The sequence below is a fragment of the Desmodus rotundus genome, chromosome 12, assembly GCF_022682495.2.
Source record: "Desmodus rotundus isolate HL8 chromosome 12, HLdesRot8A.1, whole genome shotgun sequence".
Lineage (NCBI taxonomy): Eukaryota > Metazoa > Chordata > Mammalia > Chiroptera > Phyllostomidae > Desmodus > Desmodus rotundus.
Window position 1 is genome coordinate 44,051,142 of NC_071398.1, and position 50,807 is coordinate 44,101,948.

General features: G+C 54.0%; 1 protein-coding gene across 5 annotated transcripts; it reads right to left on the reverse strand.

Moving 5' to 3' along the window:
- Positions 1-3,489: 3,489 nt before the first annotated feature.
- Positions 3,490-41,441, reverse strand: ZC3H4 (zinc finger CCCH-type containing 4). 5 transcript variants are annotated; one of them, XM_053914872.2, is made up of 15 exons: positions 41,323-41,441; positions 40,062-40,218; positions 24,294-24,513; positions 23,869-23,979; positions 21,649-21,871; positions 20,075-20,226; positions 19,319-19,415; positions 19,074-19,210; positions 18,414-18,521; positions 16,857-16,968; positions 16,227-16,336; positions 11,731-12,095; positions 11,205-11,548; positions 8,119-8,370; positions 3,490-7,022 (listed from the first exon to the last, which is right to left on the reverse strand). In XM_053914872.2, the coding sequence occupies exons 2-15, from the start codon at positions 40,211-40,213 to the stop codon at positions 5,506-5,508; spliced, it is 3,900 nt and encodes a 1,299-aa protein (XP_053770847.1). In that variant the 5' UTR covers positions 40,214-40,218; positions 41,323-41,441; the 3' UTR covers positions 3,490-5,505. The 5 variants fall into 5 exon arrangements, with proteins under 5 accessions (XP_053770847.1, XP_053770846.1, XP_053770848.1 ...); XM_053914871.2 differs by lacking the exon at positions 41,323-41,441 and adding an exon at positions 40,342-40,877; XM_053914873.1 differs by lacking the exons at positions 40,062-40,218; positions 41,323-41,441 and adding exons at positions 38,581-38,642; positions 39,800-40,023.
- Between the last annotated feature and the right edge of the window lie 9,366 nt (positions 41,442-50,807).

Consider the following 50,807-nt stretch of genomic DNA (forward strand, 5'->3'; position numbering starts at 1 on the left):
GAAGTCCCAGAGGAGATGCGGGCAGGTAGTTCTTGAGGTCATGTGGGTCCCGGTGAAGGCTTTGTATTTTTTAATTTATTTTAAAAGATTTTATTTATTTATTTTTAGAGAGAGAGGGGAAGGGAGGGAGAAAGAGAGGGAGAGAAACATCGATTGGTTGCCTCTTGCACGCCCCCAACCGGGAAGCAGGCCCACAACCCAGCCGCCGGCCCTGACTGGGAATCAAACCAGGACAATGCTCAACCCACTGATCCACAGCAGCCAGGGCGACAGGGGTTTAAATGAGTCTGTAGTCATGTCTCTCTCTAAACCCTTTCATAGCTCTCCATCCTATTGGCCCAGGCCCCTTGACCTCTGCCCTTTCACCTCCTGCAGAAAAGAGCTTGCTTTTTATGAAGAGGGCAACAGGTTCGAGAGCTAAGGCAGGGGCTACATTTGGGGAGGGAGTCCAAATGGGCTGGAATAGAGAGCCTGCCTGCTGGCAATAAACGCTAAGCATTAAATGGGCTTAAGCGGGAACTGAAAATATTTGAGACACATTGTTCACACTCTTGGCTGGTGAAATGGTGAGGGGAGGCGGGGGGGGGGGGGGGCCGGGTTGCGGCAGGGAGTTGAATGCCAGGAAGGGCCAGGGCATAGAAAACAAATCCTCCTTAAAGAGACAGAGCTGAGTGCTGGCTGGATGCCCTGGCACCCATGACTGGATCAGTGGTTCTGCTACGAATTCTCGGGAGCTTTAACAAAATCCTAGCGCTCCAGCCCCACCCCGAACCAGCGCCCCATCAGTGTCTGACCGGGAGGGGTCTTCTCTTCCAATGAGTGCATTTTTACTCGCCACAAGAAATGGTAATTATGTGGCACTAAAGCCACAGTGGTAATTATGTAGCAATACATAACTGTAATTAGATACAGCAACATGGATCAAATCGTCACATTGTGCTGCTTAAACTCATCAGTGTTCCATAGTCAGCTATATCTCAATTTAATTTTTTAAGAATACATTTTTATCAAGAGCTCACCGGGCCCTGGCTGGGTAGCTCAGTTGGTTAGAGTGTTGTCCCGATACGCCAAGGATATGGGTTCGGTCTCCGGTCAGGGCACGTACAAGAATCAGCCAATGGATGCATCAGTAAATGGAACAACAAATCGATGTTTCTTTCTCTTCCAAAAATCAATAAATTGGTTTTAAAAAAAGCTCGCCAGATGTCAAGAATGGTTCCGAAAACTCTGGACACAACCGTGGACCAAAGGGACACTAGCTTTTCTGGCAGGACAATTTGGAGTGTGAAGGGAAGGACAGTGTCACATGGGGTCACCCACAGGTCAGGCGCTTATTCAGGTTGCCCTTTAATTCTTTCAGTGGAAGTCTAACATTTTCCCTGGACAGGCGTTCACAGCCGCTCCTGCCTCCCCAGGGCCTGGGCTGTGCAGCTCACCCCCACTGCCAACCAGCACTGAACTGAAACGGTCTCCTTCTCAGTTTCTCGGGAGACAGGCACTTCCCGTGACCCACGCCGGTCAGTTACTTACTTCCCCATACCTACCCAACTCGCACGGACTGCAAACCCCTCTTACCAGAGAAAAACAATACTTTTCTTTTTAATCCTCACCTGAGGATATGTTTGTATTGTGGGGAAGGGAGGGAGAAAGAAAGGGAGAGAAACATCAATGTGTGGTTGCCTCTAACGTGCAACTCAGGCCTGTGTCCTGCTGGGAATCAAACCCATGACCCTTTGGTTCACAGGCCTGAGACACACAAAGAGAGAGAAACATCGATTGGTTGCCTCCCATAAGCACTCTGAATGGGGATCCAATCTGTAGCTAAGGGTATGTGTGCCTGATCGGGAATCAAACCCACAAATTTTTGGTTTATGGGACGATGCCTCAACCAACTGAGCCACCGGCCGGCGCGAAAGCAGTGCCTTTTTCAGTTTGATTCTGAGATGCTTGCAGATCTCTGAGAAGGCGGCTTCTCCCTGCCACCATAGTCTTTTTGAGTCGAATTTTTCCTTATCTCAGTCCGAGTGCGTTATTTGACATTGCTGTAAGTTCTTGTACATTCTTCATGAGGTTAATTCTTAGATTCTTTATAACGTTTATCACTTTGCGGAAGATTCTCTGATTTCCTGTTAATTTCCCAGAAGAATGGCCACAGAAGAATGCTGTTGATTTTTAAATTTGAGTTCTAATTTCAAATCCCATGAAATCCAACCTTCTAATAATGCATGTGCAATTCAGGGGTTTTTAGTGTCTTCACAGGGCCGGGCAACCACCACCACAACTTACCTGTGGAGCCTTATTCATATTCCCGCCAGGAGAAACCCCACCCCGTTAGCAGTCACTCCCCTGCCTGCTCCCCTCCCCCGGGCCGGGCAACCGCTAATTTACTTGCTGTCTCTGGATTTGCTGATTCTGGACATTTCATAGAGAAATGGACTCATAAAGTATGGGGTCTTTGTGTGTCTTTTTCACTTGGCATAATGTTTTCAAGGGTTATCTTGTAGCATGGATCAGTATTTTTTCTTGTCTTTATCCTCACCTAAGGATATGCTTTTATTGATTTTTAGAGAGAGGAAGGGAGGGAGGGGGAGGAAGATGGACCGGTTGCCTCCCAGGGGCCCAGAAACTCGGTGCGACTTGGGTCCAGAGACGAGAGATTACCCCAGATCGCCCAATCTAATCGTGTGGGCCTTTAAGAGCAGAGACCCTTGCCCAGCTGTGGTGGGCGGGTCAGAGCCACGCGAGGCTGCTGGCTGTGATGTGGAGAGAGCCACTGGAAAAGGCAGGGAAACAATCCCTGTTCCTTCACATAGGACAGCAGCCCTGGCCAGTTGGATTTTGGTGGGGGTGGGGTGGGGGGAGGGGCCCATGTCACACTTGTGACCTCCAGAACAGCAACAAATTTGTGTTTTGAAGCCACTAAGTTTGGAAAGTGTACACAGCGGCCATGGAAAAGGAGTCCGCTGAAACATGGAGGCCAAAGTCAGTCCCCGTCACACCCTGGCGGAGCGTGGCTTCCTCAGATAGGATGCCTGGTTAACAGTGGGTGGCGTCAGCTACCGACACAGCGCCAGTTCTGGAGTCTGGGAGTCCAAGCTCAGGGTGCCAGCAGGCTCGGCCTGGTGGGCAGGCCAAGGACTGGTTGATTCTTGTGTGCGCCTTGACGGGGGACCACACCCACGACCTCGATGTATGGGGACGATGCACTGACCAGCCGAGCCATGCAGCCAGGGCCATGTGCTAACTCTGCAGGGACATGGGCATCCAGTCTACAGCAGTCAAGGCTCCAGCTCCTTCCCAGCCCCGGGGCCTTGCCGTGGGGGCCACCGCCGTCTCTGCGGGGATAGGCCGATGCCGAGCTAGGACACTATGGGGTGAAGCCACTGAGGATGGATGCTGCCTTGGGGCTGGCTGCAGGAGGCCACCTCCCACCCTTCCTGTCCCTGCCAGGGCACGGGTGACAGGAGCCAGAGAGACACCAGAACCATGGGCTCTTTAAAATAACTGCACCCTTTAATGGCAGTAATACAATTATTGGGTTAAGAGAGCACAGGAGAGAGGGCGGGCGGCGCTTCCGGAAGACAGAGACAGAGTACAAAAGGGCGGAGTGGAGGCATGCGACGTCATTGTAAAAATACAGTACGTTATATACATATTTGCACCATCAACTTTCAACTCTGAAACAGTATTTACATTTTTGTTACAATCCTGGTTAGAGCACAATTTTTCTTTAAAAGCTCGGCCTGATGGCAAATGAAGATCTGGGGTGAATTCATAGTCCCGTGAGGTTCTTAGGCTGAATATCCAAGAGGAGGCTCCAGCTTCAATTTCATTCACAAGTTTCCGTTTAAAAAAAGTATTGAATTTGCTCTTACAAAAGAAAATTCTCCGGAGAACAAAACCACCGCCCCACACTGCACGTCCTCACCTATCGTACAGACGCCGAGGGCCGCAGCCCTCCGCGCAGGGCCAACGCTGGTGGCCGAAGAAAAATCTCATGTTTAAAAAAAACAAGACAGAAAAGACAGACAAACCAAACCAACCCGGTCCTCACGCACTGACCCCATGGCCCTGCCTCTTCCACCCTCGCCTCCGGCCCCAAACTCAACCACTTGTTTCCGGGGAGAGGGGTTTGGTATAGCAGCCTCGTTCACCCCCCCACCCCACGGTGCTGAGAGATGGAACCCTTTGGCTGGGTCACCAGGCTTCCTCATTGCTGGCAAAGGAGAGACAGGGGCCTTAAGCGAGATGGTTGAGGTGGCAGGATGAGGTGACGGGCAGAAGAGGCCGGCAAGGACTGATACACAGGCGGGAGGGACCCCCAGCGACACAGGCTTCGCCCAGCACCCCCAGGCCACATCCAGAGGGCGAGCCTCCTCTGGACCTTAGCCGGGGCCCTGGGGGAAGTGGTGAAGCCCCAGCAGCCCCAACCTGCCAGGGGCACTCTCCAGCCCTTCCCTCAGCCCTTATGGAAGCGCCCACCAACCCAGCAACCTCACACGTCTCTGACCTCGTGAACCTGTCGCTTAAAAGCCAAAAGCATCGAGCCCAAGGGCCCTGAGACACGGTGCAGGGCGGGGCAGAGGCAGCAACACTTTGCTGAGAACCAGCTAGGGCTCTGTGAGGAGCCTGGGGGGCAGCCACGCCAAGGATCCTTGAGCGGTCCCCAGAGGCACCAGGGCCGGCACACCGGGCACCCCAGCTTCTGAGGACCAGGACAGCCCCCGGTCCGAGGGGAGGAGGGTGCGGCTGTGACAGGACAGGACAGGAAAGGACAGGAACGGAGCTAATACTGACGGAAAACAGGCGATCTGCGGAGACTGCCTCCGGGGTGCAGCTCAGGGGCCCGCCCCCCACCCGCCCTACCACCTCCAGGCCCACCTCTCACCCTGGAGTCTTCTGTCCAGGGCCCCGGCGCAGAATCAGGGTCAACGGTGGACACCGGACAGAGGATGGCTCAAGGAGCACGTGCGAGTCTGTGGGAGACGGTGGCAGGAAGGGCTCGTCTCTCCCAGCTCCGGCAGGACCCCGGGCTCTTTCCTTTTTCTTGGACAGTTTTCACCCCCCACCCCCATAGTGCGTCCTGTAACGCGGGCATGCAGTGCTCGGGGCCTGCTCAGCACCTGCTGTGTTCCCTTTGTTCTGGGGGGGGAGGCGTAGGTGGAGGGGCCAAGCTGTGCCCTGAAAACGCGCCAGAACCCCAGTTTTCAAGGAGTCCCTGAAAAATCAGGCCAGAGTGCCGGCTGGGGACTCACAGCTGTTCCCGCGCACAAGTAGCTGCTCCCGGCAGGAGCCCGGCAGCACTGACCAGAACTGAAGGGAGTTATATACAATTTATGTTTTAAAAAGAAAGTATTACCAGAGAGAGAAAAGAAAAAAGAAAAAGAGGAAGGAAGTAAAGAAAGAACACCCAGACCCCTCCCCCCAGGGTTCCAACTCTGGCTGCTGCACTTAAATACCGCCCTGGGAAGGGTGGGGTAGGGGGCGCTCGACCCCAGTGGAACACTACTGGCAGAAGGGGGAGGCAGTGGGGTCAAAACCTTTAAAAACATCTTTCAGGGACCCTGCGTCCTGCTCGCCCTCGCGGGCCGGGCTGTTGCCAGCAAAGGGGCTCCCGGAGCCCGCCTTAGGCGCCTGCTTCACGGTCCCGAAGAGGGTGGGCACCGGCAGGCTGTGCACTCCGGGTGGGGGTGGGGTGCCCTCCGTGGGCGGGGTGCCCGTAGTGGCAGCCGGGGCTGCAGAGGCCTTGGGACGGGGCCGGTTATAGCTGTTGTATCTGTCCGTGGCTGTGGCCGCGCCCGAGTCCGCTCCAGACTTCCCCGGCTCCGGCTGCTCCAGGGCTGATTTGCGGACAAACGGGGGCTCCTTGGCCTTGGCGGCTGAGCTCTTGCCGTTGCCCTCGGAGCCCTTAGGCTGGGCCCCGACATCGGCAGTGGGCTCTGAGGCTTTCCCACCGGCGTTGGGAGTCCTGGGGTCGTAGAGGCTGATGCCGCTCAGCACGCTGCTCTGCCCACTCCCGCTGCCCTGGCCCAGCCCGCCGGCCGCCAGCACCCGAGGGTCGTAGGGAGCAGTGGCCGGGGGAGAGGACTCCCCACTGGGGCTGGCAGCTGGAGAGGAAGCTTCGGCAGAGCCAGGCTTGGCAGCACGGGAGGAGGCAGCGGAGTCTGCCGTTTTCTGCAACCGAGGGTCGGCGGGGGCCTTCCGCACCCGGGGGTCACTGGGCTTGTCGCTAGGGCCGGGGGTGGCGGAGGGGCCTGCAGCGTTGACAGTCTTGAGGATGCGCGACAGGAGCTCGAAGTCGGGCAGGGTGGAGCCGGATGAGCCGGGGTCCGTGGAGGTGCCCGGGCGTTGACGGGCATTGGGGGGGCCTGCAGCAGCACCCCGATGCAGCCTGGGGTCCAGCGCAGGCATGGACTGCAGGGCCGCGGGGACGGGGGGCACATCCTGCTTGGGGATGGGCAGGGGAATCAGGTCCTCTGGGTTCCAGAGCACGGTGCGGGCGAAGCTCGGCTTGCTCAGGGTCACATCCTTCTTGATGTGGCTGAACTGCTGCAGCTGCGATCGCGGGTCCCGCAGTGGGTGCCCTGGGAGGGGGTCCAGGGGGATGTTCACAGCCTTCTCCCGCAGGGCCCGCTCCCCTTCCTCCTCTTCTGCAAGGGGTGGTCCGGATCCCTTGGAGCTGCTGGGGCCTGCAGGGTTGGAATGAAGGCCACCTTCGGGCTTGGGGGCAGGCAGGGAGCGAGCCAGCCGAGGGTCGGAGGGCCCTGTGTCTCCTGGGCCTGAGCTGCTGGAAGCCTCAGCATGGCGGGTGAGCCTGGGGTCCCGGCTGAGGCGGGGGTCAGCCAGCCGGCCTCCCGTGGGATGTCCCTTCTGGAGGCGAGGGTCCCCCAGCCCACTGCTGCTCAGCTCCCCGACAGAAGCCTGGGGTCGGCTGGACGTTTGCTGTCGCAGGGTCTTAAGGATTGAGGTGACGCTGCTCCCACCCTCGTCCTCATCACTTGAATACCAGTTTCCAGTGTCACCTGAGAAAGAGCAGAGAAGAAGGGAGGGGTGAGTGGCCACCACAGCCAGCACCAGCGCCCTCGGACCCCACGGCAGCCTGCCAGGGCAATGCCTCCTCTGCCCGGTACCGCGCAGAGCCTCCGTTCCCCCTCTCTGAAGCACCCTGTGCCCTCGGGCTGCCGCAGAGTGCCAGTGCGCGCAGGCCGGCAGAGCAGCAGCCCCAGCAGGTCCCTGGCTCCCAGGCTCCGTTCCCGGACCCTTCCCCGAGTGCCGGCACTGTTGTCAGTGCTGTCTCACCAACCCTCATAGCCGCCCAGAGGCAGTGCTATCGTCAGGCCCATTTGACAGAGAAGACAGAGGCTGAACGGTGCCCTGAGAAGGGGGCAGAGCAGGACTGAGGTGACTTCAGGCCTAGGGCGCCACCACTACCTCCTCCTCACCCCTGGGCAGCCTCAGGCCCCGACGTGGCGGCCAGTGAGCAGCTACCACTGACTGGGCTCTCACTGCACTGGGGGCTCACAGACACTTGGCCCCAGGCCCCCGAGATGTTACCACGTTCCAGGGAAGGGCAATCACCAGCTAAGAGACAGGGTCAGGTGGGCAGACACAGGAACTAGCCCAATCCAACCTCCTAGGCAGATAAAACCAGAGCCGCCAGGAGAGGCGGTTGTTCCCTCAGCCCACTGTCCCCATTTGCTCCCGGGATCCTGTCATGGCCACCGTGGCCTCTGGCTTCGAGGTTATAAACACAACTTGTCCGCCCCACCTCACCCTGGTGGGTGCCACCAGGCCACCACACAGCCCCATGCCACTTGGCAGCTGTGCGTGACTGGTCATTACTGGTCACGTCAATGTCTACCATCTCCTCCAGGGACCGGCCCGTCCCTCCTCGATGGGGTCAGGGTCTCTTCTGAGCCCTGAGACCCAGAAGGGCAGCCCTGACTTCCAGTTTCCTCAGGGACACGCAGCAGTGACCTCACAGCCCGAGGCAGGGTTCCTCCCTGGCCACAGCCGGTGCAGAGCCCGACCCAGCTGCTCCCCACCTCTCCCCTGCACGGTGGCCCGGGAGGGGCTGCGCCCGTCAGACAAAGCCCCGGCCCCGGGGAGGACACGTGCCTTCCTCATTCTCCCGGTCCTGCTTGCTGCTCTCAGCCAGCCTCCTCGCTCTCTCCTCCTCCTCCTGCTGCTTCTGCTGGATCCTCAGGTACAGGGCCCTCTGGGCTGAGGGCAGGAAGTCGGGGACACCGGCGCCCGGCTTCGGCCGGCCTGGGGGCCCTCCCTCAGAGAAGCTGTCGGGCTCCAGAGGGTGCTCGGGGAAGAGGTGCTCCCCAGGCTCCCCCGGCAGCTCTTCGTAGTGCCCGTAGTCCTCTGTGGCAGGGAAGAACCGAGGGTTCGGGTCGGGGAGGGCCTCGGGGCGCCAGCTCCAACCCGCCCAGGCCCTCGACTGGAGAGCCGCCCCGTGGGATGGTGATGGTGATGCGTGAGGGTGCCTGGCCCGCCCCTCCTGCCCTCCCGGGGGTCCCCAGGGAAAGCCCCACAGCGGGGGGCGGAGCCGCTAACCAGGGTGCAGCCAGGATGAGAATGGGGTGCACAGTGAAGTTTAGTGACATGGGCAAATGCCATGACGTGGAGACAGGGCGGGACATCAGACGGATGTTTGTAAAATGCAGAGGCGGCTTTGGAAAGACAGACAGAAAACAGTCCCTCTGGGAATGAGACTCGGGACAGAGGGGCAGAGAGACCTTTTCACTTTTTACTCCACACGCTGTGACCTGTTTGAACTGAGCACCAGTTTTGCGGTTTGTTTGTAATAATGAAGAAAACACTGCCTCACACGGTTTTAAGCGCTGGAGCTAACCACGGGGAATAATAAGACTAGGGCGGAAAGAAGGGAATACACGCACCACAATGTCGCTAGGGCTGCAGTCAACCAGCAGCTCACAGTGGCTCCTCCCCCTCCTTCGCCCTGGGTGCCTGAGCTGCTGTGCATGGGGAGGGGCACGGCATGGCTGGGTGGGGGCGGGGGACCTGGAGACCCTGTGTATGTGTGTGGGGGGGGGTGGGTGGGTGTGTGTCTCCCAACCCCAGAGACGGAAAGGGCCTGACAGCGCTGCCCCGCAGCACGCTCAGCAAGGATGAGACGTGCCTCACAGCCGCCACTGCCCTCGCGGGCCCAGTGGGCAGCTGCAGTGCGGCCGGCGCTGTCGAGACAGTGAGCCTGTAACATAATTTAAGCTAAACGTCTGGATTCCAATCGTTAAATGGGTAAGTATTTCGTATGCAAGGCATAAAGCTGAAAGTGAAAGGTCGCCCTCTTCTAGCCCTCGAACTGTGTAACGCATGGCCTTGACGGCCAAGCCTGGTCTAGGCCACGTCCTGGCTCGGGGCTGGGACCCTCGGGGGACAGGCCCAGGCCCCTGCCCCTGCACTCGACTTTCCCTCAAGAGTGACTCGAAGGTGGCGCACCTGTGAACACAGTCACACCTCACTTAGTGTCACGCACAGGTTCTGTGACTATAAGCGAAACGCAAGGAAACCGATTTTATCGGAGGCTAATTGATGCAGACAAGCTGAGTTCCGAGGGCACCTCCTGAACATCACCACGGAGTGAGCTGAATGGAACGCTACCCGAACACCTGCTGTTCCCTAAAGCCCACTGAACCGTGCGCTCTGAACAGCAGGTCCCCGAGGCAGGCACACGAGCGAACTACTCTAGGGCACAGACTTGCCCTCCCGCACCCAGCCCTTTGGTGGGCGCATCTCACAGACATTTCTTACAGGTGGGAGGGGCTGCAGGAGCCACACTGCCCCCAGTAGCCTGCTTTTCTCTCACTGGGGAACCTGTCACTGTCTCTAAAGCCCCTGCTGCTTGCCCCAAACACCTGCTCTCACAGCGTGGAACACCAGCCAGACGCCAGAGAAGTTCATACTGACCTCCAGCCTGCTTGGCTCCCCCCAACACGTCCGCAAGGCTGCCACAGGCCATCTCACACATCCCCCAGCCAAAGCACTAGGGCGGCCCCCACCCGCTGGGCTCCCTCCAGCAGGACTTCCCAGTCATGGACGGTGCCAGTGCCTGCGGGGTGACTGTGCCCACAGCCAGTGCCCCAGCCACGCCGGCCTGCCGTGTAACGCACACAGGGGGAGTCACGTTGGGCCCGTGGCACCATCTCCAAACCAAGAAGCCAGCCCTGCTTCTCCCTGCCCCCTGCCTCCCCTCCCCCCTCCCCCGCCCCACCGCCCAGCTGGCCTCAGCCCGGATGACCCACAGTAGCCCAGAAGCTCCCCTGGTCCCACTCCTGCCCCACCACCCCCTGCCCTCTCATTACTCTGCTGCTACCTGTCTTCCTTCCAATGGGGCCACCTTGCTGTGAGGACAGAGACCCACCACTGGGACTTCTCTCATCCTCTGGCTCCAAGGCATCTGCTGCCTTTGCTTTTCTCAAACAAGCTGACTGCCCGGGGCCTCCGCCCCGCTGTGCCCCCCTCGCCCCTCATGTCCTGCTAACCCCCAGTCACTTCTCAGAGGCCTCTGCCCGCTGGCCCAGCCAGAGTCAGGCCCTCCCACGGCTTTGGCCCCTCACTCTCCCACTACCCTCGGTCCCTCCTAGCAATGGCCAGGGCTGCCCGGCTCCCCCCACTTAGATGCCGCTGAGGCCAGGGCTGTAGCCGCTCGCTGGCTCTGGCGCCGGGTGGCCCGGGGCCCAGCCCCTCCTTCCCCGCAGGCTGCGCACTACATCCTAGGGCCGCAGCGTCATCATCGTTACCAACACCAGCTCTTATTTTAGTGAGAAAGGAGAGAGGAGGAAGGAAGATGAGCAGACGTGAGGAGAGGACAAGCAGACTCACAAGGCTGCCACCGGCAGCCCCAAGCCAGGAACTATCTGGAAGGAAGCTGCTTTGATGAGGTCATTTCAACCTCTCAGCCCAGCACCGGCCCACACCTGCCCCTCTGAGTTCCCGTGCCCCCGACGCCAGAACAACAGGCAAGACATCTGAGAAAGTAAAATCACGGTGACGATGGTCACACTAGTCCTCTTGGCCTCAACAGGGTAGCAACTCTGCCACGAACAACATTCAGCCACTCATGGGACAGAGATGGAGTGGAGCCATGCTTCCCAATGCCGGGAGAGGAGCCCTCCCACGCTCCCGAGCGCACCCAGCAGCGATCCCCAGCACCTCCCATCCTGGGGCCTGCGTACCTGCATCCCCCATGAGTCCCGGGCCCATCTCCATGCCTTCCTGCTGCTGGTAGTAGTTTTCATAGAAGTTCTGGGCTGGTGGGATAGGGGGCATCATTCCAGAATGTGGGGAGTCTCCAGGGCCATAGGGCATCATTGGGGGGCCGCCAGGTCCCATCGGCGGGCCAGGGTTCATGCCGGGGCCCATCGGCATATCGGGGTGCATGTCCGGGTGCATGTCGGGGTGCATGTCCGGGTGCATGTCAGGATGCATGTCGGGATGCATTGGACCCCCCATCGGCCCCGGGGGTCCCATATTGGGCCCAGGGCCCATTGGCCCCGGGGGTCCTCCGGGTCCAGGGAACCTAGAAGGAGGAAACGGTGCCTGTGAGAGGGGCTGTGGAGGAAGGGTGGGGGCCGCGCCCCTGAGATGTGGAGGCCTCAGCATGGTGGGCAATGGGGGGCTCTGCCCAGGAGGCCCCCAAGTGTTTTGGAGAGAGGCAGTGCGCTGCCCCGCCAGGCTCACAGCAACCGCACCGGCGCTCACCTGACACCCAGCTTCTCGGCCAGCTGCCCCGTGGGCCGCACCACGATCTCAAACAAGGAAGGGATCTTCTTGTTGTACATGTCCTGTTGCTGCTGCAGCTGCTGCGGGGACAGCGGCTCGTGCACCGGCATGGGCATCTGCGGGGGCCCGGGCGGCGGGGGTGGGGGAGGGGGTGGGGGAGGGGGACCACCCTGCATGGGCCTGCCGTTTGGCGAGGTCGGGGCCGGCGGGCCGGGGGGCCGAGGTGGGGTGGGCAGCAGGCCCACACCGGGGGGTGGTTTGGGCAGGGGGTTGATGCCCTGCTTCTTCAGTTCCTCGACTTCCTTCTCGTCCTCGGCACCAGCCTCCGCGTCATCAGCCAACATCTGCGGTGGAGGGCAGAGGGGGCGACAGTCAGAGGGCCAGGAGCCAGGCCAGGCGGGCAGCAGCCGGTGCACTGGGCCAATGACCACAAAGTCTCTTTGTCACAAAAACCATCGCCCCACCCCACCGACCTGGGGGCAGGGAGGGGCAGCCATTTGTGTCCCGCAGCAAAATACGTCACGTAAAAGGTGCAACAATCTCACCACTTTGAAGCGTACAATTCAGTGACATTAAGCATATTTATGAAGTTGTCCAACCACTACCTCTATTTAGTTCTAGAACTTTCCACCCCCCAAAAGAAACCCCCTACTCAAGCAGTCACTCCCCACTCCCCCTCCCTCTAGCCCCTAGCAACCACTAATGTGCTGTCTCTAGAAATTTCCCAATTCTGGATATTTTACAGAAAGTGAACCCTACAACACAGAGTCTTTCATGTCTGGCCTCCGTCACGCAGCATGGCATGTTAAAGTTCGTCCACGCTGTAGCGTGTGCATCGGTCACAGCTGGCCAGTATGCCACCACGCTGCTTGGATTTTAAGGGCCTCTCACCACACTTGCCATCAAAGCCCAACTCCTCACGGCGACCCACAGGGCCTGACGGGGCCGGTTTGTGGAAGCCGAGCAGCACCCAGGCGGCTTCATTTCCTCCCCGGGCGCTCCAGACTCCTGCACCCCTAGCACCCAGCCCCGCGTCAGTCTGCCCAATGCCAAGCCCTCCCCCTGCAGGGCCCGGCTAGGCAGGTATTTCTCCCTCCATTCCTAACTGTGGTCTCCGTTCCTGCATGGGCCTCCCATTTGCCATGGAGGGTCTCCTGCATTCACCACTAGAACACCGTTAGCCCCCTCACGGCGCTGCCCACGCTCTGGCAGACGGCATGCTCTGTTGCTGCACCTGCTTACTCCTGGCTCACCCAAAGGCTGTCAGCTGCAGGAGGGCAGGGCTGTTCCAGGCCCTGAGGTGCCCCAGGGCCCAGCACAGGGCCTGAGATAGGGCAGACGGACAATTCCAGAGTCTGGGTGTGAGCAGAACGTCGCACCAGTTAGGATCCTGTGGGGAAACACACGGCCGGCCTGCCCGCTCTCCTTGGAAAAGCTTGCAGCGCTGGCCTTCGGCTGGTGTCTGGGAGCCAGGATTTCCAGAGGGTTCCCAGCATTCCCCGACTGATAAGGGGCCTCCCTGTGCCTGAACCCTACAAACAGTGTGCTTTCTGCTGGGCACCCGCTTTCCTTCTGGGGGGTCAGGCATGCTGGCACATGCCCAGGAGAGGCTGCCTACTTGCCCAGTCCCCAACAGAAGCCCTGGGCCCTGAGTCTCTAGTGTGCACCCTCCAGGGACGGTGGGGATGCCGGTGGCAGAGGCAGGACCTCCTGGCGGGTGCTAGGCAGTTCTTAGCTTCTCTCCTTACGACCAGCAACGCTATCAGGACCCTGGGACAGCAGAGTACAGGAAGAATTCGGCTTCCAGGGGGATGAAAGAAACACCTGGAAAGCTGATCAAAAGACATTTATCCCTTCAAGCCCTGCCACTCAGCGTGTGGCCTCCTGCGTGGACACCCACTGAACAGGAACATTTTCACACGTGCCCGCTGCGCTGCGGGAAACACCACCCCAGACTAGCTGTGCAGGGGAGAGCCCAGGGCCATGGGGTCTTCCGTGGGGGTTGGGGAGACCTTGGCTTCACTGCCCCCAAGTTCTGCTCACATCCCTCCCTCCCAACGAATCGGCCCCTTTCAGTTCCTCTACTGCGTGTGCAGCTGTGGCTTGGCACATGCCTCCTTCACCCTTTACTTGCTACCCATTGCTGGCGCAATGCCAGCTCCTCAGTGAGCTCCCCCGAACGGACTCCGCCTGCTGGAGAGCCTCTGGGCCTCGTGCTCGTTCTGTCCCCCCAGTCCTGGGTGCCGTCAGGCCCTGACTGAGGTTTGGATCCCGTCTCCTTGTCACTGTGCCCCCAGTGCCCAGGACAGTGCCTGGCAGCGACCAGGCACCGCCACACATTTGGGGGCTAAGCGAGCGAGCAACACAAACAGGGCGGAGCAGCGGGGCAGGCGGTGAGCGCACAGGGTGTAAAGGAGCTAAGGCCGTGACTGGCTGGCTCTGCTGCTTGGCGCTCCTCTCTGGCGGGCCTCGGCTGCACACCAGCTGCGCTGCAGGTGCCCCCTCTGCCTGGTTGCACCTCGTTCACAAGCTCCACGTTTCCGCCCCAGCCAGGACCCGGGGTACAGCCGACTCCTCCCTTCTCTTACCCCCACACCCAAACACTGGCCGGGGCTGCCGTCTCATCCCCGGGCCTCACTGGCTTGGGCTGGCGACCCCATCTTTGCTCTGGGTTTTTGTTAGGACGCCTGGAGCTGTGCTGTCCCATGCAGTGGCCACCGGCCTTGTGTGACCACTGAGTGCCCTCAGTGTGGCTGTGAGCACCAGACTCTGGAGGCACAGTACCCCTCCCCCAAATCTTACTTTCTCCTGTCATTTAGTACTTGCTACAATGACATTTTGAACATAAGTACATTGAGCTAGATAAGATATGCTGTTAAAATTAAATTTGTGTGTTTCTTCTCATTGTTTTAAATGGGGCTACTGGGAAACTTTACATTAAGTGTGTGGTAGCCTGTGACTTACAAGACTGTCTACTTTATAGTCACTCTATATATTTCCCTGCCCGCATCATATAAACTGTGCAAATGATCAGTAAAACCTTTTCACTGAAATTGTGCTGCAAACCTAGTAGGTGGGGAGTAAAAGAAACCAACAATGTTGCTCCAACGCGTGTCCCGCTGGGCAGCCCTGGTCTAGAATGCAGACTCTGAACCTCCAGCAGGGGGCAGTCCTCAGTCAGCTACTGTCCAGTTCCTTAAATGAGGCTTGGAGTGTGGGGGTGGGTGAGGGGGAGACCTGGCCTTCTCCTTACCCCTGAGAAAACTCACTGACATCAGAGATCTACCAACGACAAAACCCTAGTCCTAGGGTGTTAGGCTCCACAAAGGGCCTGGCCAAGTGAGAACTTGTCCTAACATCTCCCCGCACCCCACCCCCGCGCCCGAGGGGCAGATACTCCCTTGCTTTGCCTGCGCACAGCTTCCCCCACCCCTCCGGCAGCACCAGCAGCCATTTAAACAGGGTGGTCACCCATTGGGGGTTCATCAGACTGACTGATAAACTCCATCCTTTCCATTCTTCTTTTAAAAAAATGTATTTTTATCCTCACCCGAGGACGTTTTTTCATTGCTTTCAGAGAGAGGAGAAAGAGAAACGCCAATGGGAAAGAGAAACATCTACTGGCTGCCTCCTGTACACACCCAGCCCAAGGAGCAGACACACCGGACCAGGGATCAAACCACAACCCGGGTGCGTAGGTGCCCTGACCTCGAGTCGTACCCGCCACCTTTCAGTTACGAGACAACGCTCCAACTGAGCCGCATTGGTCAGGGCTGGATCCTTCCCGTTCTTCTTAAATTATTTTTTTTCCTTCCCATTCTTAAAAAATAGCCAACGCCTCCAAGCCTTTGCAAACTAGAAGGCAGGAAAGCTTCGGTTTGAAAGGACACTTTCTCTCCGATTCCCTCCGATGTATTAGGAAACCGAGGTCAGGACCTTGGGGTTCCCAGAGTCCTAAAGACGACATGTCAGAGAGAAAACCAGGTCCTAGGGTGAGTTTCAAATGTCACCTGATGCCTCTGAAAGCCCTGACGCCTCACCTGGCGACGAAGTGTCCCACCAGCCCTGAACCTCCAGTTCCCCTGTAACATTTCTTACTGATAAACAAAATCCTTAAAACTTGGACGGAAACGTTTGACATTGCCATCAAAACACAACCCACCCCAAGCCTCCTCTCCTCTCCGTGTGCCAGCGGCTCTCTCTGAAGGACTAGGAAATCGCACCAGACGACACTCCTTTTATGCGGCCGCCCCAGTGAAAATTGCACTGGCTGGAGATCCGACGCATGCGTGACCACCTCCACTGCCCCTGTGCACAAGAACACAGTCCCCTTTTCCTCCTTAAAACGGCCCAGCTCCAGACAGACACGACTGGGAATCCTGGTCCGGCACACGGGCCAGCCAGTGGGCTGCAGATCCAAGCCGACGGAGCGCACAGCTTCCCGTTCTCGTCAACACAGACACCCCCAGACTCACCTTATCCAACAGCTCTCGGGTCTCCTCGGTCAGAGGGTCGTGGGAGAACATGCAGTCGTCCCCATTGATGCAGTTCCCGGTCGTGTGGTACAGCTTACACGGAAAGTCACGTTCACGGCAAGTTAAGGCAAATGCTTCATCTCACGGAACCCCCTGAGGGCAGAAGCCCACCCCCGCCGTGTTTGGGAGGTGAGGAAGCTGGAGCCGGGACAGGGGAAGTGACTTGCTCAGGGTTGCGTGGTGGGATGGCAGCAGACCCAAGGGGAGACCCCAGTTCTCTAATAAGACTCCCGCTGCAGAGTGCTTCCCGCGCACCACGCTGGCCCTGGGGCTGTGTCCACGAATCCTCACGCGACAGAAGTAGGGCAGTTCACCAGTGGGCCCAAGGTCACACAGCCTGCTGGAAAGGTCTCAGAAAGGTAACAGGTAATGGGGTGCGGGCCGTCTCAAGAGTATACGTTAAGACACAACTCAGCTCACTCATCTGCAGGACGGACGGCAGGCCAGTCAGCACGCAGGTGTGAGGGTGGAATGAGATGCGGATGCAGAGAGCAGTGGAGGTCAGCTGTTATTACCGACAGCGGCGGGTCCCGCCCCTCGCTCGGAGCAGGTGTGGGCACCAAAGGATATCGTGCATATAGGGGCAGTTCTCCGCTCTGGCACAGAACCCGGTGATGTAAAACTTGCACAGTTCTCGCTTCTTTGGTAGCTCGATGTCATGGCTGAAATTACAGTGGTCTCCCTGCAGGAGAAGCAGTGGGAGGATCAGGCTGCGGTGTGGGGAGCCCTTGCGCACCCCTCCTGCAAAGGGGAGCCCTACTCTGCCACCGCTGAGACACAGGGCTTTCATGACAGAACGAACCCCACCCCCCACTTCCCTCAGGAAAGGGTGGGTTTCCACCACTTTCCCCCTCTGACCATGTGCACTCCCCGTTCTCAGGCCCCTTCCCCTTCCCCACACCCCCATTCCTGTCTTCATTCCATTGCCTTTCACTGCCTCCTAGGTCTTCCCTCTCTTTCCGTCCCTTCTTTCTCTCTTATCTACTGCTTTCACTGTTTGCTGCATGGCAGCCAGTATCCAGTCCCATGCTTCTTCCCAACAGAACCCCAGTTTTGTTTGGGGAAGAATGTGCCCAACTAAAATGATTCCATTTCCCAGCTTCCCTTAAATCTCTGGTCATAAAAGTACAGGCAAAACTCCCCAGGGATAACACTGCCTCAATTTTTAAAAAAATCCCTCCACCCATTTTTCTTTCTTAGCCCTTAGATGTGATGCCCGGAGGAACAGCAGCCATCGTGCAACCATGAGGACAAAAGCCCCATGCTTAAAAGTGGCAGAAGAGAACCCAGGAAGGAGCTTGGGCCCCCCAGGGTGCCACTGACCCTGAACCGCCCACCCGCCCCACTCCGTTCTGGGGGAGAAACATCTGCGCGCTTAAGCCAGTGGAGGTGCGTTTTCATTACCTGTAGCTGGTCACAATTCAAACAACACAACACCCAGGTGAATAGCTATTCATTTCTCTTTGTTTACGTGTATTGTACACTTCTAAAAATAGTGGGAATTGTGTCATACAGGAGTATTTTATACCCACGCGCACATTTGCTGACAGTGTTTTCTAAGATGTAGACATAGGTGCACCGATCCCTGGGGGCGCGTCTCCCGGTACCTGCCCACTGCCACTAAATGAGAATGAAAAGCTACCCGACTGAACTAACACTGCATTACACTGTTTCCTACGGAATTCTGTGGTCACTGGTCCATCTTGGGGCATTAAATTATGCTGTCAAGTTCAAGGCTGGCCTGATTCCCACCCCTCCTTTTCTATAAATGTCTTAATAATTCCTTTTCCAACGTTAAAGTTCAATAGCTAACCAGAATATGTTACATTTTTGCATTAGCATCGATCCTAACATGACAAGACTCGAGGCCATAGTTGAAAACTCGGGCCATAAAGATTCCCCCCAAACCAGAAGACCCCAGATGCGTCCTGCCGCTCCAGCCCCCAGTCCCTCTGAGAAGGTGTCCGAGTCTCCCAGGCCCCACAGGTACCTGTGGCTGGCCAATCAGTCCCGCCCAACCCGAGCACGGCCCCCAGTGAGCGTGGCCTCTAGAACACTCCCAGGGGCCGGTGGAGCCTCCGACAGGTTGCCGCCCCACTGCGGGCACCAGGTCCTGTGGCTCCTTACCCAGGTGCACCGCCCCTCCACAAAGTATTTGCAGATGACTTTGCCTTTCTTGTCGGACTGCTGGTGGGGCTTGTCGTGGTCACTCCTCCGGTAGCTTCCACCGCCGTCCTGTTAGGAACACAGGGCATGACCATAACAGGAAATGATAAGGAGGGACAGCGAGGGCCCAGTGTGGGCCAGGTGGAAGCGATCTCTGAGTGAGTGGGAACAGCAGGGGTTGGCCGGTGGGGATGGCCGCGCGGGGTCTAAGCCCCAGGATGCAGAGCTCTAGTATCGGACAAGAAAAGCCCTGGCCTTTGGAGCTGCTGGCAACAATGACCCGTGTGCACACCTGTGCGGGAACGCATCCCCCTCCCAGAGGCAGAGGCGCTTCCCGTAAAACTCCAGGGCTACCTGGGTGGGTCACCTCTAACCTTCTGAATCTTAGGGACTCATTCCGAGTGACTGCAGGTGCTACACAGGGTGCTATACTTTTAAAAACAGGGTCTCCCAGCAGCACAAACCCCAGGAGAGATGATTAGTGCCTCTCAACCCTGCGGGAAAAGGCTGCTGGGAGCAGGAAGACAGGACCGGCCTCAGAGGGCAACTCATTAAAGAAAAAAATGAAATCCAAGGAGGGGCCTCAGCTAAACACATCAGATCAGAATAGAGTCAACTCACGCCCATGTCGTCATCATAGAAGTCGTCGTCATCATTCATGCCCTTGTTCATCCCTCCTCGGCTGCCACCTCGTCCTCGGCCCCGGCCCATCCCTTTGCCTCGACCTCGGGAACCCCGGCCACGGCCTCGACTTAGCCCTGCAGAGGACAGAAATGGCACCGACTGCCGCCTCTCCCCAGAAGCCAACTCCAACAGCTGCCACAGTGAGCCCCACCGACTTGCCACCTCCTGCGCCCCCTGCGCACCTCGTCCTCGGCCATCCTTGGACCGGCGGTACTGGTTCAGCTCCTTGGAATAGTCGTCATAATCTTCGTCTCCCATCGGCTCCTCACAGTCTCCATACTGGAATTTCAGAAAGGAGAAGGGAGGTGTCAGGCGGGGAACAATGAACACTGTCCCTAACTATGCACTCTGCCCCCTTTGCCTTTTTGTTTCAAGGACAACTTCAGACTCAGAACACCAGGTAAGCAGCCTGGGCCTCCGGCCTGTGCCCCCTCCTTACTCGCCCCAGCCCGAGTGGTGGGCGGTCCTAATTCTTACTACAGCCACCCCTTGGCCGATCCGTAAGTAGGGCACCTCCGTGCACGACGGGTGACGGGTGGCTATAACGAAGAAGGCCAGAAAGGTCTCGCTGGCACGGCACAGTGTGGCAGCTCTCCTCTGCGAGAGGGTGTGCAAGCGCACAGACAGGTGAATGACCAAGCCCCCCACTGCAAGGCCCACAGCAGTTCAGGGCACAGTCAGGAACCCTGTCTCCAGGGATGGGCACTGAGTCGCTGGGACAGCAGCGGGAAGATGATGTAATTTTCACAGCTCACTCTTCAGTACTTTTTCAGTTTGAACCCTATGAAGGTTGTCTCAATTCCAAAGTCATACATGAACATTTAAACATGTAAACCTGCCGTCTCACGCTTTCTTTCCCTGTAAGTCTTACAGGCCACCCCCAACAGCTCATGCAGCCCACCAGCCACTCCCCACCTCCAGAGCGGGAGAAAACTTACATCCATCTCATCCTCATAAAAGTCATCTTCATCTTCCGGGTGGTCTCCCATGGAGCCCCTGCCCCTGCCTCGGCTGCCCCGGCCCATGCCTCGGCCTCGAGACCCTCCTCGGCTTCCTCGGCCTCGGTAGCCCCTGCCGCGGCCTCGGCTGCCTGCACAGCAATTCAGAGAGTGAGCGCCTAAGTGGGAGCGGGCTCCCACCAAGGAGAGACACTAACCCACTGTCTGCCCCTGAGGTCAATCACTTCATCCTGATCTTCCTCCTCCAAGAAGCCTTCCCAGCTCCCCCAGGCAGACTAGCAGCTCCCCCCGGTCCCCTCGATGGGGATGCCTCAGTGCTGTGGCACGTGACTGCTGCACTATTCCCTTCGCACAGTCCGATACAGCAGTCGCCAGCCACCTGCGGCTACTGAGCACAGGTTGAAATGTAGCTCCCAAACCAAGAGATGCTGTAAGTATAAAGCGTATCTGGATTTCAAAGACTTAGTTTAAAAAAAAAAAAAAAAAAAGGAATGCAAAACATCACATTTACTTTGCTTACACTTGTAATGTCACCTGTTTGCTTTTATTATTTTGTAAAGATTAATTTTATTTTTATTTTTTTAAAGGAAGAAAGGTCTGTCTTCCTTTGAATTTTTTTTTAAAAAGATTTTATTTATTTATTTTTAGAGAGAGGGGACAGGAAGGAAAAAAGGAGAGAAACATTAATGTGTGGTTGCCTCTTGTGTGCCCCTAACTGGGGAGTTGGCCCGCAAGCCAGGCATGTGCCCTGACTGGGAACTGAACCGGTGACCCTTGGTTCTCAGGCTGGCGCTCCATCCACTGAGCCACACCAGCCAGGCTGTGTTTACTTTGTAATGTGACTACTAGAAAACTTCAAACTGCATGGTGGCTTACATTCTACCTCCACTGAACAGCACTAGCAAAGAATCCCCAAAGGGCAGGGCCTGTCCAGGGAGGTGTCCATGAAAGACTTCTTAAAGGAAGAAGGGTTGAATGGCCACTCAAATAACAAGCTGGGCCTTAGGTGGGGCTAAGCTGGATGGTCCTGGAAGCCCCCTTGGGGTTGGAAATCTCACTGGCAGAAGATGGTTCTAAGAGGCCAGACCATATGCCCTCCCCCACCCTCCTCTAATAGCCACAGTTCAAGGTTCAGAGGTGTGGCAGTCCCTCCGCTGCAGTCACACCTTATCAGGTGATAAGAGCTGGGAGGATGGGGGAGGAGGCCACTAGGGGTTGAGGCAGCCAGCTGTCAGTTACTGTGGCCCAGATGTGAGAAGCTGCCCCTCTTCTGTCTCCTCACAGCTGACCATGAAGTAAACTGCTCTCCCTGCCTCATCCCAGCCAGAGCCTCAGCAGCGGCCCCTCTTCTTATGTGGCTAACTCCCCCCAAACTCCCCTTCTGTACTTATCTCAGCCTAAAGAGCTGAGCATCTCTTCTGGGCTTGGGGCTCGGTGAGCACTGGGTCAGCCAGGCCTGCTTCACTCTGCACCACCCCTCCAGCCCCCCACCCCCCACCCCCCGTACCAGGTCTGCTCAGACGCCCTGGAGGAGAGGAGCCGCAGGGTCTCACCTCGGCCTCGGCTGCTGCCCTCCTTGGCGCGCCGGTACTGGTTCAGCTCTTTGGTGAAGTCGTCATAGTCCTCCTTGCCCATGTCCTCCTCCTCGTCGCCCTCATACTCCCCGTACTGCTCATTCTCGTAGTCTTCGTACATGCCATAGCCTTTGCTGTCCATCTTGGAGTACGACTTCTTGGGCATGGACGTGGTGTGCGACGGGGGGTACTGCTGGTGGGACTGTCCGGGAGAGGGTGGTGAGCAGGCCCTGGGGCTGTGGGTGCAGACCACCCAGATCCCCACTGTTCCCTGAACTGACACATCGGTCCGGGTGTCTCGGCTCTCCCTGGGGAGAGCCGCCAGCCCCCAGCCGCTCTGGGGACCGGCTCCCCCCGAGTGGGATCTGGGCAGCAGGCCCTTTTGTTTCTATTCTTCAGGGGGCCACAGCTCAAAAGAAAATTGAGAAACACAGACACCACGATCCCTGAAGAACCAGGGAGAAGAGAAATCTTTCCCAGGTCATAGAGCAATCTCGGTTGGGGAGGGGGCCTGGTAGGCAAGAAGGATGCTTCTCAATCAAAACTTTCCAGGGTCTTGGAATTCAATTAATGACTTGTTTGGCAACCCAACCAGAAAGCCATTTTATTTTATTTCTTTATTTTAGTGAGAGGGGAAGGGAGGGAGAAAGAGGAAGAGAGAAACATTATTCTGCTGCCTCTTGTAAGCACCCCAACCAGGGACCAAACCTGCAACCCAGGCATGTGCCCTGACCAGGAATCAAACTGGTGACCTTTTACTTTTTGGAAGACGCCCAACCAATGGAGCCTCACTGGTCAGGGCTAGAAAGCCATTTTAAATGATGCTTTCCAAACAAAATGTGCTACTACCAAGAGATACTGGGTGAAGTTACGTATAAATAGAAGCCACCCAAATGTGCTCAGGCAGCGAATGGATCAACAAACTGTGGCACATCCAGGCAATGGAGTACCTACTACTCAGCAATGACGAGGAACGAGCTATGGAGCTATGCAAGGGCACAGGGGAACTCTGAGCACGCACTGCTGATGGGAAGCGCCAAACTGAAAAGGCAACGACATGCCGTGTGAGCCCAACCCCGTGACATTCTGGAAAAGGCTCAACTACAGAGACGGGAAAAAGACCCGTGGTCGCTGGAAGCTCGAGGGAGGGAGGGGGTTTTTAGGGAACTGAAAGTATTTCACATGAGAGTGCATGGTGAGTACGTAACTTTGTGCAGTTGTCAAAACCCAAGGAACTGTACAACCCTAACGTAAAGCTATGGACTCGAATGATAATGTGTCAACATTGGCTCACCGACTACAACAGATGTGCCACTTTAATGCAAGATGTCCGTCACAGGAGAAAGGGGGTGGGTGGGCGAGGAACTGTACTCTCTGCTCAGTTTCCTATAAACCTAAAACTGCTCTAAAAAATAGCCTATTAATATAAAATAACCCACTCACTAGAGAGAGAGAGAGAGTACGAACACAGGAGACGGACACACACAGCTACTTCAGCAGATCTGAAAAGGCCTCGACGCCCGTTCCCAAGTAAAGGTCATGGCATTGCCTCCCTTCCCAGCCTCCCTCAGGTTTAAAGTCTGAATCTACGTTAGTAGATCTACGTCAGCTGTATCTCACAATAAATTACCTGTAATGATGGATGATGCTGAGTCATATGACATCTGGGACACATTTAAGAGCTCCTTGCTTTAAAAGCATTTTTTATCAAAATTTGAAAATCTACGTTGATGTTTTTTCTTACCAGTTTTGCTGGGGGAAATAGTACGCACACTGAACCTACAATGTAATTTACTATTGTAACCATTTCATTCTCTTGCCAATATCCACAAAAGTCATTTCTGAACAGTGGGAAACAAGTCAGCTATGACAGGGACCGATCGGCATCTTTCCTGGCGACAGGAGACACACGCCAAGGCCATGGGGAGAGGCGGCCTCAAGAAGTGCCGACAGCACGGCTTAGCAGAGGCCAGACACAGACGGGGCCCAAACCCCCACTCCTGCGCGCCAGGGCTGCCAAGCTGGCTGCAGCTTTCTGAGTCTCAGTTTCCTCACCTGTAAAGCAGGGATAAAAACACTACCTAATCTTGCAGGATTAAAACCCACTTCGAGTGCCACGCAAGAACACCCAGCACAGGGCAAAGTGCTCAGTGAGCACGGCAGCTCTGCTCCGTGGAGCTCTGCCCTGCAGCCACTCACCGGCGCGTACGGGGGGCTGTACTCTCTGTACTTGCGGTGCCCCTTCTCGCTGGGGCTGAAGTCCGAGTCGTCAGAGAAGTCAGAGAAGTCATCGCTGGAAGACGCATGGCGCTGCAATGACAGGGCAGTGGACTCAGGGGCTCCGCGGCAGGCAGGCCACTCCGGCAGAGCCTGCCCGTGACAAGCACCGCTGCAGTGTGCCGGGCGCGGGGGCCTGCGCTCCCCAGGAAACGCCTCACCTAGGTGCCCTGAGTGCCGATGGGGCAGGAGCTACCAAGCCTTTTTAAAAAGGTCTTTGACCAATTTGGGGAAGGGAAAAACACCACTGCTAAGAGTGTTCTTTGGCTTGACAAGACGAGCTAGGCCCGCGGGGCTCTCAGCCAGGTTCAAGGCCAAGCCCAGGGCCGTAAACCCTGCAGACCTACTTTGTGCTTAGATTTCCTCCTCTTCTTCGATCTCCTCTTTTCTTTCTCCCGCTCTTTCTTCCTCTTCCGCTTCAGTCTCCTGTGAGACTTCTCCTCGTCCGAATCGCTGTGGTGCTTCTCCCCCTTTTCCTTCCGGCCCCTCTCAGGCCCCCCAGCGGTGTCCAGGGTCTCCTCCGCCCCGTCATCTTCCAGTTCACCTTCCTCCAGCTCACCATCTTCCCTACAAACCAACCCCAAAACCAACATGAGCACGGGCGGAGAGGAGACCGCTGAGGGCCGTGGGCTGGCCAAGGCTGACGGGAACTGAGGGCCCGGCTGCTGCGAACGAGACCTGTAACCCCCACCGGAGGCCTTGGAGGGAAGTGGGGTCCACTGCCTCCTGTCCTACGCCGTCCTCCTCCCAGAGGACTGCACCTGCTCCCAGCAACCCTGCTAGGGGCTGGGGAAGGGGACAGGGACCAACCCTGCTGAAACAGTATTTCCCCAACTGTTCCCGAGTCCTAGAACTCTAAGAAGGAAAGTGACGAGGTTCTGTGGTCAAATGAGTTGAGGGAAGTCCCCACCTGGGGGAACCACAACACCTAATGCTGGAACAGAAGTTCCCAGAAGTCCACAGTCAAGAAACCCGTACAGCTCGGCCTCAAAGCACTTCTGAAATTCACTTGAACACAGACGCTGTCTCTCGGGGAAGACGGACCAGCACCCCTCCCAGTGCGTGTGGCCTGGGCTCACCACTCAGCCCCAGGCCTGTGGATGTGGGTAAGAGCTGAGGGCGGTAGCCATACACAGTGGAGAGAAGGCCATGGCTCTGTACCGGGGGGTCCCACCCACAGGCAGGCCTGAGGACACAGAAGCCCTGCCAGACCCACTAGTGAACAGGCTTGGGGAAAACCCACACCGACAGCTCCACGGCTCTGGGCTGGAGGCAGGGACGACTGCGAGGCTAAAAGGGGTGAGGAAAGGGTCCCAGGCCCCAGACCCCTTCTGAGACCCTCCCGTTAAGGGCAGGCAGAGTGCCTGCAGGAGCGCCGGCCCCCACCTGCAGCTCAGCCTCGCTTCCAACCCCACCTGCCTCACCTCTGGGCATCCCTCCTGGTCCCAGGGCCAGACTTCCTGACCTTGTCAGCTCCCTTAATACCCGCCCCCAGTCGGTAAGACACGGAAGCACTCTCCCACCTCGCAGCTTTGCCAACAGCCCCCAAACATCTACATGTCTGTGGGGTGGGGGTGGGGGGGTGAGGTGAGGTGGGGGGGATGACAAACAGGGTTGAGAAAGAAGCAGCTGGGAAAAGAACCCAACTTTTCAGCCAAACCCACAGACACAGTACTCACAAGTACAAAAGCTGGTTTTAAAAATAAATTTAAAAAAATTTAAAAAACATAGAACATTCCCAAAGTTCCTCACGCATGACCATGGAAAAGTATGTGTGAGGGCTTAAAAAACACCTTATCAACTACCGAGGACCCATGCCGAAGATCAGAAGAGTAACAGGATAAACCCGGGACCCAAAAGGCTAATGACAGAGGGCACGACTCCTGGCAGAGAAGGCCTCGGCTGCTCACACGGGCCGCGGGGCCGTGTGGGAACAAGCTCACCAGGCCGCTGGCTTTGTGGGGGAACAACAGACTGACCACTTCTCCGAGGACCCCTCGGGGCCTCACTGTGTCACCCCCTTTGTCTGCCTTGGTGCTGCTCCCTGGATGCCAAGACCTTCAAGAGGAGCTGTGTAAACTCTCATTAACTTTCATTCCCAATTCAAAGGGGTCAGATCAGCCTGAAACCCAGTGGTGCAGCCCCCCAGATGCCCCAGCAGAGGTCAAAGGCAGCTCTCAAACACAGGATGCAGGACACAGAACTCCGAACTCCTGGTGTTTCAAAGGAAACAACGCAGAGAGGGGCCCGGTGCGGGTCTCGTGTTGTTTACTTGTACGGGCTGGGCTGTCCTGGGCTGGCCCCACAGGAAGACGCCCAGCAAACGCCGGAGAAGGCAGCATTCCTGACAAGTGAGGCACCTTCCACCTCGGGTGTGGCCCACGGAAGGAGGGGTGGCACCAAGCAGAGCTCTCATGGGACAAAGGCAATTCTGCGGGAATGGCCTCACCCACAATAAAAGTGCCACCTGACTGAGGAAACTGGTTTGGGTGAGCTCGCCAATCCAAGGGAGAAGCTGTTAGTCCATGGCAGGGCCACTTCCTGCCGCCTGAAGCTGTGGGAGACACCTGCAGGGTGGCTTTGGAAACAAGACGTGTGCCCGAGGGGAACTCTGGGGCTGGCCAGGGGGCCACACCTCAGGAGAAAGACCGGCAGAGACCAACACAGTGAAGCTGGAGCAGGCCCAGAGACAGCCTAGAGAGGAAGAGGCTGGTATCTGTGAAGAGATGCTGCATAGAGCTTCACTCGTGACAGCTGAGTCTGGAGAGGAAAAAGCTCAGAGGGACGTCCTCTCAGAACCCCAGGACAGGGGCGCAGGGGATGCAGTAGGGCAGGGGCTGCCTGGGCTCCCAGGAGTCAGGAGGGAAGACACAAAGCCCAACGCTGCCCACAGCAAAAGCCCCTCCTGGAAACCAGGAGAAGCCGCCAGAGCAGAAGGGACGGTGCCATCGCCCTCTCATTTCAACATGAGGGAGAGTATGTGGAGGGCCTCGTTGAGGTCAGAGCGCCAGGGGTGACATGAAAAAGAGCCAGGACTGACTTGTCTCCCAGCTCTGAGCCCACTGTTCTTCCTGGTCAGTGAGGGCAGAAAGGGAAGGGGGCAGACCACGTATTCACCGCCTACTTGGGGCCACAAATATTTCTGAGCATCTTCTCTGTGCCAGGCACCTCCTTTTCTGTACTGTCCTCACAGGAAAAGGCATGAATGACAAGAAATCCAGTCCCCAGGGCAGCCGCTGGGATACAGGGCCCAGGCAGCTGAGCCAGTGTGGCTGGCACCCTGTGGCACGGCAGGAGGAGGTCTTGCCCAGCATCAGCCAAGGGCTCCGTCCCCGTCCTGCGGCTGCACGCTGGCCTGGACCGCCCCACTGGCTGCTCCACATCTACTGCTAGGGGCGAGGCCACAGAAGACCGTCTGAGCAACTCCAAGGCCTTCACCATCACCAAGAATGACTGCAGAAGAAAGCCCTCCATTACGGAGGACTTAGCAAGGCGGGTCCACCCCACAAAGACTTTCAGCCAGACAGGAGTTCCCCGCACTATCTGTATTAACAGCCCCCGTCACACCCAGGCTCAGTGAGAATCTACCACAGGACTGTTCACCCAGCTTTTTACAAAATGGGAAGCGAACATCTGCAACTTTGTTTCCTTAGAGTTGGGAGAAACGGGAAAAAAAAAATAATTAAAAAAAATCTGCTGATTTATTCAGGGGAACAGGGTACTAGAGGGGAGACTGGGAAGGTGGCATCGAATGACCACTGTGCACTCTCAGTGCCCCCTGCCCACGCCGCCTATCGACCTCCTCGGAGCCCTGGGCCAGCCTCTGCTCGCCGAGGGGGTGCCCTCTGCTACCACTGGGGAGTCCCAGCTGAATGTCCGGCATGAGCACAGGGTGTATTTTCTTCAGACTGTCCAATAGGAAGAAAACCCAGGAGGGCAGAAGCGCCGTGGGCCACTTACACGACCGCACAAAGGCAGGCCCCACAAAACGGCAACCAGGTCTCAGCAGCGCCACTTCACAGGCTGCCAGCAAAGCCCGTGTCAGAGCGGGATTAAGTGCCGAGGGAGCATGCTTAATAGACTGTGACATAATCCCCCAAGAAAAGTCGGGGAAGCCCCACCGCGCGTCGTTTCAATAGAGACCTGCCCAGCCCTCTTGAGATCAGCATGCGGGAGAAGCCCTGCAGCGTCCGCCTGGGCAGGGACCGCCGTATTCCCAGAGCAGCGCCAGGGGACGACGGCTGCGCCAGGGCTGGCCTGCAGGGCCATCGGGGCAGCGAACCAGGCATGCTGGGTGACCAACTTGGAACAGGCCCTGGGAGGAACTGGGAGGAGGCCAATGTCTTGCTTAGAGTCGGCTCTGCCTTTCGCCTCCTGAACTAAGCTTCTGGGGCATTTAAGTTTCCATTCACTGAGCTGGTGACAGCCAGCTCCTCCTGTCGGGTCAGGTCAGAGAGCAGTCTGGATGCCCATCCTAAGGCATGCCACTCACTACTCAGCCAACTCCAGAGAACACAGAAGCACGCTGGGCTCTTCACATACCATGGGCTTGACAGAAACAGCACTTTTACCACGTTTCAAAGTAGGCTGGTCCCACCCACCAGCCGACACGGTTGGGCATGGGCTTTTCTCTGCTGACCAAGTGACACCACCAGCTTCCCCTCTTCCCTGGAGTATGCTCTAGCACACAGAACCGCAGTCTTGGCGTTCTCATCTGTAGAATGGGCTGACTATAGCACCAGCCTCGAGGGCTTGTGAGGACTGAAGGAGAAAATACGGATAAAGCCCTTGATGGGGGGGCAGGCGTAAAGCGCCAGACAAACAGCAGCTACTAGTTCTAAGAACCAGCCAGCCCCCTGCCTGCTGTGGCTCAGTGGATGGAGCGCTGGTCTGTGCACCAAAGGGTCACAGGTCTGACTCCCAGTCAGGGCACGTGCCTGGGTTACGGGACAGGCCCCCAGCACGGGGTGCGCGAGAGGCAACCACACATTTGACGTTTTTCTCCCTTTCTCCCTCCCTTCCCCTCTCTAAAAATAAACAGAATCCTAAGAAAGAAAAAGAAAAAAAAAAGAAACAAGAACCAGTTAGCATGAGTGTACCTCTGCATAGACAGCCCTAAATTTACCGGCTAAACGCTCACTGGGAAGCATTTTCTCAGGCAAGGCTACAGCCAACACCCCTTAGGGACTACTGCCAACAGCTGGCCAACAAGGTCCCGCTTCTCTTGATCCCAACTGTGCAGGCACTGTCCGCTCCCCGCAAATCCTGACGCAACTGACCAGCGGACATCTCTCCTCCCTCAGCTCTAATCTAAGGGGCACCAGAAAGCAGCCCAGTGGCTGACCACAGGGAGAGCTGAGCCCCAGGCAGAAGGAACAAAGGTGTCTCAGGGAAACAAAGCTTGGCAACATGGAAATCCTCTGGACGAGAGCAGGATGGAAGCTGAAAAGGGCCTGGGTTTGTGGGTCCACCTGGTTTACAAAAAAATAAAAGTAAAAAAGGAAGGGAGGAAGGAAAGAAGAAAACAGAGAGAGCGAGCACACAGGAGGAAGACGGGCGCTCACGGGAGCGGAGACTATTACCTGAAGACCATGAGTGCCCCTGACAAGAGGCGGCTAGGTTAATGTGAAGGTCAGGGTTATGACCATTAACTGCCCAAACTCTCAACAAATTGCCTGAGTAGGCTCTGAATGATCCATTAACTAGGGACAAAATTACAAAAATTACAAGGAAGCTCTGCCTCTTCCAATGTCTGAGGACAGGCCTACATGCATAAGTCCAGGAGCCCCGACTCAGACCCGGGCAGCGGGGGGACAGTCCTTTACTACGAGCGAAGGCTATCCTTTAGAAAATCGGCTCAGGGCTCTTCCTGCAAAAGGCCCCGGAACCTTCGCTCGATTTGGGACGTGAAGCAGCCCCGGGGAGGGGAACCTCACTGAGGGATTCTCAGAGGCAGAAATTCTCGAAATAAAGCTCTGAGTCTTGCACGTGTTTTTCAGTGTCCTTACAACCTAGGTTCATATACCAGAAATCAAGGGCAAATGGCTGTGTCTCCCTCTCATCAACATTCTCAGCTGTGGTCATAACCAGCTCTGTGACGCGGCATCATTTCCATGGTAACGTGCTCACATCACGGACTGCACCCAGGCTGCAAGCTCCGGCCTACGACAGGAGAAGAGAAGCCCAACCACCAGCATCCCGAAGGCCTCAGTGCAGCACAAACAGGCTCAGGGCCTGCCAGGGCCGCTGCCCGGACCGGATGTGGACACGCCCACTGCCAGACCTCTGAGCGGGGGAACTGGAGAGATCTGAACCCAGCCTGGGTATTTGAGACACTAAGTAGTTACTATTAATTCTGTTGGGTATGATTATGGTTTTGTGGTTATGTTCAAAAAAAATCTTTAAGTTAGAGAGTCATACTGAAGAATTTACAGGTGAAATGGGGCAAGATCTGGGATGTGCTTTAAAATACGCAAGGGAGGTGGGGGGGTGTGGGAAGAGCCACAGCTGGCTGGACATTTACCTCTGTTTAACCTGGGCGAGGAGCGCATGGCACTACTGGGTTTCTTCTATGTTAGAAAATTCCCATAAGAAGTTAAAAAACAAAAAAGATGCGCTAAGTAGAGACAATCTCAGCAAGGTGAAGAGGGAGTGTGAAGTTCCTAAGAGGGAAATTTCCCAGCCCCGAGCTGGAGCCCTGGGTGTGGGCCCCCAGCCCTCCTCACCTCTCTGCCCTCATTTCCTCAACTATAACACCTGCCTGAGCACCTCAGGGTCTTATCAAGTCCAAGTGCAGTCGTGAAGTATTCATTCCGAACATTCTGTAGCAGCAACTCCCATGTGGGCACCAGGCTGCTGAGCTCTCTCCACTTCTACTCACCTCTCACTGAAACCCACTCACACGCCTATTCAGTAGTGACTCACTAGTTGTCTGTTTCACTGAAAAGCTCACTGAGGCTCAGAGGAGGAATGAAGTTTTGCCTATAGGATCAAAGCAGAAGCAGCAGAACCGAAACTTGAGTCTAGGACTCTCTAGCTCCAGGCCCAGCTCTTAACTGTGCCATTAAAATGGAAATTACCATAAGGAGAGTCATTTATCTATCAGGCCACCTGACAAAACAGCTCCTCCCCTCAAATTTGTGAGTGACTTGGAAAAAATAAGACATACACACAGAAAACAAATTAAACAAAACTGTATCCCAAGAATGAGCAAAGTGAGGTGCAAAGATACTGGTCGAGGTCCTTAGACTCTCTGTGCCCCCGTTTCAGCTATGAAGGGAGGGCAGAGGTGGGACCTTCAGGATGGATGGAGCGCTTGTGGGAAGGGTTCCCCGAGACCACGAGTGACCATGGCGTAGCTCTACCTGGCCCGGGATAAAAGCTTCAGAGTAAAAACTACCCCTATGCAAAGACACAAGGCCCAGATGGCGAGTGAGGGGAACTGGGGAGTTAAGAAAACCCGACCAAAGACACTCGGAGAGTTCAGGGAGTAAGAGGAGCACGGAAAGGCCCACAGAGTCCTAGCGAAAACCAACTGGGACTTATCCCAGATGGACAGGAAGCAATGAGGATCCAAAGGAGAGAAACCCAAAGGCCCCTAAACACTAGGCGGAATGCTTCACCCCCAAGAGTGCACCCACACTGGGGTCCATCCAAGCACCCAAACCACTTAAACAGAACATTTCTGTAGGGCTTCAAACAAGCTGACCAAGGAAAAACCCGGCCTGCTCCAAGAATCTCACCGAGCCCAAGTGTCATAGTCTTTGCCTGAGTAGCTCTTCTTCCGCTCTCACTCTTGAAAACAGCTCCTGTGCTGGACAGTTCTCTCCCCGATCCAAGTGTCTCCTGTCAACCAACCTCTGACATTTCCTTCTCGGCAACAAAGAGTTCCTTTCTTGGCCTTCTCCTGCCAGCCACGCCTCAGACTGCTGACAGCAGGCAAGATGCTGGTTCCCGTCCAAAGACAAAGATGTCCAGTATTCCAGAGAGGAAAACCTCATGGGTTAGCTTGTGTTCCAACTAAGACCTCTCCCTGTCTATAACTTTTTCAGAGGAATCAATTCGGCTCCATTCAGCCACGACAAAGTATTATTTTCCTCTTAAAAGACACCTGGCCCGGGACTCTATACATCACTGAAGAGTTTCTCATGAAAACTGCAGCTGGTTCTTTGCAAGGGTATTTGACAGGAAGACTCGACAAGCTAGCAGGTCCACAGGTCCGCCACTAGCAGGTCCGCCACTAGCAGGTCCACCAGACGCGACACCTGATCTCCATGGCGAATATGGTAACATTGTAGTAGCTGGTGGAGCCACTTCCTGTGTTGCTTCGTGGGTACACAGCAACACAAATTGGAAGAGAACGGAACCTTCCCCCTGTTGGCAGAGTCACCCCAAAGGAACAGAGAGATCTGTAATCATCCAGCTGGTATAATAGCGAATTGTCTCAAAACCAACTCATAATCGATGCCGAGGGAAAGCACTATATACCTATTAAAGTATGGCATGATTGAAGAAATAAAGTACATTTTAGATCTTAAAAAAACACACAAAAGAACTGCAATTACCTGTATACAACCATTTGTTCATTTCTGGTCACCTGTGGCCTCTTGGCAGTTACCCCAAGTTTCCCAGGGCGCAGCACAGGGCCAGGTAAAGAGTGGGGGGTTGCTCAGGATATATTCTACACACACATAGCATCAAACTCAGCACCCCACACCTTCTTTGTCAATTTCACCGACAGGGACTGGGACCATTTCCCTGACAGCAGCCTGGCTCACTTAAAACTCTCACGATCACTGGGGCTTCCCGATAGGCCAGAGGGTGACTGACGAGAAACCACCTATGATCAGTGTAGCAACCAAATAGATGAGCGGGGCTGCCAGGCGCCCCCTCCCACCCCAGCACACAGCCTGCTGAGCATGTGGTTCCCGGGGCTGTTCTGGTGCCCGGAGGAGCAATGGCAGGGCCTGGACTCCCAAGGAAACCTAAGCCCCGGTGTCCGTTAGGAAAATGAGGAGGGCACTATTTCAAGCCACCTGCGACAGACATGTAGCCAAGTGACACTCGCCTCCCAGCCCAGCTCCCTTCGGTCAGGCCACGCAGGGATGTTAGCTGAGACCCACTTCTACGCTGGGCTTCAAACGTCTCCAGTTACTTCTAATGAATGGAAAGCCCTTCAATTTAAAGCTCGAAAGCCCAGGCTTGGGCGTCTACATCCACTGGAAGGAACGGAGCCCAGGGTGACGGAGCCACAGCAGGTCCCAGAGGGGCGGCGGCACACCCCACTGTCTTTGGGGCCAACTTTAAAGGGGATTCTTTCCCGCCACCTCCAGCACCACAACAAAAATGACAACCACAGCTGCAGGCAGGCACGCCGGGCACTAGGCACATCATACCAGTGCAGGGGCCAGCAAACTTTCTTTCAAGGGCCGGAGAGTAAACAAACTTTAGATTTGGCAGTTTCTGTCCCCACTACTCAACTCCACGCTTTGGCACAAAAGCAACCACAGAAGACAGGCACGAGTAAGCGTGGCTGTGTTCCAATAAAACTTTACTCACAGCGACGGGGTAGGCAGGCTCTCGCGGGCCAGAGCGCCAGCTCGCCCGACCTGTGGCTCTCAAACTGACCTTGACTCACACCCCCTCCGCTACATCTCTCTCAGGTTTCACGTGACCTCTGCTACTCTGCTTTCTCTGTCCCCTTCCATTTCTTTTCGAATGCAGGACACTCGTCAATAAATGGACTTCATGTCTTCCTCATTTCTGGATGCTGCAGGCTGAAAAACACCCCACCAGATCCTGGACGGCATATGGGTTTAGAGCTCAGTTCTGGGCACAGGCGGCCAGGGTGCTGACTCTGCCTCCACACCCTTATTAGCTCTGTTGTGACCTTGGACAAGTGACTTCAGCTGTCTCAGTTTCCCAGCACAGAGCCGATGTCAGCAAACGCAGCAGCACTCAAAAGGCCCTGGCAGGTGATCTTTGATCCTCACATGACAGTTGGGCACCGTCACACCTTTGGGAAGGCCAGGAAACTGACTTAGAAGGTGAGCAACTCCGGTCAGCCCGACCGCCATGTCCACGGCCGACCCTGGTGCGGTGAGAACAGGCAGCATCCGTGCAGTGTTAAGCTTTATGTCCCTGGGGTTTCTGGGCCTCCCAGAGGGGGACAACGGGGACAAGGAAACCAGGCGCTGAGCTTGCTGCTGAGCCAAGGTTTTCTGACGGGTCTACCTGTCATCTAGCCACCGACTCTAACCTTACAGCTCATTGTTAAGCCCTCTACCTTGCAGCTGGGTATCAGGAGCTGAGGAAGTCGTGGCAACTCTTTACCATGGCCAGAAGCTGCAGAAGGCAGGCCAGACATGGGAAGGAAATACGAGGCCTGGTAAAGGCTGCACCAACCTCTGCCCAACTCTAAATAAAGTCCTCAGGAGGGAAGGGTTGCTTGCACACGCCAAAAACTTCTCTGCTCCAAGAAAATCACGGGACAAGCCTGGCTGCTGAATGAACGAAAAAGCCTTCACTGACTCAGCCAAATTCCCAGGTCTGGAGCTGGGACAGACCGGGCTCACTTCTCTGAGAGGCTCTGGAGAAAATAAAGGACTGGCTTCAGGGGATGTGACTGCTGAGCACTGGGGGAGGTGCTAGGGCCCTGCCAGTTCTCAGAAGGCCTACGAAGGAGCACTGACTCAGGTCCTAAGTGCGAAAGAGGAGCACAGGAAGGTAGTCAGTCAGCATAAGCTCGAGACAGCACGGCTGTGCCGGCATCTATAATGAGAACATTACGCAATCAAGAAATGCCTTAAGATGGCTTCCACTTGGTTGCAACCCCAACAGACTCCTTGCAACTGAATAAGCCGACCAGAAACCAACTGAGTGAAAAGTAAATGGACTTCCTTCAAAAAAACAGATGTTGTTCCTACTTCTGTTTATAGGCCAAACTATAAGTGCTACTTAGAAGTTTTCTCTAGTAAGGACAGCAGGGAGAGAAAGAAACCGAGACCCACCGAGTACCAGGCGTGGTGTGGGTGTCCCGCCCGTGCCCACTCCACGGCAATGACCCTTTGCAGTGGGCGTCGCGGTGAGCGCCCACCGCACACTGAAGGCGGGCCCGGCCGGAGCACAAGCTTATTTGCCTCCCGAGCCCACACTGTTCCTTCACATCCTGTAGCCCCACCGGTGTTCGGAAGATGTCACCACTTGCCTTACAAATAGGGAGCTGAGTCACCAACTCACATGCCTGTGAAATGACCAAAAAAAAAAAAAAAAAAAAAGCCAGATCCTCCATCCAGAGCAATTTGACCAGAAGGAAACTATGCTCTGAGCAAATAACCTGGGTTCTGCTAAAATATTACTCCAGCGGCAGGACGCGACGACGCTCATTTTGCCATCCACTGACCTAGTCAGGAATTCATTTAAAAACTGCCCACAGAGCCCCTTATCGTTACTAAATGAACGAAACAAACACCCGCACGCCGTCCCGGAGACTGCTCTTTGTGAACCACCGAGAGCAGAGAGGTCTGCCGCGAAGACGAGGCTGACGTTCAGGAGGCCGACTCCCTGCGACCTGCGACCGGGCTCCCCGAACAACGTCCTACCTTAATTTATCCAAGTGAACTTCACAAGCCGCCCCGATGGTGAGGCAGCCTTTCCGCTCTTCCCCTCAGACTGTAATCATGAAACCAGCCTCCAACCATCTATTCTGACGGAATCCCGCCACCTATGAGCCGACTGCTGCCCTGGGCCCTGGAACCAGCTGACTGAACACCAAGTGCTAGAAATCTCAGAGACCATCCTCTTCTCTCCTTCCTAGTCAGCAACGTTGCCATGGTGCAGGCAAGCACCTTGCTCCTGCGCGAACCCAGCCACTTCACTCTCAGCGCTGAATTAATTTCAGTCGCTCCACCTCCTACCCTGGGTCAGAACCAGTCACTCTAGTACTTGCAGATATCATCCACAGGGACCAAAATTAGATTGTCTGGAACATAAGACATCCACAGAGGCCTGGAAATACTTTCAGTAGCAGTTTGCACCATGGAGGTATTCACTGCAACTGGATCTGGCCTGTAGCAGATGGTTCTGGGACTTGATATCCACAAACATGGTGACAGAATAAGGCAACCCTAAGACATCCACTTTTCTCCATAGCAGCGAAGGGAAAAGCTCTAAGAGAAAGGAGCGGAGATCGAGGTGTTATGAAATACACACTACTGAACCAGCCCGAGATGAAACCGTCTGTACTCAACTGGACAGAAAAGTGCAAACTCGGAGTCAACCGCTGGCCTCCGACAGCTGGGAGAGCCTTCGCTTCCACAGGTGCAAAGCAATCTTCCCCAGGGATCAGCCTTCCTGGCGAAGGAGAAGCCGCCTTCGTGGCCTTTGAAAAGAGCTCTACGTTTAAAAAAAAAAATTTTTTTTTCTGGCTTTTCAAGAATTAAAAATTTAAACCTTCAGAGCACATCGAAACCCCATCTGGGAGACAGGACAGACTGTGAATGAGAAAGCTCTTTGGGGGAACCCTATTTTTTTTTCTTTTGAAGAGCAAATTTGAGGGGATTAAGAAAAAAAATAGGGGCTTTAGGAACCAGAATATCCATGTTTTCCTGGTCACACCTGATTTTGCTTCTACTGGGAGATTTCTATTTGCTTTTCAAACTCTCCCCAGAGAATATGAAAATTTAATTACAAGTGTATGAGAGTTGCTGTTAAATCAGGGATTCTGAGTGACACCCTTTTTTTTTGTTTTTTGCACCATCCATGAATTTGAATTTTAACTAATATTGGTACATCAGTTTTGGGGAGGAAAAAAAGGCAGTACTGTGACATTTCAAAAACAAAGGCTACCAAAATACAGTTTGACATAATTACTGGGGTTTCTTGGATTTGATACATGAGATTCCTTTGAGAACCAAAAAAACAATAAACCCTTGTGTTGATAGGCCTGAGCACTTTTTACATGTTTAGGGGAATATTTTTAAATTCAACGACTGCTCAAATTTTCACTGACAAAATAAATCCCATTTCATCCACGTTTCAAAGCAGTTATTCAATTAGCATCCCTCCACAACTTGGTAGCTCCTGAAACTTGGAAGGTCCATCTGTCAGCGCCCAGTCTCGGCACTGGGCCCCTGGAGGAGGAATTTCACAGAGGGGAAACTTTAAATGCAATTCCTTCCCGGCTGACCCTGCGCACTGGAGAGTGTGTTCAGTTTGTGCTTCAGACGTTTTTTCCTTTTGCGGGATTACTGTCCTGTGCGGACACTTCTTCCTCCCACGACTGACTTCACACACTAGGATCGCCACTTCCCAGCGGTGGGAACACTTGGGAGGGGGAAGAACAATTGTAATTCAAATGCAATTTACACGTTTCCTCATCTGAATGTGAGTGAACTTTTTCTCCTCTTCAGAAGGGGGAAAAAAAAAAGGAAACAGGATCTTTTGGAAGTGGAAGAGGGCTGTGTGTTAAAAAGCTTTCTCTAACAATGTCAGGGACCAAAAGTGGGCAAGAGGGAAAACGGAACTTCAATGTGTTTTGGGTTTTTTTTTTTTTTTTGTCTTTTAACAGGAGAACTTATGCTTGTAAAACACATCAGAAGTACAGTGTTTGGTTCTGCAAGTCATTTCTGTTGGCTGTTTTGTTCCTTGTACTCGCGGGAGAGGGGCACTGCGAGCTGAAGGCAGTGTGCTCTCCACCGTGACTGGGCACGCAATGCGTTTGTATCAACTTTTCACCGGCAGGCATGTGCTTCCCAACAAAGACCAGTGGAGACAAGCAGAGGAGAGTGGGTATTGACACACTTTACCGATTTGGTGCTTCAACGGTACTTTACAAATGACTTGCTTAATTTAAACGTCCATCACCATAAGAGACATTGGCGTAAAAGAAGAAAATGGGAGCTACTTGAACCACAATCTTTTGGGGGGAGTGGGGCAGAGGGGAGGGAGAGCCTGAACTTGAATGGAAGTATCATAGACCAAATTCAGTAACCTTGTCTCCTACCAATGGACTTGAAGTATCCACTTTCTTCAAAGACCAAGGCTGGAGACAAAGCAATGAATTGAAATGACACGAGGGACACCGAGGGCTGGAAAGCATGGGCCTTTTACATAGGTTTTTGTCATGTTACAGTAACACGCTCTTTTTTTTTTTCCCTTGGAGAAAACTGTGTACGTTAAATTTTAAACATTAAACATTGAAAGGATGTGCAAGTCGAAAAGGGCTCAACAGGGTTTAGAATCCTGATTTGAACATCAAAAGTCACTCTCTCAAGCATCACTTTGATCTACAGGCGAGGAGGCAGGCAGGCAGGAAAGGGACAAAAAGAGGGAGATAATTGAATTACTCAATAAAAGAGGCTACTTACCATCCCAACCCATTGTAAGACATACACTTCTGACATAAGAGAACTCCTTAGAGGTCGAATAAAGCCTGTAAGCACCTTTGAGTAATGTACCTGCCCCCAAGAGGGGCCCGGAAGCCCGGTGTGGGCTTAGCGGAACACAGACCTTTGCTAATCTGTTTATTTCCTGGAACTGGAGTCAGGCTGCGATGGGCTGCGATTCCCAGGACGATACATTTAATTAGAACAAAACAGAACAAAACAAAAAAAAAAAATTGTTGTAAAAGCTCACCAAACTGCTGCACTTGTGTCTCTGAATGTGGGTGGCATTTCTTTTAAAAGGCAAAGTATGGTCTGTGAAGGAGAAAGGGAAAAGGGGAGGTGGGAGTGGGGAGAAGGGGCTATGGTGCCTGGCAGGGAAGCCCTCGCTAAGACCCCTGCCTGGGGGCGGGGAGGGGGTCCTCAGCGACTCCCCAGCCACGACAGCGACGGGGCAGCCATCTGTCCGGCGCGTTCTCTTCCCCTCCCCACCCCGCGCTCCCTCCAAGACTCGCTCTCCTGCCAGTTGAAACCCTCCTTCCATTTCCAAATCCTCTCTAGCTACCGCTTCCCCTGCCCCAGCAGAGAAGGGTGGGCGAGCCCTGCACCCCAACCCTGCGCTAGAGCAGGGGAATCGGGGCCCCAGCCTCACCCTGAAACGCGCTGGGCTGGCCCCTCTATCACCCTCCAGAGAAGAGTGTGGGGCGAGCCCATTTCGCAATTAATAAACGCGAGGGGGAGCGCTCCCTTTCACCCCCTGCCAAAGCACAAGGAAGCCTCGTTTTCTCTTCCGGAAGGGATGGCGCCGTATTTTCGCCCGAAAGAGGAGGGAACCCCAGAAGAGGGGACCAACTTGCTCGCCCCTCTACGGCAGAGAAACCAAACCTCTTCCGATCCCCTCCCCCCCAAACCGCATCACCTACCTAAAAAAAGCGAGAGGACCCCTCCCCTTAAGGAAAAACAAGGGAAGGGTCTTCTCCAAAAGGCAGGGGCTTCCATCAAAGGGGCTAGAGATCCCCACCTTTTTGGCCCTCCAGGAGTAGCTAGGAAACACCTCCCTCCAAAACAAAAGAATACTGCAAGAAAGCCCCCACCCAGGGACCCCCCCAATAGGATGGAGAAAGGATTGAACGAACCCCACTTCCTGCCTCCTAAGAAAGCTAGGATACCTTTCCAAGTAGGGCAGGGCACACCTCCCCCAGGAGAAAGGATACTGCCGGGGGCTGGGAGACCCCCAACTCCAAACCCCCAAGAGCGGGGCTGTCGTTCGAGATCTCCCCCGAAAAAAGGTCCGGGAACCCCTCCCCCCTCCCTTTCCCTGAAGCCGGGCGACCGGCAGGCGGGTCCGTGGCTGCCAGGTCCGGGCGCAGGGGCAGCCTGGACCCCCCGTGGGCCTCCGCAGCGCCCCCCCCCGGCGCCCCCTCCCCAGGGCGGGCAGGCGGGCGCGGGGGGTCCGGGGGGCGCCTCCTCACCTTCCCCTCAGCATGGCGCCCAAAAAAGACAGAGCGAGTGCGAGGGAGAGCGGGCGAACGCCGCGAGGGGGGGGAAACGCATGAGGCCAGGAGAGAAAGCAAGCGAGAAAGAGCGAGCGTGCGAGAGACACCCACCGACCCCGCCCTTCCTCCTCCTCCTCCTCCTCCTCTGCGGCCCGGCCCAACATGGCGGCCGCCCCCCTTCCTCCTCCTCCTCTTCCTCCCCCCGGGGACGCTGCCCCGGCCGGGCCGGGGGCCTGACCTGTCGTCAGGGAGCGGGAGGCGGTGGAGGAGGTGCGGGGTGGCCGGGCAGGCGTCGGGGGAACACGGAGGAGGCGAAGGCGTTGATGGCGGCGATGGCGGCGGCGGCGATTCTGATGGCTGCGGCGGGGGGGTCCCGGGCGCGGCCTCCATAGTTCCTTTGGGGGGGAGGGGATGTTAATGCACGAAAAAGGACTGCTTGGGCGTGGCGGGAGGGGCACACTTCAGCTCTGAGGGCTCCTGATAGGAATAGGTATATATTTTTTCGGTTTCGGAATCACCTCTGCGCCGACCTCCACGTAAGCCGTGCGGCCTAGGCCTCGGCGGGCCGCTCGCCGCCTGCTTTCTTCGCAGCCCGCTCCTGAGGCCACTCGCTCACGGGCAAGGGGCCCTCATTGGGGCGAGAGCCCCCCACCCCCCCACACACACCCGCGGGCCCGGGAATGGGACACCCGGGGTACACGAACACTGGTGGGTGGTTGGGTGTAATTAGCGCGGGCCGCGCGCGATGGAGCAAGCGATGGGGAAGGGGGAAAGAGGAGAGCGAGCGAGGGGGGTTAAGAAAAAAGGATTTTAGGGAGAGAGAAACGGGCCGACTGTCTTGTCTGTCTGCCCGCCCTCGGTGCCCTGGCTGTCCGGCCCGCGCCGCAGTCAGAAATTCACACAAAATGGCGGCGTGGCCTGGACAGGCTGGGAGGCTAAGGCGGGAGGAAGGGTGAGGTGGGAGGGGGAATTGGGAGGCGGAGGCGGCGTCACGTGAAGGAGAGGGGGTACGGACCACTCTTCTGAAGGGCGGCGGAAAGAGCCGAAGGGAGAGAGTGAGGCGGAGGGGAGTCGGAAAAACCCGAAAAGAGCTGAGCGGGAGACAGGGAGAGGCGGAAAGAGCCGAAGGTGGTGGGGGGGGTGGAGCTAGGGAGAAGAGTGGGCGGCCCCAAGGAGCCGGAAATAGCCGAAGCGGATCGGGCCTGGGAAACAAGGAACTAAGGTGATCCGTAAAGAGCCGAAGCCAGCGTCGGGGTGGGTGGCAGGAGGCGGAAACAGCCGAAAGAGGCGGCGCGCGGATAATGAGGATTAGAAGGAAGGAGCTGAAGGGCGGGCTAGGGAGGCGATTAAGTAAGAGAGTAAACGATTTTGAGTAATTCACTCGAGAGGTTGCGGAAAGAACCGAAAATTGCTAGCTTGAGGGTAGGCGGGAAGAGTAGAAAGTTTTAGATGGAAGGATGGGAGGGAAGGATTTCGGGCTACGGAGAGAAAAAAATAACCTAAAGCCGGAGGTCGGGTGCTGGAGTTGTAGATTTCCGGAGAATGGGAGGATGGAGCCAGGCAGGCGGGCAGATGATGTCATTAGGGACCTCGGTCAGTGACTTCATCCCTGGGCGGTGCAAAAGGGGCGGGCTTTGGTGGAGTTTAAGAACCTGATGTGTGGTAGGTGGAAGTCTCTCAAATGCTGTACTTGGAAGCCATATACGGGTTCGTACAGTATAAGAACATAAAATCGTCTCACCCTCACAACTAAACTCGGGAGAGTTACTATTATTCCTATTTAATGGGTGCAGACGGAACCTGGTATTTAAGTATTTGGCTCAAGGTCATAGGATTTGCCAAAAGCATCGCAGATTTTTTTTTTTTAATCATAGCTAGCATTCCATTGCCTTCTAGGAGTAGTCTATGGACCTCTGATAAGGCATTCACCCTAGGGTTTTGTAAAAAGTCGTGACCTGGCCCTAAACCTCGTGGCTCAGTTGGTTGAGCGTCATCACGCAAAGCAAAGGGTTACCTACCAGTTGGATTCCTGGTCACGGCTCATGCCTGGGTTGCGGGCTGGTACTGATTGGGGCCGGTGGGAGAGGCAACAGATGGATGTTTCTCTCCCTCTCTTTCTGCCTCCCTTCTCCTCTCTCTATAAATAAATAAATAAGTATTCCTTTAAAAAGTCACGACCTCTTGTTCTGAGAATTAGCTGTTGGATTATTCGTGGATTTTATGAAGACCAAATGACTGGCCACAGTCCCAGATAATGATGCATTATGGGACACACCAAGTGGTGAAGAGAACAGGCCCAGCATCACTTCAGCATCACTGGGAAATGGTAACTTGGGACTGAACTCAGTGTAATCAGGTCTCTCACATCGGGTGTCCCACTTCCCAGCCACTGGGGGCAGATTGATTACAATGGATCCTTTCTGATGGGAAAGGTCACCAATTCACCCTCACGGGAATAATCACTTTTTGGAAATTGGTGTCATTTTTTCCCACTGGCGGCCCTCTTTCTGCCAGCATTACCATCCTTGGACTTTATTATTTTCACAGTAAAACTCTTTAAAAGTGAAAAACATGCCCCTAGCACAAAAGCATTGTGAACATGTGTCAATGATGCTCTTTTCATTCATGGAGAACCAGCTAGAACAACACAGCTGGTTCCAGGGAGGGCGGTGAGGAATGGGTGTGTATAGACAGTGGACCAAAGAAAGCTAGAATGAGGTTGGAGGGTTTGATACTAAATCGATTGGTGTCTTTCAGGGTTGTGTTTTCCATCAGACACATATCATTTGAAACTTGAGAAGCTACCATAACTTTACCACGTCTATACCCTAATCAGCAATTAAGTAGTAAGTCCAAGTAACATGTAGAATGTCAGAAGGGCTTGGTGTCATCCACACAGGAAGAGACCCTGCCTGATGAGATTGGCTGGTGCTTTTGTTTTCCTCATTACCTGAAAGCCGGTGGCCTTGTAGAATTGTGGGATGGCCTGTCGAAGCTTCAGAGATGGCACCAGCCAGAGACCACATTTTGAAAGGATAGGGTGCTGTCCTCCTTGGGGTTTTCTATGGTCTCAACCAGTGCCATCTCGTCCATAACTAGAATACACGGAATTCAGAAATCAAGGCATAAAATGACACCTTTTACAATTACCCCTATTGACACATTTACAACATTTTTCCTTTTTATTCCCGTAGCCCTGCTCTTCTAGCTCTTGGTGTGTTTAAAAACAAAAACACCTTTTTCGGGCAATTGAGTTATGAGCACGTGCCAATATTTTATTACCATCTTGCATGCAAGGAAAGAAAGGTCTCTCTCTTGTAAGCCAGTTAAAAGTATGCTCTTGGTATGCATTTTATAAGGAAACATGTCTGAGGTGTCCTAAATCAAGCAGGCCAGCGGAGGGTGGAAGGAAGAGATAAGAGGTGTGTTCATTAGTTAACAACTGCAGAGCAAAACCAACACAAGCTTATGTTCCTGAATGTACACTGAAATTTTGAATGAACTTCTAGGTGGCTATTTCCGAGATTGTCCAGAAAGAATAGCCCAGGCCGGCAGCACCTGCCAGTTGGAGAATTGTTTGGTGTGGAAGCAGAGTGACGAGAGTAGGGAAGAAAGACGGGAAATCCCTTAGAACCGCTTTGGAAAACAGCCTGGCCGTGGTAACTTCAGCTGAACAGATATCAGCACTGTGATTCAGCAGTTCCACCCAGGAGTCTATGGATCTAGCGGAAATGCAAAACACATGAACAAGAATGTGCACAGCAACACTGTTCGAAAGAGCCCCTGACACCTTGGGGCTCTCAGAGTGGCGCCATGGCAGTTGGCAAGAACGAGCATCTTACAAAAGGAGGCAAAGGGTTGCCGGTTGGATTCCCAGTCGGGGCACATGCCTGGGTTGCAGGCCAGGTCCCCAATAAGGGGCGCGCGAGAGGCAACCACACATTGATGTTTCCCTCCCTCTCTTTCTCCTTCCCTTCCCCTCTCTCTAAAAATAAAATCTTAACAACAACAAAAATTCGTTGGTGTCAATACTACTGATGATTATTTATTTCATCTATTCTGTGTCAGTTTTACTAAAACAAAAAACAACCCCTCCCCCAACAGATTCGGAAGACCTCTTTCGCTCAGCATCAACAGGTCCGCAAAACCCTGAAGGAGATGATGGAAATCATGCCCCAAGAGGTGCAGACCAATGACTGGACAGAAGTGGTCAATCAATTGGTTCCAGATAGCATGGGAAAAGACATGGAAAAGGCTTGCCAATCTGTTTATCTGCTCCATCATGTCTTTGTTCAAAAAGTCAAAATGCTGACGAAGCCCAAGTTTGAATTGGGAACATTCATGGAGCTTCATGGGGGGAGGGAGCAGTTCTGGAAAAGCTGCAGGGGGGGAGACCAATGCTAGAGTTGAATGAGCTGATAGATATGAGCCACCAATCCAAGAATCTGTTTACAATTCAGGCTTTTAACGGTGACAAATAAATCCTACTTGTGATATTGAAAAGAAAGAAAGAGAGAGAGCCCCTAACTCGGAACTACCTAAATGCCCATCCGTAGAACAGACAGTAAATTGCAGTATATTTACCATTTTTGAGAACCCCTGGGTCCCTGCGTTAGAAGACCCAAATGGCAGAATCCTTTGCATTGCGTCTTGGACCAGCTAGAGAGCCCCCTCTCGCACAGGGCCCCCGGCAGCTTTAGAGCTTTCTTTGCTTAGGACAGCACACCTCCTGACCACGGTACAAGTTGCCTGCAAAGTTCTAAGAGGACTACCAAACACTGTGACTTTTCCTCAGTGTGTGTGAGTGAAAAATTGCAACTTTCAGCAACTTTCCCTTCAGCTTGAAAAAAAAATTCCAACATACCCCTTCCTCTGGGTCTCCAAAAGATCTCTGAGCTGGCAGGTTCCCGTACTTTGCTGACATGCAGCCTTCTGTAACGCTCGCAAGTCTGACCAGCACTCCCACGGTATCTGTTTCTTTGTGCTCTCGGACATCACTCCTCTGACAACGGGTTTTATTTTTCTAGTTCCGGGGGTAGCTCTAGGGTGGGTTCTTTGCACCATGGATGAGTGGTCCTTTACAAAGAAGACGTTCCACAGAACATGGACAAAACAACAGCACCTGAGTCCCACGCCTAGAAACCCCTGGCGAAGAAAGGAGACAGCTGGCCAGACAGGCATCGTGGTGCGGTGGGTGCATCCTGCTGATTGCCATCCTAGTAACCATTTCTCCCTTTTTCCTTGCCAGTCCAACCCTGGATTTATTGGGGAGATATCAAGTTCTGCAGCACACACACAAATATATTTTTTGCTAATCTGATTGTTAAAAATAGGTACAATTTTGATTCATTCACACTGGACAGCCATTATTGCGTTGGCTGTTGTCACTTTCTTAATTTGACAATGTAAAGGAAAAGAGATCAGGGCCCCCTAAGTAAGTAAGTGTTGCATGTTTTAAAAATTCTTGCGGCACACCAGTTGAAAAATCACTGGTCCACCTTGTTCTTAAGGAGAGGATGTTGCCCCCTAGAGGAAATTTTGGAAATTATTGAGGGAAATTAATTTTGGTTGTGAACTGGTTCTCGAAGGAATAACATTGCTCCCTGGGGGGTGTCTTGGAAATTTGAGGGGAGTTTTCTGGGCATCACAATAATGAGCGAGTTGTCACCAGCACTAGAGGACAGGGACCTGGAGTAATAGAATGTCCTGCAATATGACAATGGTATTGAATGATCACCTACTGAAGCTAATGATAATTCTTTTTAAATTTTATTTATTTATTGTTAGAGAGACGGGGAGGGAGAGAGAAAGAGAGGGATGGAATCCTCATGTGCAGTTGCTACTCATGCGCCCCCCACTGGGGACCTCGCCTGCAACGCAGGCATGTGCCCTGACTGGGAATCGAACTGGTGACCTTTTGCTTCACAGTCTGGTGCTCAGTCTACTAAGCCACACTAGCCAAGGCATAATGATAGTTCTTCAATAATGGAAATAACTACTTATACTAAGTTAGATTAAGCTCTAATGCCGAACTTATCCAGGTCCTTTGGAATTGTGTGCATAGTAAAGTCAGGGTAAGACACTTGGGAATTTACAGGTTTACAAAATGGTGTATATTTCATTACATCATTTTTAGGGTAATGAAAATGTTCTGGAACTAGATAGAGGAGGTGGTCTGACATGGTGAGTGTACTAAATGCCACTGAATTGTTCACTTTAAAATGGTTAATGTTAGCCCTGACCAGTGTGGCTCAGTTGGTTGGACGTTGTCCCACAAAGCCCAAGGCTGCCGATTCATTTCCCGGTCAGGGCACATGTGGGTTCAGTCTCCAGTTGGGGACCGATCAGTGTTTCTCTTTCTCTCTTTCTCCCTCCTTTCCCCTCTCTCTGAAAATAAATGAATAAAATATTTTTTTAAAATTAAATGGTTAATTTTATGTTACATAAATTTCAACTCAATTTCAAAAGTTTAAAAACCTATACACCCCCAAACTTGACAATATACCATTACATTAAATTTTCCCTATAAACTTTAGAAAAGGATACGGGGGAAGACAGAAAAGACACTTTAAATTTTTTTCTTATTTACCAATTTTTTTTAGAGGGAGCGGAAGGAAGAAAGAGAGAACGATGATTTGTTGTTTCACTCATCCGTGCCTTCATTGGTTGCTTCTTGTTTGTGCCCTGACGGGGGATAGAACCCACGACTTTGGTGTAGCAGGACAGTGCTCAAACCCACTGAGCTACCCTGCCGAGGTTGGGAAAGAAAGGACACTTTCAGATGTTGAATGAGCCTGGAAGTGCAGGAGAGAATGGTTTATGGAGCAGTTCGCTGTATTTTCAGGGCTCTGTCACGCAGGGGTCATTTTACGAACATTGCTGTGCCCTCACAGATAACAGTCCCCGTCTCTCCCCAGCCGGTGACAAATGCCTGCGTGTCGTGGATCTGCAGGGTCACTTTCGCCATCGATCTATTAACTAATAGATCGTTTAGTGCTCCACTTCCTTCTAGTGCCTCAGAATAGTTTGACTCCCTTTCTTGTTCTTTCTGTGGTCCACGTCCATTTCACTTTAGTAACACGAGGGAACCCAGCAGAGGTGTTTGTTTCCACAGCCTTATCCCAAAGGTGCTGACCCCAGCCCTCGGCAAGCGGTCACTCCGTGACTTCTAAGCGTCGTTTCCGCACAAAGAAGTTATTCGATCCTGTCATTGGCCTTTTCCCCCCAGATCAGGGAGTATCACGGCGCAGTGTGATAACTTGGGATTCAGAACTTTAACATGAAGGTTTAAAAGAGGACTTTTTGTTATGGAAAAATTCAAATGCATACAAAAATAAAGGGAGGAATAAAACGAACGTTCATATACCCATCACTCAACTTCAGCAATTATAAACGCACAGCCAGCCAGGCTCAATCCCTTCCTCCCACTCACTAACCACCCCCCAGCTCTGCTAGATTTAACCCAAATCTCAGACTTACTCCATCTACTTAGCTAAGTCCCCCATGTGCATATATAATTATTTCTACATATGTCATTATATATTTGAAATAGGCCCTTGGACCTGTACTGGGCTACATAGCGTCTCCCTCCCACAAATTTGTGGTCTCCCTGGAACCTCAGAATGTGACCTTATTTGGAAATAGGACCAGTGAAGATAGAATTAAATTAGATTAAGAGGAGGTCCCAGTGAAGCAGGGTGGGCCTTTACTCCAGTTTGACTGGCGTCAAGTGAAGGGAAGAGACGCACGCAGGGAGAATGCCGTGTGACAATCGACGCCGAGGTTGCGCGATGCATCTGCCAGCCAAGGAATGCCAGGGTTGTTGGCAACCACCGGCAGCTAGAGGAGGAAAGAAACCACCCTTCCCTAGGGCCCTCAGGGAACTGAGCACTTCATTCTAAAGCCCCCGGGCCCCCGACACTACATGTATGTTGTTTTAAGGCCCCTCGATTGTGGTACTTTGTTATCAGGATTGAATACCACAGGACTCGTTCCAGCCCCTAACCCAACACCGAGCAGCCTGATCTCCACCGTTCTTCATCTACTGAATGGGGCTACCAATTCATCGATCCAATGACATGCTGAAAGTACTACAAACTGGGTGCCTTCAAACAACAGTTATTTATTGTCTCACAGTGTTGGAGGCTAGAAATCCAAGATCGAAACGTTGACAGGGTCGGTTCTTTCTCAGGTGCCGCGACCAGCGCGGAGTGGGGGTCCCTGAGTGGGGTGGATGGGAGATGAAGAAAAGACACAACACAGACAGTTTAAGGAAAAGCGGGGACCAGGTGGGACATTGTCCTCTGATGCAGAGACAACGAGCCCTGCACATGGTCTCCGTGCTTGTTTATAGGGGTTGGTTAGATAGAGCTCAGGCACGTTTTGCAAACCCAGGGAGACGCTGCAGGCACAGATTGTTGGGTTCCCAGGCTATCTAACCGATACAGATGTCTTCTGCAATAGTTCCAGTCGCATTCAGCGGAAGCTTACGGGTATCTATCTCCTGTTCAACCCCCTCGGGTTCTGGCTGTAGGATGCCAGCCTTCACCGTCCCCCACACTCAGGGATTCGAGGGAGAGTCAATTCCATGCCTCTCTCCCCTAGCTTCTGGCGGAGGCTGGAAAGCCTTGGTGTTCTTTGGCTTATAGATGCATCATCCTAGTCTCTACCTTCACCTTCACATGACTTCTTTCTTGTGTGACTCTGTCCAAATTTCCCTCTCTCTCTTTTTTTTAATCCTCATCTGAGGACATTTTTTCATTGCGTTTCGTGAGAGAGAAAGGAAAAGAGAGAAACTTCAGTGCGAGAGAGAAGCATGGATCGGCTGCCCTCTCGCCAGTGCCCGGACCAGGGATCAAACCCACAGCCTGGGTACGTGCCCTGACCAGAATCGAACCCGCAACCCTTCGGTTACGGGATGATGCTCCAACCAACTGAGCTGCACCAGCCAGGGCAAAATTTTCCTCTTCTTGCAAAGATACCAGACACATTGGAATAGAGTCTACCCTGATGATCGATCTCATTTTAACTTGATTACACCTGCAAAGACCCTAATTTCAAATAAGGTCACGTTCATAAACGGCATGGATTAAAACTGGAACGTTTTTTTGGGGGGGAGGGTGGACACAGTTCTATCCACAACACATTGTATCGGTGAAAACCCATCTATCTGTATAATGGAATATTTATTATTTACTGTAGGTATTACCCTTTTATTAAAACCTATTAGTTTTTAGCCCTGGCTGGGTAGTTCAGGTGGTTAGAACATCGTCCCAACACACCAAGGTTGAAGGTTCAATTCCCACTCAGGGCACATACACGAATCAACCAATGAATGCATGGCTAAGTGAAGCAACAAGTCAATTCTTTTTCTCTCTCTCAAATCAATTTTTAAAAAGGGGTGCAGAGCCACGAGAATATCCAGAGCTCAATCCAATGTCTTGTAAGCAGCCCTAAGAGTTATGTGACCCTAACAGGAAGAACAGGAACAGAATTGAGACTAGGGTGACGCAGCACACAGGTCTTTCTCCCACGGTTCTCCCCCCGACTGCGTCTTAGAATCGTCTGGGGAGCATTTTGTAAAAATCCCAACGTCTCAGCTCCGCCCCAGACCAATTAATCAGAGTCTCTGAAGGTGGGGCCTGGGCACCGTATTTGCCCAAAAGCTCCCCAGATAATTCCAAAGTGCAGGTGGGATTGGGAACCACTGCCTTGGTTCATGCTGAGTAGTCACCTGAGGGGAGCTAATTATTTAATCATTAAACCCAGGAGCCTGATCTACTGAATAACTGCTTCCCCCGCCCCTTTGGAGTTACAAAGTCTCACTTTTGGCAGCTGTTCTGATTAGCTATTGCTGAAAAATGAGCTGCCCCATGGGCATATACCCGAGAGAACTAAATGCAGGGTCTCAAAAAGATACTGGTACACCCATGTTCGTAGCAGCCTTACGGATGATGGTCAAAAGGTGGAAACAACCCAAGTGCGCGTGGATGGACGGATGGACGGATGCACAAAATGAGGACTACCCTTACAACGGGATGTATTCCGCCTGAAAAAGGAGGGACAGTCTGACCCACTCTAAACGTGGATAAACCTTGTGGACATTCTGCTGAGTGACATAAGACAGTCACAACAAGACAAATACTGTATGACTTCGCTAATGCGAAGTATCTAGAACAGTCAAGGCCACAGACAGAACGGGGGGCTCCAGGGCTGGGTGGACGGCGAAATGCGGAGCTGTTTGATGGTCACATAGTTTCAGTTTTGCAAGATGAAGAAGTTCTAGAGGTTGGTCTTACCACCATACAAATAAGTATACCTACTACCACTGACCTGCACATTTAAACATGGGTGACATAGCACATTTTAAAGTACGTGTATTTTACCACAATTTTTTCAAGAGTGCCCTGTCCCTGACAGGTGTGGCTCAGTGGATTGAGTGCCAGCCTGTGAACCAAAAGGTTCCTGGTTTGATTCCCGGTTAGGACACATGCCTGGGTTGGTCCCAGGCTGGGGGTGTGGGAGAGGTGCATATTTCTCTCACACATTGATGTTTCTCTCTGGCTCTTTCTCCTTCCTTTCCCATCTCTCTAAATATAAATAAATAAAATCTCTTTTAAAAAAAGCACTGAGCCCTGCCTGGTGTGGCTCAGTGGATTGAGTGCCGGCTTGCGAACCAAAGGGCCACCAGTTCTATTCCCAGTCAGGGTGCATGCCTGGGTTTTGGGCCAGGTCCCCAGTAGGGGGCGCATGAGAGGCAACCACACATTGATGTTTCCCTCTCTTTCTCTCTCCCTTCCCCTCTGTCTAAAAATAAATATTTTTAAAAAAATTCCCTGAAATTTAGTGGCTTGAAGAAGCAACAATCATTCCATTATTTCTTTTTTCTTTTGAAAATGTTATTACATGTATGGGGGAAACATTCGTCAATAACACCATATAAATTTCAGGTGTACAACTTTATCCTACGACACCTGTATATTGT

Excerpts from the sequence above, each read along its gene's own strand:
- ZC3H4 (XM_053914872.2), bottom strand. The coding sequence starts at position 40,213 with ATGGAGGCCGCGCCCGGGACCCCCCCGCCGCAGCCATCAGAATCGCCG. Across the intron at positions 21,872-23,868 it reads ACAGCCCCCCGTACGCGCCG|TCCCACCAGCAGTACCCCCC; the intron begins GTGAGTGGCTGC and ends TCTCCCGGACAG. Across the intron at positions 19,416-20,074 it reads TTTATGAGGATGAGATGGAT|TATGGAGACTGTGAGGAGCC; the intron begins GTAAGTTTTCTC and ends CTGAAATTCCAG.